General features: G+C 36.9%; 1 protein-coding gene across 1 annotated transcript; it reads left to right on the forward strand.

Annotated features, from left to right (window-relative positions):
- The first annotated feature begins 484 nt into the window (after window positions 1–484).
- LOC149159281 (uncharacterized) lies at window positions 485–34,277 on the forward strand. The gene is made up of 5 exons (XM_089436437.1): window positions 485–952; window positions 3,249–3,428; window positions 19,211–19,337; window positions 19,429–19,542; window positions 33,993–34,277. Exons 1-5 carry the CDS (start codon window positions 647–649, stop codon window positions 34,106–34,108), a joined length of 843 nt encoding a protein of 280 aa, XP_089292563.1. The 5' UTR covers window positions 485–646; the 3' UTR covers window positions 34,109–34,277.
- The last annotated feature ends 37,812 nt before the right edge of the window (window positions 34,278–72,089 follow it).

A 72,089-nucleotide genomic window follows, 5' to 3' on the forward strand; every position in this document is an offset into this window, starting at 1 on the left:
AACTTACTAGTTTCCACTATAACCCAAGAGTATACCCTACAACTTGCAAGCCAGATATATCAATAACTTGTGACTTAGCAAGGGCCAAGGCACACCAAAGTGGATATCTATACCAAGGACATCTACCTTTCCATAGCCTTATCACAATAAACCTAACATATCATTTGTAAAAATTAAACTCAAATAGAGAAAAAAACAAATGGTCCACTCAACTATCCAAATTATCAACTAAAGTTTATAAAAATATTTTAAATAATAAATATAAAAAAATCACAAAATACCCTTTAAATTTCATTTCATTTAACATGTTAGAGGTAAGTATCTTGCTTTCTCACCTTGCATGACAGAAGCAACCCCTATCCATAAAGATAAGGGACAAGAATTTGTGCCTTCCTTGTTCAATTACGTTATTCTTTTGCCTGTACGAAATGGTCCCATGGAAGGCTCTCGTTAATCACATAAACACATCCAGAGCACAAAATCCTCTTTAATTCATTCATATATATTTACACACACGCAGTCTCATACTCTCATTTTTAAATGCATCCAAAGCAAAGATCGAGAACAAACACCTCGTCATTGTTTTTTTCCTACTAATTCTGCGATCCATTCTCCGTTGATTCTGGTTTTTCAGCACCCACACGAAATGGTGACCATAGAGCCCGCCATCGAGCCCGCCAGCGAAGATGTCGCAGATCAGAGAATCCCCAAGAAACGGAGCGCCTACGGAGAAAATTCACAGGGTTTAAACAATTCAGAAGCCCTGCAATCTAATGGGGTGCCGAGAGAGCTCAAGAAAGGTGCAGAAGCGGAGGGTCATTTGGATGCGGACAGGGAGGCCGAAGGGTGGGAGACTGCCAGCGAAGGTGGAAATGAAGACGAAGCCCCCTCGGTCTCTGCACATATCGAAGATAGCTATGAGGACGCCATGACAGACGAAGAACAGAAACAGGTATTGCCGTAGAATCATCATTAGGGCGTTGAGACCTCTTATTTCTATTTTGCAGTCTTATTTTTATCTTCTCTTTATCATTCTCCCATGGGATTCAAAATTTTGAACTTTCAAGCTTTAAATTCCGTTGCTCGATTATTGGTGATCTCTGCTGTTAGATTTCTCAATTCCATAATATGTGTATCTGTCGCGAGTAGTGCCTCGTTGTTTTTGACTGTAAACTTATTGCTTTATAGAAACCGGTTCTGCAAATATAGTTCTATGGCCTTGAAGGGGACTGATTTCGTTGTCTTCGATTGGTACCATACAGAGATGGACCCAGAAAGGAATACACTTAGGTTAAGGGTTCAAGGGACTAAATGTAGTCAACGTCTGTCTAGATATGCCTTCAAAGACTAGTTTGAACAGATCGCTTATTCAGTTGTGAGAGTAGAAACCATGATGATCAAAAATTTGTAAGTGGCTGGTGGTGGACCTCCCAAGTCACTGCAAGAACGTGTGCGCCTAATAAACACAGTTATGTTTGAGTCCAACTCAAAACAAAATTAAAATCAATTGAATCAGGTTACAACTTTGGCTAAATATTGGCAATTTTTCAAGAGTAGTTGTACCGGCCAATAAAGTTGGAATAGTACAGAGAAGATGAGCGTGCCCTGCTGCACAAGGATGCACATCACAGATCAAGAACTGGGGAAAATTTCACTTCCTCCTCGAGATGGCTTTGTTGGACCATTTTGCTGGGTGGGAAGGTGATTTTTGGAGACTGCCCTCGATCACCTGGACCACTTAGGATTTACTTGCAAATGGATAACTTGTGGCGATCGAAATTTGTAGATATCCCAAGACAGTGAGAACATGGGTGCCTAATAAGCATGCAGTTATGCTTGAGCCCTGAACTTTGCCAGCTCAAATTTTTAAAAATAATATTATAGACGGCAACACCCATTTTCCTCTTTTGCTATGCTATGAACAAGAAAGCGCCGAACATGAATAAATCTTGTAGGGTTGAGGCTTCTGTGATCCATAACAAGTTTAAGTTGAGAAAGGAGGCTTGATGGAACATAATACGTAGGTTACCACAATAGAAACTATTTTGTTGGGTCTGTGAATGTACCACTGCAACGGTGATACAAATAGTGTTTACCACTATTCCTACTTAGTAATTTAAACTGAATTAGCACTTACAGAAAATGAAAAAGGGTGGTATGTAATGATAGTTGATAATCTTGACAATATTTTGTTTTAAAATCAATGAACTAAACCATTTATGATTTACCTTCTGTGAGATATGCCACAAAACCTTGCAGCCTGACAAGAGGTTTGCTACAGATGTTTCCAAAAACTTTTACCATGGAGTCAAATTGTGAGCTAATAATCCTGAAAATATCTTGAGAAAATGATTGATTCAAATATTCTTTATGTTTAGCGCAGTTAAAACTTTTAAGTACAGCCTATAAACACAATAGGATGCAGCTTATCATTTCTCATTACATCCCTTCCAGCGTGGGAATGGAATTTCAAGTTTCCAGGAAATAATCTAGAAGAGTATGCTACATCGGAGTTAGACAAGTGCTGGTTGTTCTTTTTTCTTGTATTGGACTTCTATTTGCATGCAAACAAGTGAAAATGGAATCTAAGCCTTACCAGAAGAACTGTTGCAAATTGACCCACTTCTTAATGCCACTAATTTCGAAAGCTATGTTATAAATATTTTTGGATTTGAAATGTTCACTGCACTGTTCGTAGAGATGATGAATATGGGTAAAAACATATGGGGCTGTCCTTAGCCATCTGCAACAGATTAACATTCCCCCGTCATATCATAAAAATTTCCTGTATCAATTAAGAATTTGATGGGTTTATCGTTCTCTGATTGGTAGTTTCTTTAACAATGATTTGATTTTAACTATGTTGCATCCTCGTGGCACAATTATGAAATTGCACATTATAGTATATTTTCTCATGGTAAGCTACTGGCAAGACTGATAAGTTGATAACATATGTTTTCAACAGGTGAAACTGTATTAAATAAAATTTGTACAATGGTAACACCAAGTTTTTCTAATAGAAACTCAACATACTTGACATGTTTTGTTGTATGTCATTTTCTATACTTGTAAACAAATTTAACTGTCTTATGATTTAGTACATGTTTCACATAGATTGATTGGTAGTTTATGCAATTTTTAGCTTGAAACTTGAGGCATGAAGTTCAAATTTTATTGCATGGATGCTTGTAAGATATTGGGTGTTGAAATCTGTTACTGATTGTAGAGTTGGCTGTATTCTGAAACAGAGGTCCTTAGCTCAAGCCAATGAGGCAAAGGCTGAAGGAAATAGATCATTTGCAGCTGGAGAATATGAAGCAGCTTTGGCACACTATGCAAGTGCACTGGAAATTGCCCCAGAGGATCCCATGTCCAACGAAGTCCGTTCAATGTGTTTTGCCAATCGTGCTGTTTGCTGCTACAAACTGGTATGTTGTGTTGATAGCATGTCTTGTTATCTTTCTCGTTTCAGAACAGCTATTTATTTTCATACCAAAGAAACAGATAGAGCATCATTATTTGAGACCTCATTCAGTACCACAGAGATATTTGCTAGTGCAACCAGTGAATATACAAATACGTTTAAGCATATTCATCTAAATAAGACATGGATCTCACCCTTCTATACGTTTATCTGTGTATTCAGATGCATTTGTATTTAATGATGCAATTTGATGTGATAATATCTTGTTGAATTTGGTGGTGCGCCATAAGTTCCAAGCCTAGGTAGAACTTGTAATTTGTTGTTATGTTGGTACCATGTTGGGGGGTTTTGATGGGAGAGAAATTTTATTTTTGCATGGTAAAACACTTTAATGGAGTGCACCCCTCTTGGCACACATGTTGAGGTGGATCACATTATTTTATTATTATTTGCTCAAGTCTAGGGGCTATTCCCTTAGTCTTGGAGTTTGTTTGGCTGCATGTGGATTTATGTCAGTTTATTCTATTTTTCGAGGATCATACATGGAAATTTGTGGTAGGATAATTGGTCAACCTTGTTTGAATGCCTTCTTCTTGTTCACATGTGTGAGTAGGTTGGCATGCTTCCCTAGGGTGCACTCATGTGGAGTTGGTTGATCATTCAATATTTTATTGTTGTTGACTCCTTTGCACATTCCATAGTCTTAGCAATCCTACTTAGGGATACCCCCCTTGTTGGAGAAGGGCCAATCTAAACAGAGAGGACAAGCTACTGTAGTGACAGTGGGTAACCTTCCTGAGTTACACAAAGCTGACACCTCAGTGCTTTGGACTTTACACTTTTGTGGGTGCTAGGTTGTGAAGGGGCTGAAACAGTCAACATTAAAGATTACAAACCTTCATCATTTATCTACCCAACTGTTCAAGACTAACAGGGAAACAGCCCTAGAATCTGAAGTATTTTTCTCATAAATGCTTAACACAGTTATAACTCAGTAGCTGATAATAGAGAGCCCTCTTGAATTCCTGTTCAGTCAAGTCATCTTCTGTTCTTAGTATAAAAAATGAACTTAAATTACTGACTAAAAATTTGCATATGACTCAGATCAATTTTTCTTCTAAATCTTATACACTTAATGGCATCCTCAACGGACTTGAGACTGCATCAGAGGAATTTTTCAGAATGCAAAACCTCTCCTCCAGTGAGTTCAGTGGTTCATTATGTGGATTTTGCAACTGAAGGAACTGAAACAGAGACGAAAAATTAGAACACTATCTGAATTTTGAAGCTTGTGGGGGTTTAGTTACAAGTAGTTCTTGCACAAATTGTTTTGGAGTAGTTAACAGCCACAGGCACTTACAGATCTATAAAATCAACCCAGAAGTTGCACAATCCAAGGATAGTAAATGGAAAATGGCAACTTAGAAGTTTGAAGTAAATTGATTTGGTTACAGAACCTTTACCTCTCTTCAGAATTTATTGCTTCAAATCTCCAAAGCAGCAGGCATTTGTAGGTCAAGTGTGCTAATGTTTTTATGAAAATCCAAATTTTGGAATGAATTGTAAGGTGAATTTCAGCTCATTCAGATTTGGATTTGATCAACAATATGGCGAGTGAATCAAATATGGGCTGGGATGAAAACCTGGTTGAATTGAACTCCTAGCCAAATTTCCATACAGAGAGGTCTGATTCGGTTGAATTCTGATTCCGTGGTTTTGATTCTCCTCATTAATGTTGTTCTCTAGATCTGTTTCAAGTGTTTGTTGAAAAGAGGATGAAACATTCTACACAACAGATGTAAATTTGCAAGCTGTCACCATTTGTTGAGGAAGAACTATGAAACTGAAAACAAGGACTTCACAGGTCCTAGACAATAGTTTTTGAGGTATAAGACCTCATTCAAGGCATTTGGCATTGTTAAGATTTGTATTTGCAAGGTTTCCATAAAGCTTCTGTAATTACGCTTATGGAATATAATTAGAGATATAAGACGCGTTGTGGATCTCTGTTGCCTTTTTATTCATTTTTTTTTTGCGTTATCATGCCTTCCAAGAAGACATTAGGGCAAGAGACTCAGTCTCTTATAAAGCAAGTCACTAATTTAGCCAACAATGTTGAGCTCTTAAGAGATAGTAAAAGTATTTCCATCCATTCGGGGTTTTCAAAGATGCCAAACTATTGATCTATAACAGATTAAATCCAAAGTATATCACTACATGGACTCAGGCTACACAAGTGTTATGACATACTTTTTACCCAGTAATGTACAGGCGTGCTTTTAGCATCAGATGACTTGGATTACATCAGGGAGTTTGAATATCAATGCAGAATACATCCAATATTTTAATTGGCTTTACACTAGGTCACCTGGTTCGAATTTGAGTTCGAGTTCGGCAACCTTGAAGTTCGACAAAAATTCGAGAGCGAAAATATCTGGAAGCATAATTTCATCACTTAAATATAAAACCACACGGATCACATAAAATTTCTGGTTCAGGTCACTCAAATCACTCAAATCACTCTTGGCAAATCACTGTTTCATAGGTGAGCTGTGCATGGGCTATTTACATATGATTATTACGAATTTATACATGGTTGTGGCACTGTAACTTGTAAATTCAACCCCCTTTCTTCAGATCCACTGTGAATCTGAGAAATACTGTCATTGGATGTCATTCATAGTTCACAGTGCATTCAAATTACTGCAACACATTATACAGATCCTCAGAAAATTGGCCCATACTCTAAAATGCCATTAAAAGAAAGGGTTCAGATGGACTATGAATTATGCAATTGAAATAAAATTTACAACATTGGAATCATTTATGCAAAGTGCAAAATGCAAATATCCAAAGGAAACAATCCATGGCTGTCTGATAAAACCACGGGAAACTTAAAAGAACCACACACCTTTGTCAAATTCGATGCCACAGCTGAATTTCATCACGCACCGACTCCAAATTCGCCAAGAAGCGAAATTTGATTTTGAGTTTGGTGAATTTGTTTTGAATTAATTCGGCTCCTTCAAATTTGGCAAATTTTGAATTTTTGGCTTGAAAATCAGCAAATGCGGTGAAACAAACTTCAAATACAATTGAATGTAAAACATGAAGCAACACTCATGAGTCATCCTCAAATTTCTTAGGCAAACCATAACGGTGTGATCCTTTTTGTTGGCCAAATGAACATCCTGCCACTTCCATCATCACAGTCTCAAACATTAGGATTGACATTTACACTCAAGAAACAAGTTTGTTTTACGTTTGTTCTTGCAGTGCCATATTTACATCAGCAGTTTGAGATAGAAATAGGTTCATCCCACTATGATTTAGGACCTGTCCTCAAGCAGAATGGTCATCCCATTGCATATCATTCAAATACCTTTTGCCAGAGCCAACCAGATGTATGCTCTTGTCCAAACAATCAAGTTCTGGCACAACTATGTTTTCAGAAATTAAATAATTTTACACTGATAATTTTCCATAGCAGTTTCTGTAGTCAGAGAATGAGTTTAGGTACGACATTTCAATTAAGCATTTTATTTGCAGCAATTCCACATAGTCACCAAAGATGATAAAAATTCTAACAAAGTTGCAGATTGTTTGAGTTGTTCTCCTATTACTCTTTCTGACATTGGTTTCCATGATTTGGCAAACCACTATTCCGACAGTGGTTTCTATGATTCAGTAAACCACTGCTTTGTATCCATATTTTGGTAAAGTCTACAACGCACTTCAGCATCCTTCATCTTCTAATTCAGGGCTATATTAGGACTTTCATTTGTAAGATTGCTTATTGTACAATTCAGTTTTGTGTACTCTCTGATTATGTCTGGTGACATTGTCAAGACCAGCCCAACTCTTCTCTAATCATGTAGGGTGACATTTTGGTCTCCACATCAGCATTGTCTCAGATCAAGACTTACGATAGTCAAATCAAGCTAGTTAATCATGCCTTTATTCGATTCCTTCAGGATCATGATCTTCATTCAATCTGTCCTTTCCTTAAAGAGGGATTTGTGTCCAAGTGACAGAACATGTGTACAATAGGGTTTTGCATTTTTCCACCTCCACCCCCTCTGAAGTTTCTCTTTGTTGATTTTTTTGGGTAGTTGTCGGAGGTATTCCCCAGCTACACAAGTTAAAAGAAAGAAAAAATGAATTTTAAATTAGAAGAAATAAAATTAAATTTAATTTGCAAAGAGACGTGCCTCTTGGACACCCTAATATCACTATAAAAATACACTTGAACTTCTCATTTACTCACTCACTCATCACTCACATATCTCTCTCTCTCTCTCGCATGTGGGAAGCTATTTGAGGAAGAGGCCGAAGTTTCTAGGGAGTTGAATTTATGAGATAGTCAATGTTTGACCAGTTGAATTTTCTGTGTGTAATCGCTTAATGATTTCCTGGGGTGTGTTAAAGTAATATCATAAACTTTGGTGGAGAAATTTGTGCTTATATAATCAACATGGTATCAAAACTTTGGTGGAGAAAGGCCTCAATGGAGTGTTAAATTTTTTGGGGTTACAATCTTTATGTACAACACATTTACTTTTATTCCTAGCTATATTTATGCAAAGAATTGCATAAATTATGGTGGGCAGTGATCTTTGGTAAATATGTTTAATTACTGAAATATAAAGAATGTACTGCATATTTACTTTTTACTTCTACTTAAATTTATGCAAGAATCACATAAATTATGGAGGAACAATTTAACAAAGTCAAACACTATGGGTGGATTATAGCCTAATTCCAATGTAGGAAAATACAAATTTAAATAGGAGAGATTTAACCTCATAGCACCAATGAGTAAATAGTTGGAGAATGTGTGGGGTGAATATCGAGCTATATTTACTCGCTAAGTCACAGGACATGTCCTTCAAGATCCCATGTCCCATATTTTATGTGTCGGACACGAAAACGGCCCTAAAACGTGTTGAACAAATATCAAGAACAAAAATAGTAGCAACAGAGGACACATAAATTAGGCTCTCAGCCAGGGATCTTCCTTGATCAAGACAACTTCCAAGGTCAACAAAGTCAAAACAAAATATCTTGCTTGCCCAACTACTTGATACTACAATTTGTCCTACTACAACTCGGACCTGCGATTTCGACATACTTGGGAGTTGCAGAAACCCTAATCCTTCACACATGTGAGAGAGATAGAGCCCAAAAACAAGATTTTCATCTTTACTTTCTTCTTCTAGACCTTTGCTATCTTCTTCTTCTTTTGCTTCCCAACTATAGATCTCACTTCCTTTCTGAGATCGAACTTGTGAGTGAGTGGATACCAAATGAGGTCAAACTAATCCTTTGTATAGCCTTTCCAAGGGGACGAATTCCCTTCTTTAGGTCGACTTGAAGCTGCCAGGGCCGACTTGTACTTTTGGAGTTTGCAGGACTTTTTAGACTCAAAAAATAATTCTTTTTCCAAATACATTTTGCTTAGGAGGGTCTTATAAACATGATGTTGACTCCTTTGACTCATGACAATAATTTATATGAACTAACAAACCCTAGAAGCATGAAGAACATGCTTTTACCTAGAAGACCATCAATAAGAAGCATGAAATCCATGCTTTAATAATAATAACATTTTCTTTTCTTCTTTTGTTTGTTACATAGGATACATATTGAAATGAGTACAACAATTATGAAAATTGAAACTAGTTACATTTTCAACATGGAAGAGCTTATAATTCAGAGGGAGAAAACAATCAAGTAGAGTGGAAGGATGCAACCTATTAGAGATCCAAAGGGTCTCTCATGATGATGAGGAGCAGGAGGATCCCAAGGATGTGGGTTCAGGTCCTTCTATACCTGTGGAACATCCTTTAGATCATCAAGGGACCATTGAGCCATTGGACTCATTTAGGGTCGTTGTTCCATAATCCAAGAAGAGGCCGACATGGCTTCGAAGTACATTGCAGGATGCAGAGGGGCATGCAGATCCTTGTGGCACCTTCAAGGAAAGAAAATGTGCTAAGAAGTTGTTAATTTTAGATAACAATGGTATGTTCTATGTTGAGCACAATTTACTTCAATGTTACTTTAGCAGCGCAATAACAATTTCCAATTATATCCAATAGCAATCACATTAACCATTAATCACATTGACAGTAAATGTAGATAGAACATAAAATACATGTAGAAGACAAGCCAAGACAAGAGGACACTAGATTTGGCGGATGCCAGGGAAAAACCCCAATGTGGGGAAAGCCCTTTGATCAAATCTTCTTATTATTATTCAATAGTTCAACAGAGAGAGAGTACAAAATTTAAATAGACTAGCCCAATACAAAGTCAAATCAGCCATGTCAAATTTTGTAGTCAATTGTATTCAAATTTCAGCCCTAACCAGAATGTCAACGCTGGTCAAAATAACAGTCAAATACCTCCTTTGAAGCTTGATTAAAGGCAGTCAAACTTGCCCTCTAGCAATGGTCAAAGTCAACCTAGAACAATCCCAAAGACTCTGGTCAATCTTGGTGAACCAACGGTCAACCCTATGGTCAACGTAGGTTAAACAACTCCAAAATTCTTGATTTTTGTGCTAGTCAATGTGCCCTGAAGAAAGTGAAATTCTGCCCTCAAAACCATAGTGAAATTTAGTCAAAGCAACCTTGATCAATGCTGGTTCTGAAGTCTGAAATTTCGGTCTGTAATTTTTTGCTTAGAAAATCATCCTCCTTGCCACACGTGAGAGAGAGAGAAACTGCCCCAAGTTGTACGAACCAATCTGATGAAGAGAGAGAAGAATGTGTGAGTGAATGATGTCCAAATGAGGTGTGAGGTCTCTTCTATTTATACACTTCGTTGTGGGTGAAGAGACACATCCATTGGGCTTCTTGAGCCTACATTAAGCTAAGGTCGGAATGAGATGATCTTTGTATCAATCTTGGACCTCTCGAAAAGAGGAATCCAATGGAATCATCATCTCCATCAAATTAGCTATCCCAAGTTGGAATTTGGCCCTAGTTGCCAATTTTAACAGAAGTACTCAGGACATGCAACATTGATGAGTCACATCATTGAGCCATTCAACTATAAGAAGGCAACATGCCAACAAGTTTGGAAGGATGCCATGATGGAGGAATATCAGTCCATCATGAAGAATGATGTGTGGGAAATTGTGTCGAGACCTGAGGGGAAGTTAGTGGTGACTTCCAAGTGGATCTACAAGATCAAGCATGCAGTAGATGGTAGCATAGATAAGTACAAAGCGAGATTCATGGCAAGAGGGTTCTCCCAAAAAGAGGGAGAGGACTATGAAGAGACATTTGCTCTAGTCGCCAGATACACTTCTATTAGAACTATTATTTCTATTGCTTCTATTATGGGTTGGAAATTGCATCAGATGGATGTGAAAACCGCTTTCCTCAATGGAGTGATTGAGGAAGAAGTGTACATAGAGCAACCTCAGGGATTTGAGGTACATGAGAAGGAGTCTCATGTTTGCAGACTGAAGAAGGCCTTGTATGGACTTAGGCAGGCACCTTGGTCTTAGTATACTCTGATTAGTGGATGCTTGATGAGTCTTGGTTTTACCAAGAGTGATGCTAATCCTAATATTTACTACAAGGTTGTTAAAGGTAAGACCGTGATCTTGTTGATGTCTTGTTTTTGACATGAGCAGAAAATCTCTTGATCAGTGTAAGAGGGAGTTGATCAGTGTAAGAGGGAGTTGATCTTTGAGTTGGTTTGATGCATTACTTCTTGGGATTAGTGTGAAATTTTCAAATCTATTCAACAATGGGAAATTATTTTTCTAATTGAATATAATTATGTATAATTTATTTGCTATTACAACAAAGAATGAATAAAGTCACTATTGCAATTTTCACCAAAAATAAAATGCACTGTGGAAGTAAATCTGGAACTGAGAAAATAGAGGACACACAATAAAACAACGTTGAAAATATCAGTGAGGGCCTTGAAACATCTTATGAGCAATATCGATGAAAATATTGGCAAACATAAAAAGTCATTTTTTTTTTTCTTCAGATTTTTGAACATATAAAGAAATAATGATTTTTAGTTGATATTTTCAAAATATGGTGATTTTTAGCTAATATTTTTAAAATATCGCGATATTTAGCCGAGATTTTCAAAATATTGTGATATTTTCAAATTTGAAAATATCGCGATATTTACTTGCCGAAATATCGTTTGCCTGAAAATATTGCGATATTTGCGATATTTCATGAAATATCGTTGATATTATCAACACTGCAATAAAATGGCACCATTATTTTTGGACAATTGTCCTTGGGAAAACCCAATGTGGGAAAACCAATGCAACAGATGAGGATTTATTTTATTATGCAACAACAAAATTTTGAATACAATATCTGGATGCCTAAACTAGCAATCCTTCAGCGAAATAATCTGACCAAAATATTTTGGAGAAAATTTCTCCCTTTTGCAAATTATCTCGGCCTCCCTTTGGCCTGCTTGAACCCACTGAGAAACTCGGCCTCCAGGAATTCACACTGCCTGGCATGGGAAAATCATACGGCATGCTAGTTGGCTCCAAATGAGTCATCCTGCCTCCTTGTGTCTTTGGTGTGTCAATCTCCAACCCCATCGACCCGCTCTTATAATCTCTTGTTGGTGAACCAACAACCATGAATAGATCTCCATCAACAACTAAGATCATCTCAAACTCAATCCGAGTGAGTTTCTAGAGCATTCTCACATTTCCTTAATTAATTACTATTAATTAATCAGTTTTCCTAAGTTAGACTTTGGGAAAATTTAAATGATGGTTAATTAATTTAATTAACGCGTTTCACAAGCTTATCTCGTGAAACATTTCCTGGGTTTTGAAGATCTCGTGTTCTTAGCCTCTTTGACCAAAGTCGAGACTAGAACCCCTGTCTGATGCTACGAAGACTAACACTCCCTCTTAGTGAGGAAGGTGTTCCCACTGTCTTTCTCTCGTAACATCTTCCCTCACATTGTTGATCTCTGACAACTGTGACAACTTGTAATTGCCCACCAAGCCACTGTGCATACTCTGATTCATCTGCTAACCCTGTAGCTGAATCATACTGCATTTGCGTTTGTTGCTGACATTGCACTGTGCCACCTTGCACTGCTCCCAACTCTTCTTTGCGCTGCAACTGATCTCATGTTGCTGTTGCTGCTGCAACTACTTCAATAGAGAACCAACCTCTGAGTAGCTATCTGCGCCTTGACTGGTTCTGTGCCCCTCAAATATCCGACTGCAACTAGTTCTGCAACTGTCCCACAAGATTTGACTACGCCATGTTGAACATTGATCCAGTTGCTATTGAAATGTTGTGGGCCCCTATAGCTAAGGTAATGATCTGAGAGGAAACATGTATATGATGTTGTCCTCCATGTATCCTGCCGAAGTCTCTGCAACTCTAGGCTAGATCTCAAGATCTCCCCACCTCTCTCCGGGAGTTATAACTACATACAAAGTGAATTCGTCCTCCAACCTGTTGGACAAATTATCTATGTTACCAGGATTCGGATACGGATCTGGATCTGCTAGTTTTTTTAAAATCCAAGATCTGGATACGGATACGCCACGTACACACAAAAAAATAATTATTTTTAAAATTTGAAAAAATACTTTAGAGCTAAAAAATCAAATACTCCATGAAACCATCAAATCCTTTTAGAAAACTGAATGATAAATATGAAGATTGAAACACTGAAATGATGCATCCTCCCTCATACAAAGTAACAAAAAGGATCATAATATCATAAATGATAATAGTAAATACATTTACATATCCTCAAATGGATCTATATCTTCTGCATATTGCAACTCTACATCATGAAATTGAATAGATGATGGGGGCCCTGGAATGTAGGAAGTTGCATTAGTAGGCCGGACTGGTGGTGGAACAATATCCTCAAGTAGGTTGAGGTGAGTCATGGCATTCAGTGTCAGGCTCGAGTCAGAGATCTCAGGCTCCATATCCCACATCCTGCTCGGACCTTTTTTATACTCTGGTTCAACATGTGATAGAAGAGATTTTGGGTCTGTTTTGATGATTTACCCCTTCACTCTGCTCATGTTGTGATGGTTCCATAATGATAATGGTCTATAGACTATAGGTTACCTAACTGCATATAAAATTCAAATTATAATATATTAATATATTATCAATATAGTACATTTGTAATATACAATTAAAAAGTAAAATAGATAATGATAAAAATAAAAAAATGAAATACATTAAAATTTAACAAATAATTTTGAAATTTTCTAACAACTTCATAATAAAATAAATATAAATCTAAATACACAATTAAAATACATCATAATAAAACATTAAAATCTGAATAGTTGAATATTAAAATTTAAACACTACCAATTTAAATAAAAAAAATGGCATTGATATTTATAATAACGATTATATAATATAATTTTATTTGTAATAATAATTATTAAATTATATAAATAATAATATATAATATATACGCTCAGATTTGAGATTTCCATACGATATCGGATATAGGCTTATAGCGTATATATAAATATTAAATATTAAATAGGCTAATAGCATATATAAATTAGGGATAGCGTATATAATATTTGTTCATAACAAATCGTTAGGGATAACATATGTAATGTTTTGTATATAATATAGTGTATGCAATGTTTTGTTCATAATAATTATATATAGCGTATATAATATATATAACCATTTATCCATAATATTTATTATCTATTGACACAAATATGAAATATCTTAATTTTTTCTATTTGGCCCACTGCCAAATGGAATAGGAACAAGAATAGTCGAAGCATTGTTTGTCGTCGAGTTGGTGGTGCCGAATGGTTGAAGCCGTGGCTGTCTACGTTGCTGTTTGCGTCGCTATCTACCCTGCGGCTGGATGGGGTCATAGTGTATATAATCCCTGCGGCTGGATGGGGTCATGGTGTATATAATCCCTGCAACTCGATTCAAAGAACAATGCAATATAAAAAGTTAAAAACATTTGATTGTTTAACTTTTGCGGTTGCTCTGTTTGAGACACACTGTTTGCCAACAACTAAGAGGGCCTACTTTACACTGTTTAACCTAAAAGTTAAAACCGCAACCACAAACCTAAAGTGTGTTAACTTTTTTTGTTTCATTTTGGCAGTTCAGACATACAGTCTCGAGATCCGTTTCGGGACAAGATATTCGTTTCCGTAAAATGAAGAACCGCCACAGTGTTGTATTTCACACGTTTCCAGGTTTATTCGTATCTGGATCCGGATTAGATCCGTGGTCCATGGATCTTGGCCCTCTGCCCCCTGGATCTGGTAACATAGCAAATTATCGATCTCTGCCGAAGTTGCTGCCTGCTCCTGCTTCTCCTTAGTCCTTCTTCTTCTTGGGACATTGGGTACTGTAGTGACCAAACTCACCACACTTGAAGCACCTGATCTTCGACAAATCCTTCTTCTTTTCTTCACCCTTTAAGCCTTGTCCCTGATTGGGACCTTTCTTTGCCTTCCCCTTAGATGTAAGGGCTACATTTTCCTCATCCTTCACACTCTTCAGTCCTTTGCTACTGCTACTGCTGATGGTACTCTCGACAAGAGAAAGCCTCATCTCTTCCTGAGTGAAATCGCTCCATAACCGATCCAAACCAAGTAGATTATCTTGTCCCTTGATACCTTGGACGAAAGTTGCCCACTCCTTGGTGGAACCATTGAGAGTTGTCCGCACTAGCTCACTCTCATAAGGTGTCTCTCCACTTGCTACAAGCTCATCTCGGACATTCTTTATTTTAGTGAGATAAGGAATGACTCCTTCACTCTTATGCATCGTGGTGGTCTTCAATTTCTCTTTTAAGAACATCTTCTGGTTCTTGGAAGAATTCTGCAAAAGCGTAGCGACTACATTCCACATTTCTATGCCAGTTTTCTTGCTAGCTAGATGTGAGACTATATGATCTCGAACTCCATCTAGGATCATCCTCTTCGCCTTTGCCATCTCCTTATTGTAGTTCTCTAGTTGCTGCGGTTTTGTAGTTATGGCTATAACTATTTTTGCATACGTCTTTACCATGCTCATGTAGCAGGAAAGTCATTTTGGCTATCCAGATACAATAGTTAGAGGATCCATCTAGCCTATCCTGATCTCAAAGTCCTGCTGAGGTCATTTCTGCAAAACTCAAATGTGGGAAAATAAATAGGAATCTCCTCCTTTTTTCTGCTTGGCTGCCTGCTTTGCTACTCGCACTCCCTCCTAGAATGCGTAGATTTGCCTTGTTGTTGTCTTCTGCTACTGGAAATTATGGTTTTCTCCAAAAAATTGTATCCGGAAACCCTCAGGAAAATTTTGAAAATTCCTTTCTCTGTGTGTTTTTTTTTCTCTTCTGCCCAATGCTGATATGCTACTGCACAACTTGCTGCAAACCAATTGCGCCCAAATATGCTCACCGAAACTCTCTATTTGTCAGATCCATTGCCTGTTGGAACTGCTACTGGTAAAATCAAAATTTTCCACTTGCCTGGATCTGGAAATCGAATTTCCTACCCAACAATTTGAATTGCGTGGCTGGCCTGCGCAGATCCTGAAATTTTCAACTCTATTGCAACAATTGGAAATTATTCTTCTAACTGAATATAATTATGTGCAGTTTATTTGCTATTACGACAAACAACAAATAAAATCACTACTGCAATTTTCACCAAAAATAAAATGCACTATGGAAGTAAATCTAGAACCGAGAAAACAGAGTGCACACAATAAAATGACACTGTTATTTTTTGGACAATTGTCCCCGAAAAAACCCAATGTGGGAAAACTGGTGCAACGGATGAGGTTTTATTTTATTATGCAACAACAAAATTCAGAGTACAATATTTGGATGCCCAAACTAGCAATCCTCTAGAAAAATAAATAGACTAAAATATTTTGGAGAAAGTTTCTCTCTTTTGCAAATTATCTCGGTCTCCCTCTTACTTGCTTGAACCCCACTAAGAAACGACCTCCATGAATTCACACTGCTTGGCATGGGAAAATCGTACAGTCTGCTAGTTGGATCCAAATGAGTTGTCTTGCCTCTTTCTGCCACTCGAAGAAATTCGCTTGGCCTTTTGAAGCTCGATTTGACCTCCGACAACTCTGCTAACCCTCTTCCAGCAATTAGCACTGCGTTTTTGGGTGCTCGCACTAACTATTCTGCCTCCTTGCTCTGTTGCTGGGAATCTTTGTTGCTGCTCCCTCTCTCACCTTTGCATTCCTTCTAGCTTGAACTCTTCTTTCATACTCTGCGTCTGCAACTGGATAGCTCAATCTATTAGGGAACTCGCTTACCCTGTGTCTATCTCCAACCCCATCGACCTGCTCTTATAATCTCTCATTGGTGAACCAATGCCATCTAATAGTAAGTAAATTGATGAAATTAGAAGGTTTGTGACTCTTCGAGAGCACTTCAATGTGGAGCAAAATGTGTACTCAAATTCAAGGTTTAATGTTTAAATAAAAGATGGCTATTTGGCTACCGGCTTCCTGGATTGAAGAGAGGGATGAAAAAGATGCAAATAAAGATACAAACTGAAGAAATTGGAATATTACATAAATCCCCACTTTCCACAGTGCTTCATTTTGCATTGTCCAAACTAGTTTTGCTACTTATGAGCTCGTCAATCTACTCTTGGAAAAACAATGAGAGCTTGCAAAATGAAGAACTATGGAAAGTGGGGATTTATGTAATATTCCAGTTTCTTCAGTTTGTATCTTCTATTTGCATCTTTTTCATCCCTCTCTTCAATCTACTCTTGGAATAAAATGAGAGCTTGGCTAGTTGACTGAGGAGCTCATCAGTAGCAAAACCAATTTAGTGACACTTCTATATTACTAGATGTCGAAAAGACAATTACATGATGGTAAATGACCGTTCTTTTACTACATTTGGTTATTTTGGGATATACAATTCTTGAAAAAGATTCTAAAGTTGTCAATAGGAAAAGAATAAGTGTACAGATTAGGTGGTCTATAGGATTTAGAAATGTAGTAGGTATGGTTCATCAAGTAAATTCATGAGTGATATCTAATCCAAACTATAAGCATCCAATGAAAACTATAGAAAAATGTGATACTAGTGAAATGGTATAATATCTAGTCAATCCTCATTAATTATGATTAAATCCTTAATAATATGGACCTATCCAGTCATATAAATGTGCATCATAAATTCATCAACACCAAAAATCCATGAACATCACATAAATACACATGTACACAATCATATGGGGTGGAGGGCTATAACCTTCAAAGCTTTTATTATTCAAATTCAATTATACAATGTACATTCTTTACACTACATCACATGGGAGGAGGCTTGATTCACTCCCTTACCCGTCCTCTCAAAAAGCAATACAAGAACCAACCTCCAATACAAGTTTGGATCTCCCTCGGGTGGTACTCACCTGACCCGTTTATTTGTCGGGGGGCAAACTCTACTCACGGCCCTGCAACTTGGACTTGCACCTTTGGACTTGTTCTCTCGAACTTGCACGTTCAATTTGTACCTACGGACCTTCTTCACTAGTTCATCCTCAAACTCGTCACAACAATGGAGCTCCCCTCGTCCAACCTTACTCTATGCAAGTAGGGAGGACTCACTCTCCATGCGACCTTGGTTGAGCGTATTCCATAGCCTACGTGTCGATTCTTCTCTTTGCTTTCTTGCTTTGTTCGGTTGTGTTGTGTTCCGTTCAATTATGTCTCTCCCTCACCCAACTCTCTATTATACATACTTCTTGAAGTATGAGGGTTGTTGAAGGGTTGCGACTCCTTAGCTCCTTGGGTTGACCGATGGGTCATCAGGACTCCACCAACATACATACGCGTGTAGTCGCACTCGGTTAAATGCACTGGTCATGCCTCAACTTGGTTGACATGTCTCGATGGTGATACTTTGGTTAAATGCATGGTTGTGCTGTCCCATTGTGTTGCTTCCTGCGGTGTGGGTACGTCTCTTGGGCGTGCTCGCCTCTCAACTCCACTCACCTTAGTCCATTGTGGGGCATGGTCGACTCATCGACAATTGAACATATCATGTCGTTGCTCGACTCCTTCTTGGCACTCAGTTCACAAGATGGGCAAGTTGCCTTGTCTTTGGGTGGAAACCCCAAAACATCACAAAATGTCACATTTCTTGCGATGCGTGGTCCACTGCACTCTCCATCTTGATATTGCTCGAGGCACGCGTGGGTGCTCTTCCTTGAGGGTTTGACAAGTATCCTTGCATGCTCCAACAAGTGTTGCACCACGAAAAAAGTTGTATCTCCTAGCAAAGATCACCACAATGACAATCCAACGACAAAATAGAAGCCCCACCTAGGTTTGAACCTAGGGCACACAATGACAGGACTAAAACTTGATTAATACCTCATCAAACCCTAGAAAAAGGCTTGATCACTAAAATCCATTTTCGTGACTGAAGCCCCATATGTAACAACTGATATAATGTCTCAAATATTTGAAATGTTGCTGAGATGTTTCAACTGTGTTTCGTGTAAGCATCCATTTCAGAAACATGGGAATATATTTCCAGCCCTTGGGGGTAGCATTTCCAGCACATAATAAAATTGGTTAACTATTGTGTAGGACCCTGATTACCTCACTCACTAGGTTTATTACATTGAAGTTCTCATCTTTTTTATGATATGTCCAGTAAATATGATTGCTAGGTGTTCTTTATTACTAATATGTTTAACTTGTTTTTCTTTTCCAGTTTTATGAGCACATTGACAATTTGACATTGAATTTTGTTTTTTATATGCAGAGAAATTATGATGAAACAGTGAAGGAGAGTACAAAAGCACTTGAGCTAAATCCAGCATATTTAAAGGCATTAGTTAAAAGGGCAGAGGCCCGTGAAAGACTTGAACAGTTTGAGGAAGCTATTGCAGGTACTATGCCATTTCTGGTAGCAATAATAGATGAAAAAATTTGAATGTTTATGATTGAGAGATGACTGGTATTATATGTTTGTCATTTCAGATATGAATAAGGTACTCGAGTTGGAACCTTCTAATGAGCAAGCAAGGAGGACTATCATTCGGTTAGAGCCATTGGCTGCGGAGAAACGTGCGAAGCTTCAAGCGGAGATGATGGGTAATGCTTTGGTTGTATAAAATTTGGTTTTGTATGGTTTATTTGTAGTGATGGAATCCTGGACTGATATTGTGTCTGAGCTTGCCTGTTTTGTGGATGCTATATTTCAAGAACTACGCAACCATCTTCTGCTGCTTTTTCTGTCTACATGAATACTAATACAACTCACGTAAACCTAAGTTAAGAATACGTAAGGGAATGGGACCGAAGTGAGTTCTACAAACAGGCAAAGCAAGTATTATGGTAAGATACTGTGGAAGAAATTGTAAAGAGATAAGGGGGTTTCTGTTGGAGAAATTATTTCTTTTCAAAATTCATATGACAAGTGTTTTCTGAAAATTCATAGATTTGAAGTCTGGAAGTTTGAATAGAAAAAACTCATTTCTCAAGAAGCTCATAATGTGGTTTATGCAAGTCATTTGGGTCATAAGAAGAAAACTGATATATACATGGGGGCCAAATGGATATGACAAGTCTTTAGAAAACTCAGATGTGATATGTTAGCGAAATGACACGCACGTTTTTCACAAGCAAAAATTAATGCGGCAGCCAACATGTTGGAATGACCTCAAGACCTATTGCATGAAGCTCAAGCCTCAAAGCAGTCAATGACTTGCACTGGGTCATCATGCTACAGACACAAACACACACACACACACATATATATGCAAAAAACCCATGAGACATAGACATCTCAGATTACCATTCATCAATTAGATTTAGAAGTATTCATGTAATGTTAAATTATGGTATGTTCTATGCTGAGTAGTTTACTTATTTTTCTTCTTATTAGCCCAGATTAGCGATCACATATACATTAAGTAAAGTGCAGATAGAACATTAAATGATCAACAAAAAACAAGCCAAGACAAGAGACACAAGAGGTGGTGGCTAGCTAGGGACAAACCCCAATGCGGGGAAACCCTTTTCATCAAATCTTCTTTTATCTTCAATAGTCCAGCAGAGAGAAATTGTACAAAATCTGAATTCTATAATTTTATATCAGCAGCAGCAAACCCTAGATCAGCAAAGTCAAACTTGGTCAAACTAGCTGAAATTGACCTCTGAAATACTTGGTCAATTTCCGGTCAACTTGTCCTCAAACAGCCCTTGAACAGCCCCAAAAGTTCAGTCAATTTGCAGATTTCTGAAGTCAACTTGCAGCCCTAAACTAGGGCAGTCACACCGGTCAAACCAGAGGGTTTATGTTGGAGAAATTATTTCTTTTCAAAATTCATATGACAAGTGTTTTCTGAAAATTCATAGATTTGAAGTCTGGAAGTTTGAATAGAAAAAACTCATTTCTCAAGAAGCTCATAATGTGGTTTATGCAAGTCATTTGGGTCAAAAGAAGAAAATTGATATATACATGGGGGCCAAATGGATATGACAAGTCTTTAGAAAACTCAGATGTGATATGTTAGCGAAATGACACACACGTTTTTCACAAGCAAAAATTAATGCGGCAGCCAACATGTTGGAACGACCTCAAGACCTATTGCATGAAGCTCAAGCCTCAAAGCACTCAATGACTTGCACTGGGTCATCATGCTACATACACAAACACACACACACACACATATATATGCAAAAAACCCATGAGACATAGACATCTCAGATTACCATTCATCAATTAGATTTAGAAGTATTCATGTAATGTTAAATTATGGTATGTTCTATGTTGAGTAGTTTGCTTATTTTTCTTCTTATTAGCCCAGATTAGCAATCACATATACATTAAGTAAAGTGCAGATAGAACATTAAATGATCAACAAAAAACAAGCCAAGACAAGAGACACAAGAGGTGGTGGCTAGCTAGGGACAAACCCCAATGCGGGGAAACCCTTTGATCAAATCTTCTTTTATCTTCAATAGTCCAGCAGAGAGAAATTGTACAAAATCTGAATCCTATAATTTTATATCAGCAGCAGCAAACCCTAGATCAGCAAAGTCAAACTTGGTCAAACTAGCTGAAATTGACCTCTGAAATACTTGGTCAATTTTCGGTCAACTTGTCCTCGAACAGCCTAAAGACACAGCCCTTGAACAGCCCCAAAAGTTCAGTCAATTTGCAGATTTCTGAAGTCAACTTGCAGCCCTAATCTAGGGCAGTCACACCGGTCAAACTAGAGGTCAGATCACCTCGATTTTTGTGCCAAAAATTGCGGCCTGCCTAGGAGAGGAAACAAGACCCAATCTGCACTCTTGGAAAGTCAACGCTGGTCAAAGAGATGATGCTAGCGTCCTTCTTTCTGCGTTTTCCTTGCCCTAGGATGTCTTCCTTTCAGCGACACGTGTGAGAGAGAGAGAGATTCTTTTTATGCGTAGGAGAGAGAGAGAAGATGAGTGAATTGAATTGTCCAAATGAGGAGAATGCTTCTTGTATTTATATGCAAACGTTGAGGTTGAATAGACATGACTGTTGGGCTTCTGACCCTACATAAGTTTGCTGGTCGACCTTGACAATTTATCCATAATCAAAATAAATTCATCTCCATAAATACTTATCGGAATTGGATGATCTTTAGATCAATCCTACACCTCTCGATGAGAGGAATCTAGGATAAATATCAGAAGCTATAAATAAGGTGATCCACATGGAGTTTGGCCCTAGTTGCCAATTTTAACATGTAATTTATAACAATTGAAATTGGCAAGCTGGTCGCTATGAGGGTTGGTTGATTAACAGATTGGCACACAAAGGGGACCAAAATTTATGGGTTTTTCTAACTGTTTCGAGTTGACTTGGTTATCAAAGTTTAGTCAACCATGTTTTAAGGGGATTGGTTAGGCACCCAAGTATGGACATGTTAGTTCATTTGTTGACTGTTTTAATGAAAGGTGCGATGTCATGCAATATTGGAAATAATTGCTGGTCCGTGTAACACTTCATAAATGCAGTATGCTGTTTTGTAGCGTTGAAACTGCCATCATATTAATACTGATATGCAAGCTGCTCTATCGCATATGCAAGTCTCTGGGTTTTAATGCAATGAAGCTGAGGAGTTTGGCACAAAAGCTGAGAAAGAAGACAATAAAACACAGTTAGTTTACTTCGTCACTAGGTTGTGCCATTAATGCTATCATAGACAAGCATTTGATGCAGTAAAATGCCAAAGATCAGTGTTTTTTTGACCAGAAGTAAGCCTACATTCTTTTCAGAAAAATATAATGAGACAGCCATGTGATATAAAATATTCAAATTAACATTCATCACTTTAGGTCCAGGGTTTTGCTTTGAAGCTTTATTTCCAAGTTTTGAGGCTCAAGTATTGGGTCAGGTAGGGTTTCTGACTTTGCTTTTCTGGCAGCCAAAATGTTTCAGAAAATCAGGACACATTTTAGGAGCCATGGCGATTTGACTAGGGGTGAATTGCTCAGGGAAACTGTAGGATTGGACAGATCTTATACTGAGAAGCCATGAAGGACTTTGGCTGGGTCATGCTAATTTGACCAAGAAGCCATTTGACCATGAAGGACTTTGGGAGATTGATGTAATTCACCCAAGAAGCCATGAAGGACTTTGGCTAGGCCATGCTGATCAAGGGTGAATGGTCCAAGGGTAGATCCTCTCATGAGAAGCCATGAAGTACTTTGCCTAGGTCATGTTAATTTGACCAGAGGAGATTGATACATTTACTTGAGGAGCCATGTTGATTTGGCCAGGGGTAAATGGCCCAGGATACTCACATTGCCTACTCTAGGATGGAGTGATCTATACACGTACATGCGAGGAGTCACACTACTTGCTCTAGGATGGAGTGATCGATAAACGTGCACATGGAAAGACACTACCTCAACATAACAACCTGATGAACTTTTCTTGTGGAGGAAAAATTTCAGCTAAGGAGAAATTTGTTGCAGCTAAGGAGAATACCTCTTTCGCTAAGAGGGAGTGTTGATTATTTGTGTAGCATCGAGAGGTATTCCCAAGTTGGCCTAGAAGAATTATGAAGACTTAAAGTAAAAATTTGATTTTTGAAAGTCAAGTGGGCCTAGAAAAGTCAAGTCAGCCCAGGAGGGTGAAGGGACGTGTCCCTTGGGTTATTTTACCCCATTTGACTAGTATATATAGATGATGTGACATTTCATTTTCTCCACCAACGAAGAGCAAATCTGAGCATAAAGAAGTCTGTTTTGGAGATCATCTTTCTATCTTCTCATCTCTCTCTTGGCCATGCATGTGAAGGAGTCTTTGACCAAGTTCTTGGATTAAGTTGACCAGCATTCTTAGACAATCACACGTGTGAACAGAAGGATGAATTTGACCGCAGCGGTTGACCACGTTTGACTGTTTGAACAAGCTGATTTGATTGTAGTTTTACTGAAATCCATACATTAGTTGACTGTAGGGTTGACTGCAGTCCATAGGGTTAGATTTTGACTAGGTTTGATCGGTATTTTGATTTGGATATTGACACAAGTTTCTGGAGAAATTGAATTTGTAAACCTTGCTGTTGAAAAATAATTTCTCCTAAAGAAAAGTTGGTGGGTTTTAACTTTTCTCCCAAGGTTGGATTTCCCAGGGTAAAAATATCGTCTCTATTGTGCATGGCTGTCTTTCTATGATCATTACTATTTCCACTGCAGTTACTGTTGATGTTTTCTGAAGTGTAATTGCTCAACGATATCAGTGACATAAGAATATTGTGTGAAAATGATTAGGAAGTAATTCTCTGGGAGAAAACTGTATCTAATGTATTGACACTTGATAGATCTCGACTCTCTTATTTCTGCTGTTGTTTTGTTAGCTGACCATAATAATAAAACCAAATCCAAGGTAACTTTCTGCTATAAAAATTCAGCAAGCCAAGGTTGATTTGTGGCATGCATAGCAATTCTCATTAACTTACATTCTTATGAGCTTTCCCTTTCTGATTTATACCACATGACATTTTTTTCCGAAGGTGTTCGCGTACGGATAGGATTGCTAAAGGTGCCAGTGTTAAGTATTATTATGAAAGTGAGGTCATGTTAATCTAGTAAAAAATGGATTTTATGGAAGCAAGGTTAACACACCATTAACATCAATAAGAAGGATAGATCCACAATTCACTCTGTCCAAGTTACACATACTTCACTACAAGGCATAACATGCTACAAGGATTTCCTACTACAAAAATTAAAGCCTCGCATAAAAATGATATCATATCTCCGATACTCCATCGTTCTCCAAGCATATGATGTACAAATGAACTCCAAGGGGAGAGTTACTCAATCCCCAAAGTCTCGACAACCATTACAATGGAGAGAAAGCTCCTCTTTATAAAGGGAGTTATCTTTCATATAATAAAAAATCATTTTTTGCTAACTCGCTCCATGAGGAGTCAAATAAATAATATACTAATGGAGTTATTAGATTTCTCCCCAATCCATGGTTGACCATGTCACAGTATGTTGATACAAGCCCCCAAGGACTTGCCCTTATTAAAAATAGGAAACATATTACATCAAATGTCTCTAGGAAAGGTCATATAACTAAAAATAGGCACGATAATTAGGTCAACATGCAAAAGGTCCACAAAGAATTTTACCTCCAAGATGGATGCATGCAAAATATAATCAAATAATCTTCAACCTTGGAGGATGTGTTGAAGGGTCTACTTATAAGCGCTGACAAAGTGTGCTCTTCAAGGTGCATGAGAGATATAACAATAAAATAGTTCCACCTAGGAGAATGCTCCATAGCAAGAGGCCCACAAGATACATTTCTCTAATCCACATGTGAGTCTCAAGGCAACCAACTCCATGGATAAATGTGCAAGATGACAAGTAGGTGGAGTGCTCCACAAGAAAGGAAGTGGCCAAACACCAAAATAGTTAGTGGGCCTTCTCCAACAAGACAAATCCACGATGATGAAGTGAGTTAGGGTTTTGACCATGGCAAAACTTCATGAAATAATAAAATATATACCTCCATAAATAGAAAAAATTGTTTCCACAAGTGCACCCTCCATGTATATGCTCAAATATAGTTAAAAGACCAAGTAAATGCGTGCAATATGCTATGTGTGGCTTTCTATGCCACACACCCCCTTTAATAAAATTCTCCATAACCACCTCAATAAAATAATATATGTTGCATGTCAAAGAGGTGAGGGCTTTCTCTAATGAAGGTCAAAAGATGAGAAGTGTAGCTGAATATCCATGCAATAATGATGAGACAACACTCAGGAGAGATGTGCCCTAGAAAACTGTGCCATGTAACTACCTTAACCACCCAACAAATAATATAGTATCTCCATGTGGAATGTGCACTAGAAAGAAGTGCCAGGTTGGTTAGAACTCATTAATGCCCATTTCAAAATCTTATTGTTTCCAATACCTTCAATTGATTTCCACAAACCCTATGCACAAGAGAGGCTACCATGTGTTGTTTCCAATACCATCAATTGATTTCCCCAAACCTTGTGCATAAGAGGGAGTGTGCCCTAGGAGAATTTGCCAACTTCCAACAATAAAATAATTGTGAATGCCTTCGAAACCAAGAGAGGAATTTCATAATAAAAACCGCAAATAACCTCCAAATAACACTTGCAATTGTGAACAACTACCAACTGAAGTAAGGTGCACAAGCCATTAACCTCCATGGTAATAAAATGGATTAATCTAACCATTAAATGGTTAAATCAACACATTGTTTTAAAAAATGGTCGATCTGACTTTGACTCGGCCGAGCCAGATCGAGCCAATGCCTAGCCGGGTTAGCTCGATGGCTGAAACGGAACGACTAACCAGGTTGTTATCGAGCTAGCCAAGCCAGTCATCGACTCGGCCGGCTCCATAACAACTCAGTCGGCTCGGTAACAACCCGGTCGACTTGGCTATTTAAAAAAGATCCTGAAGCACATTTGTCAAAAGTTGTTCCGCCTCCTACATATCAATGGTTGGATAGTTGTTTATTGCATATTTATAGCCCTAAAGTAATCTATCACTGTGAGAAAGTTTTGAAAATTACAAGGCCGAAGTATGGTTATCCTAGTGGCATAAATTAGAAAACTGAAACAATGCATTGAGCCATACAATGTTTTTAAAAAGGCAAACATTATGGCAATGGACTAATAGATACATATTTACCTATGATTGTTGTGGAGCTTGACCATAATTAAATCAAGGGTTTTGAGACTTCATTAGGGGCAAATTTCTTGAAATCATCTCCAACAGTCTAGGACGAGGCATGATACACGCTGTCTTGTAGCAAAGGCACAAATTTGAAGACATCTGTTGATTAGTTCATTGGCTTATCATTTGGGAAGCTATGATTGGTTGTAGAGAATTGGTATTATTGTTGTTGTAGTCTAGTGATTGTCCTTGTTTTGAGGTAGAAAAGAATCTTGGCATTGGTGGCTAAGTATGAACTTTGTATTGAACAATGCACTGGGTGCCATTTTGATATAATGGATATATTCATGAGCCTACTTTGATTATATGTTGTCTTCTCTCTATATTCTAAAGCTTTGTGTTTGGAAACATGAATGAAAATCTTTAAAAATTTGTTTTTTATATAAAAAAATATTTGATGTATTTTTTACAACGACAGAGTCATTGAAATCAAACCGGTCGAGTCGATACCGAGCCGGAGTCGGAGTCAACCCTCGGCCGTTTCCGAACCGGAGTCAGAGTTTTAAAACATTGAATCAACCTCAAATGTCTGCCAAAGGTTAATGCTTAAATAAAATCACTGTCCAACTTCCCAATAGTCACAAATTGATTAAATCAACATGAACATTTATGCCAATGACAGGGTTGTGTAGAAAATCCATGAAATTTTGATCTACTAATATGAACAATTTGAAAACAAGTTTCCTTTCATATAGACAAAATTTCTCTACCAAATTTGTAGCGGAATAGGAACATAATTAAATCACAGTCACACAATTTAACAACACAATTTTTTTAGGGAACCCAACTGGGAAAACCCTCTGCTTGCTCAAGAATTTTATTGAAGAAATTTGAGCAATAGATCTTTTACAAATACAACTTGTTTAAATAGAGAATACAATTTGATTCCCTCTGCTTATACCAAGTTGAAACTATCTGCAAGATCCCTGATTTGCTTGCCTTCTTCAATACTCACACAAGCTCCTCTTGTACATCCTTTCTCTCACAAGCTTCACACATAAACCTATGCAACCTTCTTAGAAATTTGTGAGCTCTATTGTCTTGTCTCACCAACTCGTGCTCACAAGACTTTGATCAAATTGTGCCTTTGTTCCTCCTTATAAGCACTTCGATTAGGCTATTACTTGCAAGTTCTATTCGAGGAAAGTTGAACTGTTGATTGACTAATTAACAAAAGCTCATTGGTTGTGTTAGACTCAACTCTCTTTTGATCTCCCTTATACAGATCCTCTGCCTACTTGGTTCAAACCTATATTAGAAGTCTCTGACTGATTTGCCTTGTGCTATGCTCCTCATCATCCTGTTGGTCAGACCAACTGCCAACTACCTTAGATTGAAACTGAGATACTGGTCGAGGCTCCATTTTGAGAGCTCCATCTTGCTCTCGCTCAACTACCACTTCTCTACTCTGAGCACCCCCTACCTTGCTGCTCAAGGCTGCACCTGTCTCTACCTGCAACTTGTAGAGATTCTTCACCCTCACACCTATCTTCTTCTTACATCTAGAAGTTGAGTGTTGGAGATACGTCTTACCTCTGTTGAAGATGATATTGTATTTCTTGTCTTCAAGGGTAGCTATCGAAACAAGATTTTGCCTCAATCCTAGAACATAGAGAACATCTCTAAGATGAAGAGGATTACCTGACTCCCTCTGAAAGCTAACAACCAACTCCTCTAGCCGCATACATGCAATCATGTCCTTCTCCTTCAGGTGGCTGAAGCTCTTCTTGTTCTTGGTCTTGTGGAAGGATGCTCCTGAATCAATATACCATATATTGCTATCTGTTGAGTGTGCTATGCAAGCAATCAATGACAAATCTTTCTTGAACTAGGCAGAAAAAGCATCTACCTCTACTGATGCAACAACATGATTTTTACTGGACTCCTTCTGATTAGGACACTTACTAGCATAGTGGCCAAACTCATGCAATGGAAGCACTTGATCTTACTTAGATCCTTCTTCTTGCCCTTCTGACTGGACTCGGCCTCTCCTTGGCCCATCTTGCCCTTGGCCTTGCCTGCCAGGGTAAGGATCTCCTTGGCCACTGTCATAACTAATCTTCCTTCTATGGTTCCTCTTTGGATCTCTTCCTGTATGCAGTAAGTTCAAAACCTTTCCCAATTTGGAAAGTTCTTTCATCCACTAACAACATCCTGGAACCCTTTCCAAGACTTGTGAAGTCCAAGCAAGGCAAAACTCACAAGGTCATGATCAAACACAATCACGCCCACACCACCCAGTTCATCTCGTACCTGAGTGAACCTTGACAAATATGTGACGATGGGCTCATTTGGATACTCCTCAACTTCTCCTTAAGAGCAAGCTTCTTGGTATCACTAGTACCTTGATATAGCTTTAGGATGGTATTATACATCTCAAAGGTTGTGTTCTTCTTATGGATATGAGGCACTATATGATCTCTGACCCCTTCTAGAATAATCCTCCTTGCCTTGATACCATTCGTATTATGTTGGGCCAATTGCTGAGGATCTCGGGGTGGTGCTATAGCCTGCTTCACAAATTACCCACCCATTATCCTCCAAAATTATCATAATCCTTCCTTTCCATGGAACAAAGTTTGATGCTCCCTCTAAACAGTGATCTACTCTCAATCCTTGGAATGCCATCTTGTCTACTTAGAGAGCTCACAAACTCCTACCCACTAACAGTTTTGTAGTCCTTCACAAGACACTGTACTTAGGGCCTCTAATTCTGTTTCTCTTACCAGATTTGAAGTCCTTCACAAATATGGACTTAGGGATTCTTTTGACACCTACTAGCAACCCTCCTTAATGCGCTTAAGATGCCAAATAATCGCTGTCCAACATGGTCCATCACCCTGCAAATTTCATCAACTTAGAATGGCATACATACCTCTTGAAGGCTCCACCTTCCAGATGTCTGAAACCCTCGGTCTATGCATTAATCTTTTGGGATCTCGACCCTAGTTAGGGTTGCCTGTAGTAGTTGCTACAACCCACCTACTTGGCCTTCAAATCTTTTCCAGAAATGGGTTGTTCCTCCTCCTAGCCAACTATTCTATCTTTTGCATAGTACTTCAAGAGACTTGGCCTCTCTTGATGACACAAAGATGTCTTGCTATAGCATGTACACAAAGAGTTATACCCAAACGCCATGCACAAAACTGCCCTTAAATGCTGCCTGCAATCTACCCTTAACTCGACCCTGTCCAAACTTCAAAAAAGACCCTACTTTGCTCCTTCGCTACACCTGAACTAGCTCCTTAAGTGTTGCATCTATTGCAGATCATATTCCAACTCACTATGACGAGTTTGCTCTTGATTGTGCTATCTTTATTTTGATCCATGGTTTGATGCCATGTAGAAAATCCATGAAATTTAGATTTGCTGATATGAACAATCTGGAAACAAGTTTCTTTTCATATAGACACAAAATTTCTCTACCAAATTTGCAGTGGAATAGGAACAAAAATAAATCATAGTCACACAATTCAACAACACAAATTTTCTGGGGAACCCAACTGGGAAAACCCTTTGCTTGCTTGAGAATTTTATTGAAGAAATTTGAGAAACAGATCTCATACAAATACAAATTTCAATGGAGAATGCAATTTGATTCCCTTTGCTTGTACCAAGCTGAAACTATTTGCAAGACCCCTAATCTGCTTGCCTTCTTCAATACTAGCACAAGCTCCTCTTGTACGTCCTTTCTCTCACAGACTCCACACATAAACCTGTGCAACCTTCTCACAAACCCGTGAACTCTATTGTCTTGTCTCACCAACTCGTGCTCACAAGACAATGATCAAATTGTGACTTTGTTCCTCCTTATAAGCATCTATTAGGCTATTACTGGCAAGTTTTATTTGAGGAAATTCGAACTGTTGATTGACTAGTTAACAAAAGCTCATTGGTTGTGTTAACTCCTCCTTCCTATAATTTAGGATCTTGACTCAATCAACTTGTTTTCTACCCAAAATAATTTGCACTAGAAGACAATAAACTCGGCCTTCCACTAATTAACACTAGTCAACTGCTTCATGCACTCCTAACTTTTAGGAATTCACCCTAAATTTTAGGAACTCATCATGCTTTTTAGGAATTTGTTCCTAACTCACAAGAACTCGTGCATGCTCAAGGAGAAACTTGTTGAGGCTCCTTGAATTAAGCCACAAATCTAGGAACCCTTTCTCGCTATTATTTTCAATACGATGCACTCCAAGTGTTTGTGCCATTGAAATAAGTTGTTTATTTAAGAAGTAGTCTCACCATGATAACAAGATAATGATAAAATAGAAGCTCCACACAGGGTTGAACTAGAGGCCACCACCATCCCAATAGTCACAAATTGATTAAATTGACATGGACATGTATCCCAATGATGGGGGGTACACTCTAACAAGTGTTGTACCATGGAAATAAATTGTATACCCTTGCAATATTCTCAACCATGATAACAACACAATGATAAAATAGAAGCTCCACCTAGGTCTGAACCTACAACCCACCACCAAAGGACTATATTCAAATAAATACCTCGGTAAACGTTAAAAAGGCTTGATCATCCAAGATCCACCTCCCCCCACTGAACTCTAATTTAAACTTAGGAAGGGTACATCAAAGAGGCTACTGAAATCATCAAAGACATTTGACCAAGGTGATGTCTATCAAATATTATAATGTCTAGTCAAACTAGGGAAATTCCAACAAGGAAGTGTTGCATTTTGTGGGAATTAGACTCAGTGCACATAGACACTAGATCTAGTAATAGCTTCCTATTAGCCTTACACAGCTAATGAATTGAAACACATTGATGTGTCTAACCAGAAACAAATTTAGCACAACGAAATTTATAAAACCAATAATTAGATCATGCATAGTAACAAAAAAGTTCAACCCCAAAACACAATTCTTATTTGTCCCTCAACAAGAATCTAGGGTTCTCGTACAAGGGAAAATGGCCCTCGAGGAAATTACATATACAAAAATTACCCTAGATTTGATCCAACAGATCATGCCCTAGATCCATCTTGATTTAGGTGATCTGGATCTTGTTTGCTACTTTGTGCTCTTTCATCAGACCCAACAAATTTGAGTATTTCTCACAACAATCTTGTAATATTATTCATGTGGATCTTTGCATACTTGAGAGGATTTCTCTCTTAATGTCTCGTGCTCCCACATGCCTTTGTGCCCTACTCGACTCTCCGCGGGCCCTCTTGCCAAGCTACAAGAACGCATCCCTCACCCTTATACTTTTCCAAAGGGTGCAATACCATGTGTCTACCATGGTTCTATGGGTGCAAAGCCCCATCGCTTAACCCACTTTTCCCGCACGTGAGAATACTCCCGATGCTACTAAAAAAAGCAACACTTCCTCTTAGCAAGGGATGTATTCTCACAAAACCTCCTTGAAGTGGATTTGCCTTTGAACCTGGAACACATTTCCACCCTTGATCTGCTACCGCAACTACTCCATATGACAGAAACAATTTCCATTGTATGACAGGGACCCTTCTTCAAAGATACACTGCTCATAGAAGCCTCCCGCTCTCAAGCATCTTGCATGACCTTCTTGTACCATGACATAATCTTGGAAGATTGCCCTCTCCCATCTACATGGCCATCTCATACCATGACTTTTCGAAGACTACTCTCTCCAAACAACATGACCATCTCGTACCATAACTTCTTGAACCTAAAGATTGTCTTCCTTTGAGCCATTGACTCCCCCTGAGCTTGTTGACTTCCTCTTGACACTGTTGATCACGGCCTTCACTTCCCATATAAGTAGTCTATGATACTTAGCCAACTCTCTCGGCATGGTTCTTCAAAACACTGTTACTACTTGTGACAATTCCTACAACTCCATCTTAGAGTTGTCACTTGTGCAAATCTCAGATCCAACTTCCCTTCTTAGACACCAAACTTTGATACCATGTTAGATTTTATGGCCACTAGACTCAATGCACACACACACACAATAGTTATGTTAACAACTTCCTATTAGTTTTACACAACTAATGAACTTAAACACATTGATGTGTGTAACAAGAACAAATTTAGCACAATGAAATTTTTAAAAGCAACAATTAGACCATGCACAATAACATAAAAGTTCAACCCCAAAACACAATTCTTATTAGTGCTTCAACAAGAATCTTGGGCTCCCGTACAAGGGAAAATGACCCTAGAGGAAATTACATATACAACAATTACTTGGGTTTGATCCAGTGGATCAAGGCCTAGATCTGTTCTTGATCTAGCTGATTTCGATCTCCTTTGCTACTTTGTGCTCTTTCCTTAGACGCGGCACAACTAAGTATCTATCTCATATCCCTCTCACCAAGCCACAAGAATGAATCACTCACTCTTGTACTTATACTTATCCAAAGGGTGAAATACCATGGGTCATCACAATACAATGGGTCCATCGGTGCAAAGCCCCATCACTTAACCCACTTGTTCCACATGTGAGAATACTCCCGATGCTACTCCAAACATCAACAGGCAGTGTGCACTATCATGATTCACAACACATATCATCCAACCACGTTAACATCATTAGAGAAGGGGACAATAGAATATGTTAACCCATCCACTCGTAATGTATGTCTATTCCCCACCACACATCCAACATAAGAGGACCATGTAGCACATCCTTCCTAGTAACATACCAACACCCCATAACATCAACATACCTAGTCACTAGATAACTTCAACTACATCATGAAATATCTACACCCTTTTACCATCCTCTAACCCCTTGGGCTAAAACCATCATCCAACAAAGGAGAAGTGGGACTCCCCCAACGAAAGACCTCTATCAAATAATCTGATGGGACCCCCCCAACCAAACGCATCTATCAAATAGTCTGATGCCAAGAGGAGAAAGGGATTCATGAAGATGTTTGCCCCTAATTCAGTCCAATTCTCGTAAGGTACTAACTGCAAATCTCCATCAATGTGATGAAAATCACAATGTGGAACCTCATACAATATGAAGTAGAACAGGCCTGAAATACAGTGACATTCCAAGATATATCCCTGGTCAAGAAGTACTTTTGCATTTCCTGAGAGAAGTATGAAAGTATAATTGCACAACAATATGAAAGAAATGGGAAAAGAGAGGGAAGCGGACTGAATTATATCATTAGAGCTTCAGGAATCTCTAAACAGGCAGTAGCAGCTGCCCTGATATCATGATTGTCAGTGATTAATTTTATTTGAACTTGTCCTTTTGCCATTTTTGTGGTCAATAGTGTGAAATGATTTAAGGACTAAAACAAATGTTTTAATGCTGTATTTGTACACTCTCATGATTGTCCTTTTGATATGTTTTGCAGGGAAGCTAAAAGATCTTGGAAACTCAGTCTTAGGACGCTTTGGCATGAGTGTTGATAACTTCAAGGCTGTCAAAGACCCCAATTCTGGATCCTATTCAATCTCATTTCAACGCTGATCTAATATTTTGCAAAGCTTGTTTATTTTTGCCATAGTTTTTGGGACAGCTATGTAGATTCTAGATATGTAAATGTTTTAGATCCTTAGGAAGATGTTATCATGGAAATAGCTTGAGTTTAATATCCATTCAATATTTCAGAGTGGTCCAAGTAGCTTTCTGCTATGGATGATAGCTTTACGTAAGTATCACGTAAAAAATTAAAAATACGGTAATGGTGTGCACTCAAGGATATTTGCTTTCTGATAATGAAGAAATAAATATTTATTTGTCCTGGTAGTAATATTATTGAGATTTATGAGGTAGAATACATTTGTCATCGATAGTTTGCGCAATGCAAATATATTTCTTTTGATATACTACTTTGGATATGATTTTAGATTGATATAGTTATATTTACATTACTGCATGATTTTGTTTACAAAACAGATATATTCATTCTGGTCGTAACTACATCAGAAAGAATGGTTGGCAGATTATGTTATTGATGCCTTGGATGAATGCAGCTCAAGTGGTTCTTACGCAATGAGCTCCAATTTAGAGCATTACTCAACCCTGAAAGCCAGATATGAAAAATTAATTATTAAGGATCTGCGCAGAATACGCTTTGTATAAAATAGAGGAATTAACAACATTTTTTTTATCCATACAAATGTTTCTTTTTTGGTAATTTAGCGACTCATCTATTCATATTCGCAGAAAAAAAACACACTGACCGAGTGTTGGGTTGCCTAGAGGAGACCCTGTCACCTGATATTATAAAAGAATGTTGTGTTCTGTGAGCAGACTTGCTGCATCATCTAAGAGTCTAAGGTCTTGCATTAATCGAAGTCTAAACCTTAACACAAACAACACAAGGAAAAGATAAGAAGTGCACCAAAGCAGAGTATGTCTGAGGATCAGTTCATGGGTTCTGTATTTATATCAATAGGGATCATTGGCACGCTGTCACCCTTCTGGCTTGGGCATCTTCTAATATTTCTGCCGCTTGAACATCCTCTGCTTTTACTGTTGTAGCTTCCCCCTTTTCTCATCACTAGTAGCTTCAAAACTTCAGATGGTTGTAATAAAAGCATCAGACATACTGTTCAGGTGGTCCAGCCTCTCTGGAACAACTTCATCCTGAGTTTCACTGCTCTCTATTCTGCGTGCAAAAGTTCCTTGACATCCCAGTAAAAATCCACTGTTTTTGGTGTATTTGGATTTCCTGCTTTTGGATAAGTTTTCCAATCTCCTCATGCACCAGAACGTTTGCAGTGCTAAATCTCTTCAGCGTTGGCATTTCTCCATAGCATCGATTTCTCTTTTCATAGCCTCCGAGTATTGGGTCTGGTAGGAGGCAGTGCTGGCTGTTTCCGCAGTGACCACCTTCCTTCAATTTGAAGGCCTTCTCCCTTTCCTTGTCCTTCCCTCACCCTCTGGAGGTCTGCCTCTGCATTTGGCATCGACCTCTTTATGCTTCTCCATATCTGGGGCTTTGTATACTAGCTAATGTTTGCTGTATTCTAGGGTTTTAACCAGAGTACTTGCCACTATAATTGCATACCAGTGGCGCGGCCAATGTTCTAGTTGAATGCAGAGCACCAATGCTTCCAATCTCATGTTCATTCTCGAGAAAGCCTGAACTGCTTCTTCTAATCTCTCTGACAGATCACCAATGCATGTAATGTCCTTCTGGGAGACCACAAGGTATCATCCAATTGAACACCCTGCAGAGGATGGACATGACCATGAATGCTGAAGGACTCCAAACTTTCCAATCTCCCGTTATAAAGCCTCCCTAAAGATCATTCAGGAACCTGCCGTATAACTTACTTTAAGTAAGGTGCACGGTGGAACCTGCCTTACAACTTGCTTTAAGTAAGGTGCAAGGTTCTAAAGGTTGTGACCATGTCACTATTGAGGCCTATCTCTTGGACCATGGACTATTAACCTGAAAGAGAAAAGATGCCTGTCCCATCAATATGTACTCTTGCAAGGTGGGAGCCCTACAAATGTGTCATGAAATGAATGAAAGTCTAATTGCACAATTTTTTTGAACAGAGGATGTAATTAGTAACAAGTGTAAAGGTTCATAATTCTTGAATAAAGTGTAAGAGGTCCATTGTAGATAAAAGTTGTGGCTAGTCTCCCTGTCTATTTAATTTTTGCTTTCTCTCTGTTTATTTAGTTAATGCTTTCTCATAATGGATCGGTTGGTTCATGACAAGTTTTTTTTTATCGTCTTAAAGATGTTAGTAGGACAAACTTTATTAATGGTCTTGAAATTGCCAATTACGATATCGTCATTTGTCATGACAAGTTTTTTTTATCGTCTTAAAGATGTTAGTAGAACAAACTTTATTAATGGTCTTGAAATTGCCAATTACGATATCGTCATTTGTCATTTCTTCCGTGATTCAATGAATTAATGAAATTGAGCTTTGTTGACATATGAAACAACAATTGGGGTTTGTTGACATATGAAGTAATAATTGGGGCAATGTTCAAATTGACCAAATTGAAATTTATGACCAGAGGAATCTATGAATGGTGACATTATAGTCACTTATTGTCTCTCTTGATCACTTGAATGTTGGAAATACCGAGGGGGTGAATTAGTATTTTTTTTACAATTGTTACTTGACCCTTTTTAGATCACTTATAAACGGAACACAAAATGAACAATAACAAGATAGATAATTTTATTAATCAGAAATAATGAGGACTCCAATCCTCTTTTTTACAATAAATCAAGTATAATAAGGATTAGTGCTCCAACCCTAGATGAAGACACCTATCTTCAATCAACAAGGCTCTGACCTGTATGGTCGCAAGCTCCAACTTGGTCTTTATGAGGCTCCAACCTCAAAAAGGCTCCGACCCTATCTTTCACAAGGCCCCATCCTCTAGGGCTCCAACCCTCTCCACTAGCACATGTTCCAATCTGATCTTGAGGACTCCTATCCTCTAGGGCACCAACCCTATCATTCTGCTTCAACTCTTCAAGACAAGTACAATGGTTCTTCAAGGCTTCCTCAATATATTCTGCAACAAGCCTTGATAATCTTCAATATCACTCTCAATCAATCTTCAAGAATCCTTCTTTCATCAATGACAACTTTAGTGACCATAAAAGGTGTCACCAATACTCTTCATGTTAGCCAAATTTTTTTCTTCAAGGTTACTCCATGAGGGCTTCAGTCATCCATCAAGGTTTCCAAGGATGCTTCAACAAAACTTCTTCACAAAGTATTTGCTTTAATATACTTCAATTGTGTCCTCAACAAGATGCCTACACCAGATCTTCAAGATGCATCAACCACACTTTTGCTTCCTCAATGCCACATGATCAAAGGCACTTCAAGGTTTCCTGCTTCAAATGATGACTATTGGAATCTTCAAGGATCTTGCTTCAACAAGTCTGCACAAGAGTTAATTAACTTCTCCAAAGTATGCTTCAAAGTCTGGTTCTAGTCTTCACAAAGTCTACCCAAGGCTGCTTTAGCTGTACTTTACCAAGTCTTCAATGTCTCTTCAATAGGTCAACTAACAAGATCCTTCAACATGCTGCCAATAAGACTTCAATGGGTCTTCAATAGTTCCTCTATGTGTTGCTACAAAACTGCTCAAGGAGGTCTTCAATAAAACTGATTCAACAAGAATATGCTTAAAAAATGATTGCCCTTAACCAATTCAGATATGCTACAAGTGACCTACAGTTGTTGGCTACATGAAGGGACACGCCTATTTAAGGGGCACGTCTGCTCATGTGAGCCTCTTACGTCGGCTAGCAATCTTTTATGTTTGGTCTTCAAAAATTATTTTTCCTCCAATGACAAGGAATTAGGTGTATGAGCACTCATTTGCAAGATCATAAAGTCTTCTATAAGCTGGTGTAAATATTGTTTCAAGATGTCACCTCTTATGACTAGAATAATAATTTTCTATTATTTTCTTTAAAGGAAATTCTTTTATGACAACCTTTTGAGAGTTTTATGGCATGGTCTTTTGAATTAGAGCTCCTTGTGATTAGGGCATTAGAATTAGGTTTAGGGCTTCATTCATGTATACATAGCTTAGGTCAATATATGCATCTTTTAGGGTTTCATCATGCTAGGGCATAGACCTAGGTTTCTTTATTTAGAGCTAAGAGATCTTTAATACATTAGGTCTTGCTTCAACAATGCTATATTGACATCAATGACAACTTTGACCAACAATCTCCCCCTTTATCTTCCCCTTTTACATCAATGGCAAATGGGATATTTTTTTTCAATGTCTTCCTAGCAAGTGTTCCTCCTATCATGCTTCTTCTTGTCATGTTTCTCCCCCTATCATGCTTGCCATCTTTTGACAATGTGGCACAAGAGAGATGCCCATAGTTTGCATCAAACAACTTCCCTTGTGTGCAAAAAACTCCTCTTGCTCTCCTTTTTGGTTATGGAACCCAATAATGATTACTACTTTGTGATCAAGTAGAAGGCAATGTTGCATTAATCGTTATCGGGATAATATTGGCGCGAGGAAAAAATTGTAATTATCAGGAAATAATAAAAAATAATCGGGAAAAAATCGTCTGGTACAAAAATATTCGTTTTTTTTGTTCAATTTTTTTAATATTTAAACCATCTACGACATAAAATAAATACATTGACACATAAATATGATAAAAGAACTAATATATAAGATGTTTAATATCATTTCTAGTGCTAAAATCACACATAACATTGAATCATGTCCTGAATAGTAAGTCCTGACACCTGAGTCCCAACTCAGCCGTCAAATATCAACAAACAATATAATAATGTATCTCATCATGTCATAATGTCATATACAATAAAATGAAGAAAATAACTAGAGTCTAATCTTATTGATTTCCTTTGCCCCTCTTGCGAGAAAATGCCACAACTTTCCCTTTCCCTCTAGATGTAGATGCTGGTGCTGGTGGAGTTGGCAGTGGAGTTTGCTGTGCTCTAGAAGCTGAAGAATTAGAAGTAGGAGCTATAGGAGGTAGACCACGTCCTCTACTAGTGGCAGGGGTAGCCCGGGCAGGTGGTGTCACCTCCTCCTCCTGTTCCTCCTTCTCCTCCTCTTCCTACTCCTCCTCTTCCTCCTCTTCCTCCCCCTCCACTACATCCTGCACTAACCAATCATCAGCAGACTCCATGAGAGGCCTCTCGGCCTCAACCTTCCATGCAGCAGTGGTGTCAATTCCATCCAATGAGATGGCCTCCACATTAGGTGGCCTCGCAAGTTGCCTCACCCATAATCGAAGATTGTAGTAGACGTAGACCATGTCATTAAGTCGCTGGGACTCCAACCTATACAAAGATCATGAAATAATAATTAATAATTATAAAAAAAATATTGTTTAATGAATTCAAAAATTTATTTGGAAATTTGCAATATTTTAAATGTTCAAGTGTTAACCTGTTGCACTTGTTGTGTATTTTTTCAAATACACTTTAGTTGCGCTCACATCCTGAGGAGTTACATGTTTGGCTGAGGATGCAAATGGAAAGCTTTTGCAGAAGGGGTACCCTGACACCATACATTCTCCACCATGCATCTACAACAAAATTACAAATAAAATTTTAAATAAACATAAGAAAAAGATGGAATTTGAAGAGACAATGAAATTTGAAACAAAGTTACAAACTAAAAAATACCTAGCATTTTAATCGTCCTATCAATGACAGCCATGTGAAAGCCAAATGTGCCACCTGCCATCTTATATGTCTCAATTTCTTTAAAGATCTCTATACGTTTTGCTGGAGATCGCACCATCTTCTGGACAGAGGATAAGAATCCATCCGTGATCTCATCATCAAATACAAATCCACATGCGTAAGAAAATGCGGGTTCAGGAAAAGCCTAGCAACATGAATGGGACGATGGAGTGTGTTGTTCTATCACTCATCAATCACTCCCCATAGGAGGAGTTGTCTCTGAAACCCATCATCTCCCTTATCATCATAGTAGGCCCGAATGGCTTCTTTGGCCTTGTCCATGGCCTCATACAAATAGCCCATTGCGGGCTTCTCACCATCAACCAACCGAAGAACCTTTACCAGGTTCAGTAATGGCGCACACCTCCTGCACTCCCACCCAGAAGTCTTCCTGGTATGAAGCTAGTCTGCATATGACCTCTCCCTCTGGTTTGCGGCTCATTGGCAAAGCACGCCACTCCTCTGAAACAAACATTCTCTTCACATCCCACATCGAATTCAAGAGGGATTGAAGAGATATGAAATTGGTGGCAAACCGTGTAATGGCGGGACGCACCAACTCTTTGTTTTTGGTGAATCCTCTCATCAAGCTAAGCACAGATGTATGGTTATATATAAATTTTGTAATGCTTTTGAATGAATCAACAATATCTTTGACAAAGGGAATTTTCCCTATGTCCTCCAACATCAAATCAATACAGTGTGCAGCACAAGGTGTCCAAAATAAATTAGGATGCCTGTCCATAAGCATCCTGCCAACAACAACATAATTTGCAGCATTGTCCGTTATGACTTGGAAAACATTTTCTGCACCCACCTCCAAAATAAACACATCTAGCAAATTACATAATGTTCTTGCATCTTTGATTTGTGCACATGCATCAACAAATTTGATAAACATAGTCCCCTTGGGACAACTAACCAAGAAGTTTATAAGGGTTCTCCCCTTTTGGTCAGTGCAACCATTTGACATAACAGTGCATCCTGTTTGTGCCCATGATGCCCTAAAATCCTCCAATATTTGGGTGTAGTCAAGTTTTTCATTTTGAAGAATCCGACCTCTGAAATCATGATAAGAAGGGATTTTGTACCCTGGTCAACACTTGCAATAGCATCAATAACAAGTAGGAAAAATGGATTATTCCTTACAATGCTGAAAGGAATATCACTCAAGAGGAGAAATTTTGCCAGCAACTTGTCAGCTTGTTCTTTCTCAGTTCTTTTCAGCGTTGAACTGATAGATGGCTATGAACCAGGTGTGGATCGAGGAACAAGAAATGATGTGGCAGCTACCGGATTGGTTGATCCTGCAGTAGAACCAGTGCTACTTGCTTCAGTTGACTTTTTTAGTTGCCTCTTCATTTCTTCTTTAGCCCCTCTATTTTGGTCTAAAGTTTCCAATGCTTTCATGGCTCTTTGGATGAGTTCATGATTTGTATTTGTGCAAGGCCCCACATCAAATCTAGGGATTTGTACAAGGTGATATTTCAATTTGTACCCCCTGGACATAGGGTGGCTACACAACTTGCAAGTCAAGTTTATTCTATCATTCAGAGCTTTAGGTTGACCAAATTCCTAGAAAGGGTCCAATTTCCTTGGCATGTTTGTTCTTGAACTTTGAATTTGAAGTTGAAAACTTGAATGGTGTTTCGGAGAAGTTGTGAACCTATGGGAAAATAAGGATTACAATTTTGTATTTACAAGTTACAAACTTACAATTTAGTATTTTAATTAATAATTTTTACATTGTACAAAAACTAAAAAAAATTACATACATTTTAACTTTTAAGAAACCCCATTTCAAACCCAACCAAAAAAACTAAAAAAACAATACATCAAAAACCCCATTTCAAACCGAACCAAAAAAACTAATTTTTTTTTTACATTGGGCAAATTTCATAAACCCCATTCCAAACCCAAGTTACCCAACCAAAAACAATGAAAAAAAACATAAACAAAGTTTCAAAACAATGAAAACAAAAAAATTTGGTGCCCATACCATTTCTATGGAGATAATCAGTCTCCTCTTGATTTTCTCCTCCACGCACTTCAAATAGCTCCAATCCTCTCCAAGCAAAATCTCCAAGCCCTCTCCAACACTCCATTGCCCTTTGCGCGCCTAACTGTGCAAATGAAATTAAAAAAAATCGACTTTTTCCTTATAAAATTGTGCTGCCCCAACCCTCTGCGATAAATTGGCAAAAAATCACGATTTTTTTTTCTAAAAAATCGCAAATCGCAAATATATATATATATTATTTTTTTTTGCGAAAAAATCACGTATTAAAAAAATCCGCGATTATTACTTGCGATAATATCGGCTTCGGGAAAAAAATCGCGATAAAACGATAATATCGCGATTTTCACAACACTGGTAGAAGGCATCTTCAACAGTGGTCCATCAGATGTGTAGTGGGGACAAAGGATCATGTTCTTCAATGGAGTTGGTCCCCTTAACGGTATGCATGGTCTCCTTTTTTGGCAAAATCTCATTATTAAAACTTGGAATATCATATTTGCCAAAAGATGTACTTATCAAATCAACAACTTGAATTGATGCCTTGAGTATTCAAGGCACATTCCACGCGATCTCCTTGTGATTCAACTTGCTTCCTTATCCAGACTTGTTTAAACTTCTTTTCTTGCTTGGTAGTCACAATTTTAGCTTGTTTAGGGGCCCAATTCAAGTTACAATCACGAGCCATATGAGCAATATTATGACATTTGTAGCATTCAATTTTGTACATAAATGAGAAGGCACAATTTCTTCCTGCAAGGTTGCCTCTGGGAGATTGACGGGGACCATTATATTTGTCCTTGTTGTATGCCCAACAATCCTTTGCCATATGCCCAAAATTTGTACGAGAATAACAATAACCAAAAAATATACTTTGATACATAGAGAATGGAGCTTGTCTTGATGTACTTCTGAAGTATTTTTGCCTTGTGATCCTTTGATGATATTCATTGCCTCTTGCATCCTTGACACCTTTTACATACCTTCTTGGAGTAGGGTTTCCTTTAAGGTTATCTTGATTAATATTCTTGTTTTTGCTGGAACTGGGGGCATCAACATCTCTTTCAAGCTTCTCCACATTCTTGTTGCTTGATGCATTAGAGTTTGCATCATTTTTCTTGAGGGTTCACCTGCATAACCAAGCCCTGATTTATCAAGGGGGGATCTTTGATGACTTAGGATGTCATCTAGGGTTTGAGAGCTCTTTAGACTCTTGTCTAGTTGGTCAATTTCTTTCCTTAGGAGATCAACTTCTTCTTTCATCAACTTTCATTCTTCATCCTGCTTTGCTAGATGGTTCTCCATTTCTTCCTTCATCTTTGTTGGTTCACATGTTTGGGCCTTGAGAGAGGAGACATTTGATTTCAATCTTAAGTTTTTTCCATATTTTTCTTCTAGTTGGCATGCCATGGCATTTCCATCCTTTTTTGCTTCACTTACTTGTCCTTACAAGAGGGCCAAAACTTCCATCACCTTTTCAACGCCTTGTACTTGTTTCTTTGTTTTTTCCAATTGAGAATTAAGGGAGGATACATCTTCCCTGTATTGACCAGTTTTTTCTTCAATTTTGTTCAAGTCCTCATGTCTTTGTTCAAGGTGGTTTGACAAAATGTCTTCCCTTTTATTTGCTTTATCTAACTGATTTGTCATGGATAGGACTTCTTTATGATGCCTTTTCTTGTTTTGATACAATTCCTCCTTAAGCTTGGTGAACTCCTTATCTCTTTCCCAAAGCTGGAAAAATAATCCTTTAGAGTGAAGATCTTGAAGCTTTTCCCAAAGCTCTTTTGCTGATGAACACTTTTCCATTCTGTCCTTTAAAGGATTTGGTAGCCCACTCAAAATTGCCTTCATTGCTATTGCATTATGCACTTTGGATTCTTCTTCTTCTATTGTGCTTCTAGAAATCACTGAATCCCAGACTTCAAAACCTTGAGTCATAAAAAAGAATTTCATTCTACCCTTCCATACTTCAAAATTTGTTCCATTCAACATGGGGGCTTTGACTACCTGATTTTCATTTGAATTTTTGATCGAGGAAGAGACATCTTCAGAAGTTTTGGAGCCTTTCTTCCTTGACCTTTCCATTTTTGTTTTAAGGATCTACCTTCCAGCTGTTAGGCTATGAGTGAAGGTACTGGCTCTGATTCCAATTGTTGGAAATACTGAGGGGGGGGGGGGGTGAATTAATATTTCTTTTACAATTTTACTTTACTAGTTTTAGATCACTTATAAACCGAGCACACAATGAACAATAACAAGATAAATAATTTTATTAATTAGAAGGACTCATGTGAGCCTACTTATGTCGGCTAGAAATCTTTTCTATTGTCTTCAAAAGTTATTTTTCTTCAATGACAAGGAATTAGGAGGTGTATGAGCACTCATTTGAAAGATCGTAGAGTCTTCTATAAGTTGGTGTAAATACTTTTTCAAGATGTCACCTCTTATGCCTAGAATAATAATTTTCTTTTAAGGAAATTCTTTTATGACAACCTTTTTAGAGTTTTATGGCATGGTCTTTTGAATTAGAGCTCCTTAGGATTAGGGCATTAGAATTAGGTTTAGGGCTTCATTCATGTATACATATCTTAGGTCAATATAGACATCTTTTAGGGTTTCATCATGCTAGGGCATAGACCTAGGTTTCTTTATTTATCCATCAATGCATATTAGAGCTAGGGCATCTTTAATACATTAAGTCTTGCTTCAACAATGCCATATTGACATCAATGACAACTTTAACCAACAATGAACCCACACTGACTTACTAATATGAAAATAAGTTTTCTTGGCATATTTATATTCACTTGCTATGGGGTTGCATAGATTAAAAAGTTTAAGTTTATTTATAGTATGATGGTTTTTATGTCAACTTATCTTTTTTCCAAATCGTTCCTCTCTTAGGTTAGTTTGTTCAAGGGAAACATTCATAACAAAAACACCGAAAATTTAAGTTGGAGACCTTATATGAGTAAAATCCCAAAATTGGCATTTTGTTAGATGGTGAAATTCCCAACAACTAAAGATTTTGGTCATAAATCTAAAACTAATCCACTACAAATCAAAGAATAATTATGCTAAGAGGCACATTCTATAATGTAGTATGGATGAATGTCATCTTTGTTTGTAACAATGATGTGGTGTATGTTGGCTGAAAATATTATAAAAAAATAAAAAACAATAATAAATACAAGACCGTCCTCTTACCATTAATAAAACATTAGCTTAATTGCATCCTAACAAAATTCATAACCTCTACACTTACTACTATGCTAAGACAATTGTTACAAGGTACCTTTTTTAAAGTGAAAACCCTGAAAGAAAAAGTTGCATATTGAGGTATTTGATTTCCTCTATGTTTGATAGATATGAGGTTCACATGGATCTAGGTAGGTATTATCTATAAAGAATTTAGTAAAACAAAGTATATATACAAAACTATATTGCCTCGACTCTTTGTGCCCATCTAGAGACAACTATTACAAGCCTAGTAAAGGTGAGCAATCAAAATATAGTGAAGTGAGGTATGCATCATGTGTTGGGCACATAGCGATGTTTTTTCTCTAGATCTCCCCATACAAATGCAAATGCATATGCTTAATAAAGAGTAAAATGCTTGAGTAAGGAATTAAACAATTGAATGCAATCCCCTTGCATTGATTAGACATTAGCTAGGAAATTCTTATAAATTCCAATTGAACGAGTACAGGTACATTAAATGCTTATTGCAAAATAAATTGCTTTAAAAAGATAGACCATTCATCCACATTATATTCATAAAAAATAAGAAAATATATAGTTCTTTTTGAGCATTCACATAGATCATAGCTAGAGTAGTGTGACTTATCATCCCTACAACTTTCATTAATATACTTCGCTCCAGAGAGAGAATATGAAACTAGCACAAGATAAAATATGTAACAAAGATGAAAATGACTCAAGAAAGTCTACTAGAGAAGATATGGATAGCTTGAGGGCAATGGTAGGACCAAAAATCAAAATTAAAATTAAGACATTGAAATACAAGAACTAGAACCCCTTGTTTATTTTGTTCAAAATATTTTCATGGCGTGCCACTGAGCCCCTAACTGTGATAATTGTCCAGGACAAATTTTGTCCTTGGAATCACATATAATATTTGACCCATCATGCAAACATATTTAACCTGATAAGCTTGGCTAACTATGATTACTCCATATTAAATCAATAATTACTACCTCTAAGATAATCCCATTTAAAGAGTTCTAATCATACATTAGTTATGCAAGATAATCAATCAACATGCCATAATTGTGTCACTAGAGAGAAAATATGAAACTAGCACAAGATAAAGTATGTAACAAAGGTGAGAATGACTCAAGAAAGTCTACTAGAGAAGATATGGATAACTTGAAGGCAGTTGTAGGACAAAAAATTAAAATTGAAATCAAGACATTGAAATATAAGAACTAGAGCCCCTTGTTTATTTTGTTCAAAATATTTTCATGGACTTTGTCATTGAGCCCCTAACTGCAATAATTGTCCAAGGCAAAAGTTGTCCTTGGAATCTAGGAAATTAACTAAATGCTAAATACATCACATATAGTATTTGACCCATCATGCAAACATAGTTAACTTTATATGCTTGGCTAACTACTTGATTAATCCATATTAAACCACTAATTACTACCTTTAAGAAAACCCCATTTAAAGTCTTCTAATCATATGTTATTTATATGCCAGATAATCAATCAACATGCCATAATTTGGTGTCAAAGTGAATATTTTACCCTATTTATTTGTGAACTAAATAAAATACAACTTAAAGTAACGAACATAATAGTAGATAATATTCTAGCCTTACTACCTTGTAAATTTCCTAGCAAACTTATTATCTTTTAGCAAAGTCTACAAATTTGACTCAATGGGTCAATTTATGTGAGTCAAATCATAAATTAAATAGAGAATTTGAAGATACCTTTAATTCGAGTCCAATCTTCGCAAAACACACTTTTTATTATTTACCTTCCACCATATAACCACATTAGCTTACTAGCCTCTCTGACTATTATTGAATCCAATACAAGTCTAAAAATGATAAGGCCATTTAAGAAACATTTGTACAAAGAATATATCTCTATTATTGCTTTCCTAACCTTGGGTAATTAAATCAAGACACAAAATTTAAAATAAACATGTTAAATAATTTCAACGTTCATTTATTTATCTAAACTACACAATTTAAGATAGTAGTTGCTTAAGTTTAACGAGTCCATGTAGAGGGGGTAAATTCATTGCACAAAGAGGCACTTTATACAACCCAAGTGGGTAGATGTGTCAGGTTTGTAACATTCATGTTTGCCAAAAAAAATCAAATGACAAAAAATAATAATACTTCATGGTTGGTCTAGTAATCAAATCAAAGAAAAATAAATTATATTATATTAGATGTCAATAATAAAAATCTACATAAATAATAATTGTGATTGGAATAAATGGGGTATGCCTCCAATATTAATTTCCCTTATTTTCCCTTTGTTAGTGTTTGTAGCTCAGACATGTATTTCCATGAAGGTGTTTATTTATGAAAATCATCATTAAAAGTATCTTATGTTTTTTTAGAAGTTCGTTTAATTAATTAATTAATAAAGTGAACATTTTTTTATTAAAATGATTTTTAATTAATAATGTGATTAAATTTGGTTATTTAATAATTTAATTAAAAGAGAACCATTGATCTCATGGTTAGATCTCAATCGTTGAAGATTAGATTTTTGGATCATGTCAAAGTTATAAAAGAAAGAGAGGGAAAATGACCAAGACACACTAAATATTTATTTCACAAGTCATTTTAATGAAGGAGAAAATTAGAGATATGATTTTCAGTGATTGACGATAATTTCAGTAGTATTTCAACAAGTAGAAGGAAACCAACCTTTAACAGGAAATGTGGCCAGTTAGTAGCAAGGACAGGAGCAACCAGAAAACTCAGTAGAGCAATTTGTACCACACTCTGTATGGATTCCATACCATCATATGAATTAGAGGGTAGGCTACCTCAATTTTTGTGCAAATTGTAATTTTCAGGTTTGTTGTTCATTTGATTAATTCTCAGAGCCATTTTTCCCTATGAGGGAGCTCTTGTAAGTTCTGAAGATAATTTTGAATGATGAACTAATCTAGAAGGGCATAAATATTTGTGTACTGTGTGTAATTTATTTTCTTGTTTTCCGTTGCATGCAAAAGTTAATATTACTAGCAAAGTAACTAGATCTGATTTCTTTGCTTAGATCGTTAGTTTTAGGATATTTTAGCATGGTACCAAAGCTCCAACTCTAAGAGAAAAGCGGATCATTTTTAGGTTACTTCAATGATAAAGCTCAGGACAACCCTGTCAATAACTAGTGTGAATGTTGAAGATTAACTTGATGGGGTTTCAAATTTCTTTCCATGGAAGGAAAAAATCTCAGTGACCTTGAAGGAGCAAGACTTGTGGTAAGTTGTGTCCAACACTCCCCCAGTTGCAACATAGGCCTCATGGAGCACACAGACACCAGAAATAGTAGACCCCGTTGTCCAGGTAATGTGGGATAAGGACATAAAGGCATAAAGGGTGATCCTTGAAACTATTAAGGATCATTCGACTCTGCATGTTGCAGAATATACCAGATGTAAGGAGATGTTTTTTGCCTTAGTATTGTTTTTTCGGAGTGATAACATGAGTTGGAAAATGATTCTCAAAACCAACCTCAGGGAGTGCATAATGGACCCTCCAAAAATGTAATCATTGACCTTATGAGGATCACATAGATCCGTGACCGACTTGCAACTATTGTAGGTTGTATTGGATGCAGAGATAATGAATGTTGCTTTGAATGGGTTCACCAAGGCTTGGGAACTATTCATCATGGGCATTTGTGCTCGAGAAGATCTCCTGAATTGGGAGAAACTTTGGAATGGCTTCATCCAAGAGGAGACTCATAAAGAGTCTAGGATTAGCAAGCAGGGGGGAGGTGCAATAGATGAAAACTTTTCCTTGGCCAACAAAACGAAGAAGACCAAAGGGAAAGTTTCCATCAAGAAGGGTGATAGTCAAAGAGAGGGACAATTGCCTGGGAAGAAGAGAGATATGAAAAAATATCAAATGCTATATCTTCCATAAAAATGGCCACTTTGCTTCTCAGTTTCCATAGAGGAAGAACGAAAAGGGGAAGTCGCAAAAAGTTGCAACAATAGCAGAGACATGATTTAGTGAGATTGCTTCCAAGTTTGACAGTGATTTTTCACTTATTTCTTTCCTTTCTACCAACACCATTGCTAGAAATTCCTGGTACTTGGATAGTGGCACCTCTCACCACATGAGAAAGGCTAGATAACTATTCAGTAGTTTTGTAGAGGATGACTCGAGGATCCATATTGAGCTTGGTGATGATGCCAAGTATGCAATGAAGGGATAAGGGAAAATTCAATTCCAACTTGAGTTAGGAGGGTCCTTTGATATGTAGAGAGTACTCTATGTAATTGGACTAAAGAAGAACCTTTTTTCCATCTCAATCATGGAGGACAAATGTTATGAGGTTAACTTCCAGAGGGGGAAAGTGTTCATCTTCTTAGAGGGAGCCAGTCCAGAGATTGCAGTGAGGATTGGAGTCTGGGAGGGGAACTTGTATAGAATTCAGGGTCATCCTTCTTAGGCACTAGTGCACACCAGTGAGAGAATGTGCGAGATTTGACCCAAGAGGATGTGACATCTTCATCACAGAGCTATACCATTACTAAGACAAATGGTCACTAGGATTATAGACTTTAGTCTGGACCAACAAGAGGTGTGCAAATGGTGTGCACTTAGTAAGAATGTAAAGGCATATTTCCCTAGCAGTGAGACTTAAGCCAAAGGAATTTTGGATCTGATCCATTCTCATTTAGTGATTCCAGCCTAAGCTGCATATACCCCAATGATGCAGCTTAAGCCGCATATACCCACAGTATGCAAATACAATTGCATGTCACACTATGTGTGTCCCAGGAATTCTGAAAATTCCATACTTAGAGAAACCTTCCTTAACCCAAGGTTTAACTCTCTTTAATCAAATTCTTAAGTCTTTTAAATAAACTCTATGCGGAAACGTTTCATTTGACTTAACTATCCAAAGTCTAAACTTTTGATAAGCCTTTAAGCGGAACCTTACACAACCCCCTCCATAATCTTTGGTTAATTCTTAACTTAACCTGAAATACATTAATCCCGCTTATTTCTATTATAACTATTGTATAATAGAAATATTCATAACCCACGTTTAAACCTTACCTTTCCGCCATTCTTCAAACCTTTGCACATATATCGATGCTCTCCTTAGCGCATTCAATCTCCGCCGTCGATCTTGTTCCTCGATCCGACGGTTATCGCGTCACCCAATCATCAACTAACTCAGACGATCTCTACTGTTGATCTGCTCCGCCCAATCCAACGACTGTTGCGTCACCCGATCACCAACTAGCTTGGCTGATCTCCATCGTTGATCAATCCCGCTTGATCCAACGACTATCACGCAATCTCGCATGGAATTGTGCACAACCAATATCCGGTCGAGAGCACGCGCTAAAAGTGGTTTTCTCTCTCCATCATTTTCTATGTGTCAGCCACTAAAGGTAATCACGTGAAATTTTGAAAGACCGCTTACCACCTTTAGGGTGCGCGAGAAACTGCTTACCCTTTCCGAATACCACTCTGTCCTTCTTCAAGCACGTGGGTTTAATCTTTGCCGTTCATCTTCTTAACTTTATTTTGCGTGACTTAATCTTATTCGCCTATCACACACAACCTCGTCTGTTGATCTGATGGATCTAACGGATCCTGAACGCCGCTATGTTCTTTTGTCTCTTACTGTGTAATAGCCCATTCGGCTTTCTGTGCGTGTATTTGTTTTCGCCTTCGATCTTCACTTGTTCTAATCTCGATCTCCGCTCGCGCCTTTATAATTATTTCAATAATCCTTAGTTTTTTTTTTGAACCTTACAGTTATACCTTCGTTGTGAAGTTTCTCTCCAACACTGTCTGTGCGCAACCACGTAACACACTTCTCTGTTACTCCTTCTCTGATTCTGCACACCTGCAACCTGAGTTACACAGAATTAATATAGTCACACACACAATCTATAATTAAATTACACATTACACATCATACAAACTCGGAATCGAGTACTCTGTATTAAAAAACAAACATGTACACAAGAATTTCTTCCTCGACCTGATCTTCTATATCAGTGGCCTTTCCTTCCCTTGCCCATAGGCTTAACTGACTGACCGACTCTCTCTACCTTAACTACTATGCCTTTTAGGCTTACATTTATACAAAATGTTCTGTTTAACCAATTCTGGTTCAGATCCTTAATCTGCTGAACTAAATCCTGAATATCCTCTAAGTCCACTTTTAACTCCAGTAATCCCTAAGAATCCTCTCTAGTTCCACGAATCATGACACCACTTCCTAGTATAAGACTTACAATTTATTTCCAACTCTCTCGTCATCACTCATCATCACTCATCATCATTCATGTTCTCCTACATTCGAGAGCATTTACAAATATCCTCACAATATCTAATTAATTCTTATTATAATCACTCAAAACATTAATAATTTACATACATAGGAATCCAACTTCCTTGAAAACACAAGACTCCCTAAGTTAACTAGAACATAATGAAATTGCTGAGCTGTATGCTCCTGCATCAGACTCCCAAGGTTAAAATAATCATGATCCCCTGATCATGAGCTTCCGACCTTTGTCTTCCTGGATACCATACTTTGTTCTGTAATTTGTCTTTGGTCGCTGCTGTTGTTTGTTGTTGTTCTCCAGGTTTCCACACTTTATGTTGCTTTGCTCCACTAGATATGCTTTCACACTCTGTTGCTCTCTTTTTCTTGCTACTGCTTTGATTTCTTGCTATTGTCTTCTCCCTTTGAGACACTTTTCTCATCAATTCAATTTCTATGTCCAACTCATTTCTTTGCTAGACTTTTTCCTCTTCCTCTCTTACATATCCTTTGCAATCTTCATCAGGTTCTTTCTTCCCTACTGGTGCTTTCAGCCATTTCTCTAATAGCTCCAATTCTTTATCCCATTCACTGATCCTTTGATGAGAGTTTAGTCCTTCTTCTTTATTGACTGCCTCAACAACTTCCATGGTTATCTCCACTGTGCCTATCATCATGATGGAATGATGATCCTTTACTATGTTTTCAGCTAACATAGTCTCTTCTTCAAGTCCGCCTTTAATCTTTTGTTAGTTACCTTCACTTTGTAGTTGCTGGATCCTTACTACCACCCTTACATCCTTACCCTCTTGTTGCTTTCCAAACAACCTCTGTTCAATATCTGTAAATTTACTTTCAAAAAGTAAATTGTCCTTCAATTTCCTTTGTACTTGATTCCCCTCAAGTACATCACTATGTTGTTCATCAGTTCCAACATATTCTCTTTCCTCTTCCTTGAAAACCCTTAGTAATTGTCCTTCACTTCCTTCACTGATTCTAACAATCAGTTTAAATTCTTCAAGCATGGTATCTTCATGCTTTTCTTTTTCCTCATTAGCATGTCTGACTTGGAAACTTCCAGTCTTCTTTAGTTCTAAAACCTACTCTTCAATTTGAAACATGTCTGTCTCATCTTCATCAAATCCTGTAATCATAAAAAAATTATCAGAATTAAAAATATAAGGCCTCATTACCTTTTCCTTCTCTGGCAACATCTCAGTATGCTGCTTTGAGTTTTTATTCAATTCCTTTATCAATACATCAGTATATTGATTTAAACTCTCCTCCATATAATCTGTTTCAATGATATCTCTCTACTCTGGTTCACAATAATGAACTCCTCCTTCTATAATGTCAATTTGCTAAAATTTCATTACCATTACCATTCCCTTTTCCTTATGATTGTCATTCATGAAAATTTCTTTGTCTTCCTTTTTCAACAATTTATCTTGAGTATACATCCTCTGTTTTTCCAACTTTATTCTTTGAAAGTCCAATTTTCCATATAAATCAATAATTTCAATTGGAGTAGAATTTGGAAACTTTACACAATTTTCCATACCTTCACTTGTTATTGACCAATCATCAAATTTCCTTTCTCCCTTTGCTAGATATTTTTCATAGGCTTATTCTTTCTTAACATCTTTCAGTAGATGTCCTTCTTCCTTCAATTATGTGATTGGCTTTTCTTTTTCTTGAGACAAATCTACCTCCCCTTCTTTTTCAATACAATTTGCCTTGCTGTCTCTATGTAAGCCTTCTTCAAGAGCTATCCTTGCCCCATCATCTGCATTAGTATTTTACTACATTTGTTCTTCATCAATAACATTAATCAAATTCATTAGATTACCTCTCTGAGACGATACTCCTTCATTCTTCATCAAAATAAGATCCTGATCTTGCATCTCTATGACAACTTTAAATGGCTGTCTTCTCTCATTGAGTAACTCATCCATAGACTCTTCCTGCTGTGACCAGTCAAATTCTTCCTCTTCTGAGAAATTTTCTTTGTCACCTTTTACTTCTAGATCTTCATCCATCCTGAAGACATCTTCAAAAGGTTGCTTTTCTCTTGCAATACTTGCAATCATACACAAACTATCAATTTTCAAAACATAAGACCTTGTGGTCTCACTTGATGCTTCAGTCATCATATCTCCTTGCTGTCTTGAATTCTCATAATAATTCATAAGATGTTCCACAGATCTCCAGTCTTCATCTTTACCCAGAACTTCACCCTGTTCTGCTTCACAAATGGAAACTTCCATTTCCAACTCAGCTTCTCTAAGTTTTTCCACCAGCCACTTCACTTGCCTCTGCTGTAGCCTTTTCTGTAACTTGAATCACTTCACTGCCTTTTTCCTCAAGACCCAAACTTGTCTTTAATTTTCCTCTAGTATCATCCTTAGTACATTGAGTTGTTCTTTTAGCTTTGCAATCTCTTTGTCACACTGCTCTTGACTCATTCTCTTTCCATTTGCCTTGGCATCCTCCTTCTTCACTTTTCCTCTACTGTGGTCTTCCTCAGAACCTCTATTATCTCTGTTGTGACTATCAATAGTCATCTTCTTCTCTATCTTCACTAGTTCCTCACTCACTTACTATGAGCTGTACTAAAGCCTTTGTAGCAGCAAGTCCTCCCTGCTACCACTTACCTCACCAAGTTTTCCTCTATACTTGGTATTTTGGAAAGCACTTGGTTCTTTATTCTCTAGAACCTCTCTGAGAACTTCTCTCTACTCCTTCTAGGCTTCAACTCATCTGCACCTTTTAAGAACACAACTGTCCTCTTGTATTTCAATCACAATGAAATACTAGGTTCTCACCACCTCTTTTTTCACTCAAAAAATCTTACTAGCTTCTTCATCCCTTAGCAATTCTACCCACATCCTCTGTGGAATTTCTTTTATGATATTCCCGTGAGCTGCAAAAATACCTTTGTATTAACAAGTCTCCTTCTTTCTACACATGCCTTACTAAGCTTCTCTCCTCTGAGCTCAGTCTTTTGGCATCTCTCTGGTTCTCTCCTCTGGAACCAATTGAGCACTCCTTACTCTAGGTTGCTGCAATCATCTCACCTGCTATCTTCAAGACCTCTGCATGATCTTGTTCTACCATTCACCTGCACTTTGAATGGATTTTTCTCTGTTTCCTTTGCATTTGCAATTCTGCTACACTTTATCTCTGTGTGCCTATTGTTTGTCAGATTAAAATCTGATCTCCTCTTGCCTGCATACACACCTTCAAAACATAACTATGTTCTAAGTTTTCTCAAATAATTCTTACACACAAAATTCCCTTGTTTTGCTTTGATACCAAATGACGCCATCCTAAGCTGCATATACCCCAATGATGCATCCTAAGCCGCATATACCCACAATATGAAAATACAATTTCATGTCACACTATGCGTGTCCCAGGAATTCTGAAAATTCCGTACTTAGATAAACCTTCCTTAACCCAAGTTTTAACTCTCTGCAATCAAATGCTTAAGTCTTTTAAATAAACTCTATTCGGAAATGTTTCATTTGACTTAACTATCCAAAGTCTTAACTGTTGATAAGCCTTTAAGCGGAACCTTACCCAACCCCCTCCATAATCATTGGTTAATTCTTAGCTTAACCCGAAATACATTAATCCCCCTTATTTCTATTGTAACTATTGTATAATAGAAATATTCATAACCCACGTTTAAACCTTACCTTTCCGCCATTCTTCAAACCTTTTCACATATATCGATGCTCTCCTTAGTGCATTCAATCTCCTCCATCTATATCATTCCTTGATCCAACAGTTATCGCGTCACCTAATCAACAACTAACTCGAACAATCTCTACCATTGATTTGCTCCGCCCAATCCAACGGCTGTCGCGTCACCCGATCGCCAACTAGCTTGGCTGATATCCACCGTTGATCAATCTTTCTTGATCCAACGACTATTGTGCAATCTTGCGTGGAATTGTGCACGACTGATATCCAGTCGAGAGCACGCGAGAAAAGTGGTTTTCTCTCTCCATCATTTTCTACGTGTCAGCCGCTAAAGGTAATCACGTGAGAAAGACCACTTACCACCTTTAGGGTGCGTGAGAAATTGCTTACCCTTTCCGAATACCACTTCGTCCTTCTTCAAGCACATGGGTTTAATCTTCGCTGTTCATCTTCTTAACTTTATTTTGCGCGACTTAATCTTATCCGTCTATCGCAAGCAAACTCGTCCATTGATCTGATGGATCTAACGGTTCCTGAATGCTGCTATGTTCTTTTGTCTCTTACTGTGTAATAGCCCATTCGACTTTCTGCTTGTGTATTTCTTTTCCCCTTCGATCTTCACTTGTTTTGATCTCGATGTTCGCTCGTGCATTTATACTTCTTTCAATAATCCTTAGGTTTTTTTTGAACCTTACAGTTGTACCTTCGCTGTGAAGGTTCTCTCCAACACTGTCTGTGCGCAACCACGCAACACACTTCTCTGTTATTCCTTCTCTGATTCTGCACACCTGCAATCTGAGTTACGAAAAATTACTCTAGTCACACACACAATCTATAATTCAATTACATAGTACACATCATACAAACTCAGAATTGAGTAATCTGTATTAACAAACAAAAATTTACACAGGAATTTCTTCCTTGGCCTGATCTTCTATATCAATGGCCTTTCCTTCCCTTGCCCGTAGGCTTAACTGATTGATCGACTATGACTGATTCTCTCTACCTTAACTACTATGCCTTTTAGGCTTACATTTATACAAAAGGTTCTGTTTAACCAATTCTGGTTCAGATCCTTAATCTGCTGAACTAAATCCTGAATATCCTCTAAGTCCACTTTTAACTCCAGTAATCCCTAAGAATCCTCTCTAGTTCCACGAATCATGACACCACTTCCTAGTCTAAGACTTACAATTGATTTCCAACTCTCTTGTCATCACTCATCATCATTCATGTTCTCCTACATTCGAGAGCATTTACAAATATCCTCACAATATCTAATTAATTCCTATTCTAGTCACTCAAAACATTAATAATTACATACATAGGAATCCAACTTCCTTGAAAACACAAGACCCCCTAAGTTAACTAGAACATAATGAAATTGCTGAGCTGTATGCTCTTGCATCATTTAGTAGGGCCTATGTTAGTATATTTAGTAAACAACACATCTTACTATGTGACCTTGATTGATGACTTCCCCAGGAAGGCCTAGATCTACTTCATGAAGACCAAGGGTGAGGTCTTCGATCATTTTAGAGTTTTCAAAGCTCATGTGGAGAACATGACAAGAAGAAATATCAAGGTGCTAAGGACAAACAACGAGGGTGAATAAAACTCTAATGAGTTCACATATTTTTGCAAGGAGGAAGGGATCAAGAGGGAGAAGACAATGGCCTACAATCTACAACAGAATGGGGTTGCAGAGAGGAATAGCTAGTCCATAATCAATGCAGTGAAGGGCATGATCCATGATCAAGGTTTTCCAATGTTTATGTGGGTTGAGGCATGCAACACAACTATGTATTTCCAGAAGAGGAGCCCACACTAGATTCCAGAGGATAAGACACTAGAGGAAGCATTCAAAGGTAAGAAGCCTGAGATAAGACATCTCAGGGTATTTAATTGTGCATTCTATATCCACATACCTGTGGAAAATAGGACAAAGTTGTAACCCTCATGTCATAGGGGAATTTTGGTGGGATACAACGAGGATTCAAAGGTTATAAATTCTTCTCAACAGATCAACGGAAGACAGTGTTGAGCCGATATGTCAAGTATGAGGGGAACTTAGCATATAGTAAATCTTAGGATGTACCAACAGTTATATAGGGGCATCAGGAGGAGGAACCAAAGGAGGAGCCAGTAGTAGATAATTCTTGTAGCAGAGGTAACCAACCTTTAGTGTAGGAGGAGCAATTAGCTCCTTCAACATCAGTTAGGAGGCATAGGTGGGAAAAACAAACCTTGTGGGATGCTCAAGAGAATGTTGAGCCTCCCAGGACCACTTTTAGGGAGAGAAGACCTCCATGGAAGTTTTTGACGTACATGAATTTGATGACCAACATCATAGACTCAAAGCCTTCCAGCTTTGAGGAAGAAACCAACTAGCAGGTGTGGAGAGATTCCATGGTGGAGGAGCACAAATCCATCATGAAGAATGATGTCTAGGAGATTGTGTTGAGACCAAAGGGGAAGTCAGTTGTGACTTCGAAGTGGATTTACAAGGAAAAAAATGCAACAAATGGCAGTGTAACGAAATACAAGGCCATATTTGTGGCTCACGGGTTCTCTTAGAAAGAGGGAGTAGACTACAAAGAGAATTTTGTTCTTGTAGCCAGATACTCCTCTATTTGAGCAGTTCTTTCGCTAGAGTTTGAGATGGGATGGGGCATCCATCAGATGGATGTGAAGATTGCCTTCCTCATCAACATCATTGAGGAAGAAGTATACATCGAGAAATCACATGGGTTTGAGTTCCATGACATAGAGACACATATATGCAAGCTTAAGAAAATCTTGTATGGACTCAAACATGCACCCATGGCCTAGTATGCCCAGAATTAGTAACTATCTCCCAGGCATAGGCTTCACCAAGAGTGAGGCAGATCCCAACCTATACTTCTTGTTGGTTGGATTTGAGCCCCTCATTTTGGTTTTGTATATGGATGATCTCATCCTGACAGGTGCAGAGACATTGATCGCAGGTTGTAAATCAAATCTAGCGTCATAATTTGAGATATATTGGGCTGATGGAATACTTTCTGGGACTTGAGGTATGGCAATGAATGAGTGAGATCTTCCTAGAACAAGGGAAGTACACACTAGATATATTAAAGAGATTCAGGATGGAGGATAACGGACTGATGGCCACTCCAATGGTGACTAACTTGAAAAATATTGATTTTTCATTTTCTAAGTTGGCAAACTCCAGAAAAATATAGGCATTTGACTGGCTCACTGATGTATACGGTCAACACTTGACCAAACATCATCTTTGTGGTTAATACCCTAAGCCAGTTCATAAGGGAACCAAGGGAGGTTCACTGGGTTGCAATAAAGCACTTGCTCAGATATTTGCTGGCCACAATAGGATATGGATTGCAATACCTTGGTGATGGTGTGAGGTTGCAGGGGTACTTAGATTTAGGCTAGGCAAGTAGTGATACAGATCGATAAAGCACATCTAAATACTGCTTCAGTTTGGGGTCAAAAATCATTTCTTGGTTCAGTGGGAAGCATATCTCAATAGTAGTGAGTTCAACTGAGGTAAAGTACATGGTGGCCATTTTAGCTAGTTGTGAAGCCATTTGGCTTCGCAAGCTACTCATAAGATTATCTAATCAAAATATTGATCCGGCAGTGATCTACTACGATAATGAGGGTTGCATCAATTCTCTGAGAATCTAGTGTTTCACGGTAGGTCAAAGAACATTGAGATCAAATACCACTTCATCAGGGACATGGTGCTGAGGGGAGAAGTAAAACTCCAATATATTTATATAGAGGAGAAGTTCAAAGAGATTTTCACCAAGCCCTTGGTGAAGGGCATGTTCTTCTGGTTTCGAGACAAGCTTGGAGTGGTAGAGAATACCTTCCTTGCCAACATGGAATGTAATAGTGCTTGTAACTCAAACAAGTATTTCCATGAAGGTGTCTACTTATGGAAATCGTCATTAAAAGTATCCTATGCTTTCTAAGAAGTCCACTTTATTAATTAATTAATAAAGTGAACATTATTTTATTAAAATTAATTTTAATTAATCAAGTGACTAAACTGGGTCACTTAATAATTTAATTAAAACAGATCCATTGAACTTGTTGTCATTCAAATTGTACACCAGAATGCGACAATTCTCTGGGAAGGGGCTGTCACTTTGATCTTGACCCTCTCCATTTAAGTTGTCTGACTAAAGCAGGACAATGAGGGTAGTCCCTATAGATGAGATGATGAGTTCATGAGACACAATTGAATAGCCTAACAACTTGGTTAAGTATAATTGGAAAGTTTAATTATTTAGCACAACTTGATTAGATTTTAGGATTTTTAAGTGTGAGACTAGTGCCTTTAAAATTATTTACTTGCATAATCTAGATTAAATTCCAAGTTATCAGATGAACAATTGTTGTTCGGATCAAAAACACTATCCTATATGAGATGCAACACCTAAAACTAAGTGAGATGCAGGCTCATGGTTAATTTTAGTTAGAATGCCTATTCTAGGCGAGTCCTTACTCTCAACTGTTTTGAAATTAGTCTCAAATGTAGGTTGTAGAGAGAATCCCACAAGGATGCTATGGCCTCATTAATGATAACTCTCGTGAGGTTCTAACTACCCAAGTTCCTCCATTCCTACAAGGGATTGTCCGCAAGAGAATTGCAAGGTCACCTGTGTTAACCACAAATGAGGGTCTAAACTTCACAAGTTGAGTGAGAAATGTGGTCCTATCTTCTTACAACCAAGCTTATGCTTGGAGGTATATTTCAAGATGCACCACTATTCCTAGAATGAAATGCAAGATGATTAGATTAATCCTTTAGATCACTAATTGCAAGAATTACAGGATTGCCAACAAGAAGTGCTTAAGATGCTTTAAGAAGAGTGTGAGACAATTAGATTTAGAATTACAAGCCCACTTGCAATACCACAATGTTAGCACACTTTAAACACAAGTATTACAAGAAATAGTCTCACAATTAGTATAACCAATGCTTCTTCAAATAAAAATAGTATTCCACAATTAGCAAATTTAGAACAAACTTATTTTAATAACAATGTGTGTATTCAAGATATATTAGAAGCTTGTTATGTCAACAATACACAAGTTATCACAATGATATCCAAATAACAAGATTTCCAATGTTTAGCCAATTAATGTAAATTAGCTTCACCCTTAGAATATTATCAATATTGCCATGAGAGTTAATTTTAGAGAACAACTCACTTGTTACTTAGTTATTATCCAACAATGATCTTTATGATTAGAGAACATTAACCATCAATGACATGCAAGAAACTTAAATGAAACTATGAGAACAAGGATGCGACCAATTGATGAAGTTATGCAAATGATGCAATATGAAATATGAGAATGAGACGAAATTAGATATCTTTTCACCACTTATATTTGTTGGGTGTGTGTTATATTCTTTCCACGTGTTATGGGGGCATACCTACCCATGGTTTTGCGCATGGATTTTGGGCACGGTGGTTTTAGCCCAGTCAATGGAACTATGGTTATGTTCTAATCCAGGGTTAGTGGATTGGGGTTTATGAATGATTCAACATGTATATATATGTATTGTAACTTTGAAAGGAATATAATGAAAATTGAATATGGTATTCCTATTTTTAGGATCCAGGGGAAAATATATGTGTATATTTGTTTCATGTTCTCGCCACTGTGTATCTTTTCTGTTTTAAGAATTTGTTTATAGGTAATTTATGTACAGGGTTAAAACCTTCAAGATCAACACAACATAAGATGAAAATGATCCAAGGAAAGGGAGATAAAGCCCTCTAAGGCTAGATAGGAGTTATTATAATTTTAGAGCCTCTTTAGGTGTTCTTTTACCACTACTGCAAATTATATCAGACCTACAAAATCACTTAGAAGAGGCACAAGAGACAAGCACATGAGATGATTAGACTTATTAGGTTAATGTGTAGTGATTATCCGTAAGTGAAAAATGTTTTTAGGCTTTTTTAATGTGATTAGATTAGATTTATGCCACTGTTATAGAAATTATTCAGATTCGAACATAAAAACAATGAGGAGAATAAAGGGGTGAGAGAGAAAACCCTTGGCCTAGAGGCCTTGCTTGATAGAGAGATGGGCTTCTTGTATGCACTATAATTCCATCAAACACTTGCAACACAAGTATTAGCTTGACAAGGATAGATCAACCCACTTATGGCAGTGATTAGGGATTTTAGGGCTAGTTGATAGACTAGTGAAACTTCAAACCCTTTCAAATCCCATAATCCTGCAAACACAAAGTGTTAGTGCCAAATCAAGTGCAAACACCACATAATGCCTAATAGGCCTGCTACTAGGGTTAAAGGGAAAAATAGGCCTGCGGCCAAGGGTTTCAATCCATCCAAGGGCTGCAGCTGCCAAGGAAGAGGCCTCTAAGGCCTGTGACAAGGAGGGAGGGCCCTTCGTAGGGATGCAACTAGCAAAGAAAGCCGTCACAAGGGTTGTCGCTAAGGTAAAAGGCCCAAAAAGGGTTGCAACTTATGGAATTAGGCCCTAATAGGACTATGGTCACCTAGAAAATACCTCAAAAGGCCCGCGACTAGCCAAAATAGGCCACGACACCCCTGCGACAAACCCAAAAAATGATGAAAACCTCCACCGAGGGCTGCGACCTCCTTCTTTAGGCTAGATGACCTCTCCAAAGTGGATTTATGCTTTAATCCCTTGATCCAACACCTCCAAAATTAGAAATAGAGAGCCAAGAACCCAATATATACAAAAAAGTACCCAAAAAACCCCAATAGTTATACAAAAATAAAAGGTTAATATTTAAAAAAGAGAAGGGTTAGTGGAAAAATAATTTACAAATATTTACAAAATAAAATTTTCTCTCATTAGTGTATTAATCTTTGCAACACAAATAAATAAATTTGAGAAAATATTTTGTTAGATTTTTGCAAAGCCCACATGCATAAATTTTTTGTTAAACCAAGACTTGGAGCCAAACAAGGTTGTGATCCCCTCACAACCTGTGAACTTGGAGGCTAGGGGCTAGAGAAACCTATAAATCAATATACTTCAAATGATAAATTATTAAACAAAAGGGGTTCGATTCACACAAAGGGTTTATGAACTTGAAGATACCTGCCGGATCCCCTAAACCCATAGTGCTTACTCTATCCCAACACCTAAGGCAAGATACCCGTGCCAATAGATGTTCCTACTACTATTAATTGAAATAATAATAAACATTATAATAGCTTAAAGCATATCAATAAAACATCCAACACATACCACATATCAGCGAGTGAGAGACAACTTGAATTGAACCCCAAAGACTTTTTATTAAGTGCAAAGAAATTCCAACAGAGCCTTGTTCAATATGTCAGATAATCGTTACCTCATCAAAATATTAAATGAGGAGCTTGATAGCTTCCTTATATAGAAAATGAGAGAAGAAAACCCCTCTAAGTGGAAAATAACGGCTAGTTGGCTTGATCCTTGTCAAAATAATCTCATCCATCGATCTTCATTTGAAATAACTTGATCTTCTCTGTTGATTGAATTTTATTTTTTTATTTTGAGGAAAAGTTCAAATTTCTCTTAAAATCCCTTTTTTCCTAGCCCAAAAAATAGTTTTTTGAACTTTTATCCTCCAAAAATCCAATTTGACTTGACCAATAAGGTCCAAGGGGTCATTTTCTCTTAAAAAATCATTTTTTCCCTTGGTGGAGGACCTCCAAAATTTAATTCTTGTTTGACCCACGATTTTTTTATGATTTTCCACTCTGAGAGAATTTATTATCTCCCAAATTATTTTTTGACTCAATATAATTAATTTTCTGGCTAATTATTTCTTTTTATTTTTGTTGAAAAATTAATTAAAAGACTCAAGTGGGGTATACATATTTTTACACCCTCTAAGTGTATCTATAATAAAATAATTTATCCATGGTGTCTAAATATGAGTAACCATGCACTAAATTATTCTTTGACACACTTTTACATCAAATAATTACAATATCAACCCTTAGAAGTAGAAATACACATTTGACATAAAACCTCAATATTTTATCCAATTTTGCAACAAGACACATGATTTAGTATGAGAAATACATAGACTCGATAAACACTAGGACTCACCTAAGACCTCGTAAATGAGTTGCACCCTAGCTTTGGGGTATGTCTGGGAGAAAGAAATTGTTGATTATTCATGTTTCCAAACACACATAATTCGAGGAGGTTAAAAAACTCCCTATGATGAAACCCTTTGAGAGGAATTGTAGGCTTACTAGTCATACTAGAATAATTTACAACATAAAAGTAGAAATTGTGTTTACAATGATAAAAATGATGTTGAATGCTGATAATGGCCTTTGATTTTTTTTTTTTCCACTGCTTTGTACTCCACTTCTCGGACTGTTAACATGTACATTGTCAACATCTAACTCTACTTGGGGACACATTGCTTCGTTGAAGGAATGTGAGAATCCGTAATCCTATATCCAAGAAAACAAAGTAACATCAGGTAGATATCAGCTCTAAATCAAAATCATCACACACACTCACACACACACATATATAGAATCATCTACTGGAATAGAAATCCTATTCTAACAATGAAACTTAAAACATAAAACATAAATGTTGAAATAAATATTATCTATTGAAAGAAATAAAATTCTATCTAATGAAGGAAATAAAACCTATCTAAGGGAGTAGGGTTAGAGATACTATACAAAATATGTCCCGTGGCGTAAGATGTCATCCCTGTCACTCAATCCAGAGAAATTGTTTGCTGACAAGTGGATCCATTGGCTGCTTGTCTAATGTCCCTTACTAAATCCTGATTCTTTTGGGCTGATGAAGGTTCTCAATGTTGTACATCAAAGTCTAATCAAATATCTTCCTCTTTCCATTTTTGTTTGTGAGATGAGATGGAGTAGAATCTCAGATAGGATGAAAGAACTCTGTTACGACGACATTGTATTCTGTAGGATGTCCTTGTGCTTCAATTTCTTCATTGTCAGGTCTCCTCAGATTCTCAACACGATGCCTTCTTTCAACTTCCTTGTATAATCTGAGCATACCACCCTCAAATATAGGAATAATAGCATAGGATAGATCTAACTGGATGCATCCTACAAGATCAACTACAAACTTTCTTGACAAAAACATCACCCATACATCTGGTACATCAATAAAAATGATATCCATAGCGACAATCCTATATGGGAAGTTTGCTAAGAAGACCTGCAAGTCATTAATCACACCAAGAAATTCAATTTTCTTTGAATCCATGGAACAAATATTATGATCAGGCCTGGATATTCTCAAGTTCAACTAGTCCATAACCTTGTTAGTCATGACATTGGTTGAAGCTCCATAATCTAACATACAATTGTGCAATAGATGATCATTTACCATCAAAGTAAAAAATAAAGGTTGATGGTCTTCTTTCGTCATATAATATTTTAACTTTATTTACTCATCCTTATGATGGTATTCTATCTTATATTGTTGAGATATGCCTATTGCCTTCATGGATGCAGCTCTTCAAGAAGGAATCTTTAGAAGCTCCAAGACTGAGACATAAAATTTTGCGTTATTTATCCATGTGACCCAATCAATAATTAGTCTCGACTGAAAAGTTTTAGAGGCAACTTGTTGCTTGTTCTGGTTTTGATCCTTACTTTTCTTTTGATATGTGTACCCCTTACTTCAAGAAATCTCTAAGATATGTTCCCGAGAGGACTTCTCTCAAAACATTTGTGTGATTGGATCCTTCTCATCACTGAATTTTTTTGCAGTGAAGGATGAAGGGATTATTTCCATGCAATAATCCTCTCCTTTTGAAGATGAGTCAACTGGTCAACTAATTCTATTAATTTTCTCGCTCATTCCTTCATCCAGGATCCTTCTGGAAAAATCACAAGATATTTCTTTGTGAAGACTCTCATAGAGTCCGAAAAATGGCACCGATTGATCAAAAATGTTGGAAGATTCTAGAGCACAAGAGATTTATTCATGAAAACTCTCATAGAGTTCTCAGAATGGCACCGATTGATAAACAATGTTGTAAGATTCTAGAGGACTAGGGGGAATTTTCTCATTTGAAGGATTCTTCTTTGGCCATGCATTTTTATTACCTTTGTTATTATTATTTCTAGGTTGAATATTTTGAGCTTGAGATCTTTCCATTTGAATTAGCCTAGCTTGCATGGCACTCATTTCTCTAGCATCTTCAATTTTCATATCTTTAATCAACTGAGTTAATTCCTTGATAGGATCAGGTTCAAATTCCTTGAGAAGATTTTAAATCATTCAGTTTAGCATGCCTTAGCTCATAAGAAATGTCAAACATGAGTGCATCTAGATAATATTCTAGCAAAGACTTATCCGCTGGTTTATAATCTTGATGCATCTCTTTGACAATGGCATTACATTTCTTATTAAATTCGTCAACTGTCTCATTTTTTTCTTCTTATTGATATCATTGATAGATTTTGAGTAAATATATTCCCTCTCTCTTCTCCCCATATTTATCTTTGAAGGCAGTTAAGAAGGCTTGTAGAGAGTCAAAATAATTATTAGGCTTGTCTAAGAACCAGTCCAATGCATCATCTTCCAAGGAGATGACAAAGAGCTTCATCTTGATATCTTTGTGATTATAGGTTGCTCTATTGGCATGTTTCATCAAGAAGGTAGTAAAGGCTTTGATATGATCTTCAACACTGACTGCATTTCTCCATTGAAAAGAAGGAATTTTGTCCATACCATTCTTTGGAAGATCATGAGACTGATCCTACATATTAGCAAAATTACAAGGAGTGAAAAAATCCATGATGTCTTGCTTGAAGGGGTCAGGGAAAAGCATATGGATATCATGGAGGGCTTCCTGTTTGAGAAGAAATCAATGCTTACTAGAATTTAATTTTTTTAACTGAGCTCTAAGAGCCTTTTTAGGATGAGGAGCGGGGTTAACAAAGCTACCAAGATTTCTTCTAGTATAATCTCTTTTGAATGGATGAATAAGTGGAGTCACCACCCAAACATGAAACTAACCCAAAATTCCAAGTGCTAAAGAATGTACATATATGATGAGTGAGGCTGAGGAGGAAATGATTACAACCCATTTCCAGAAAATGTTGTGACGATGTCAGGTTTAAAAAAGGGTGTTGATCAAATGCTAAAAAATGTCGATTGATGGGTCAAAGGAGATGATGATGAAAAGAGAAAATGTTGAAGCATCGAGAACAAGAAACTTATCCCCAACAATGGCACCATAAAATGTTGTCGCTCAAATTGTACACTAGAATGCGATAATGCTTAGGGAATAGGTTGTAACTGTGATCCTGACCCTCTCCATTTAAGCTATTTCCCTAAAGCAGGCTAAGGGGGTAGTCCATATGGGTGAGATGATGAGTTTGAGAGACACAAATGAATGACCTAGAAACTTGGTTAAGGATAACTGGCAAGTTTAATTATTTAGCACAACTTGATTAGATTTTAGGATTTTTAAGTGTGAGACCAATGCCTTTACAAATTATTTACTTGCACAATCTAGATCAAATTCCAAGTTACCAGATGAACAGTTGCTTCCAGGATGAAAAAAACTATCCTATATGAAATGAAACACCTACAATTAAGTGAGATGTAGGGTATTGGTTAATTTTAGTTAGGATGCCTATTCTAGGTGAGTACTTTGTTTTGAAATTAGTCTCAAATGTAGGTTGTAGAGAGAATCCTGCAAGAAGGAGGATATGGTCTCATTAATGATATGTCCCATGAGGTTCTAACCGCCCAAGTGCCTTCGTTCCACAAATTGAGGGTCACCTGTGCTAACCACAAATGAGGGTCTAAACTTCACAAGTTGGGTGAGAAAGGTGGTCCTATCTTCTTACGACCAAGCTTATGCTTGAAGGTAGATTTTAAGATGCACCACTATTCCTAGAATGAAATTCAAGATGATTAGATTAATCCTTTAGATCACTAATTGTGAGAATTACAAGTTGCCAACAAAAAGTGCTTAACATGGATTAAGAAGAGTGTGAGACAATTAGATTTAGATTTACAAGTCCACTTGCAATACCACAACATTAGCACACTTTAAACACAAGTATTACAAGAAATAGTCTCACAATTATTATAACCAATGCTTCTTCAATTAACAATAGTATTCCACAATTAGCAACTTTAGAACAAACTTATTTTAATAACAATGTGTGTATGCAAGATATATCAAAGCTTTTTATGTCAACAATACACAAGTTATCACAATGATATCCAAATAACAAGATTTCTAATGTTTAGCCAATTAACGCTAATTAAATTCACCTTTAGAAGATTATCAATCTTGTTATGAGAGTTAATTTGAGAGCACAACTCACTTGTTACTTAAGTTATTAGCCAACAATGATCTTTATGATTAGAGAACATTAACCATCAATGACATGCAAGAAACTTAAATGCAACTATGAGATCAAGGATGCAACCAATCAATGATGTTATGCAAATGATGCAATATGCAATATGAGAATGAGATGTAATCAGAGATATTTTCACCACTTAGACCAACACAACATAAGATGCAAATAATACAAGGAAAGGGAGATAAAGCTCTCTAAGGCTAGAGATGCATTATTATAAGTTTAGAGCCTCTTTAGGTGTTCTTTTACCACTACTGCAAATTATACCATACCTTAAAATGCTTATAGGAGACCTCCAAAATCACTTAGAAGAGGCATAAGAGACACACACATGAGATGATTAGCCTTATTAGGTTAGTGTCCAGTAATTATATCTTTAGTGAAAATGTTTTTAGTCTTATTTAGTTTGATTAGATCATATTCATGCCATTGTTATCGAAATGCTTCAAATTTGAACATAAAAGCAATGAGGGGAATAAATGGATGATAGAGCAAAACCTTGGCCTAGAGGCATTGCTTGATGGAGAGATGAGCTTCTTGTATGCATTAGAATTCCTTCAAACACTTTCAACACAAGTATTAGCTTGACAATGATAGATTAGCCCATTTATGATAGTGATTAGGGCTTCCGGGGATAGTTGATGGACTAGTGAAACTTCAAAACCTTTCAAATCCCATAATCCTACAAACACAAAGTATTAGTACCAAATCAAGTGCAAAAGCCACAAATAAGGCCTAATAGGCCTATGAATAGGGTTAAAGGGCCAAATAGGCCTGCAACAAGGGGTTTCAAGCCCTCCAAGGGCTGCTACTGCCAAGGAAGAGGCATCTAAGGCTTGGGGCAAGGAGGGAAGGCCCTTCTTAGGGCTGAAACTAGCAAAGAAAGCCCTCACAAGGGCTACCACATGGGTAAAAGGCAAAAAAGGGTTGCAAATTAGGGAATTAGACCCTAATAGGGCTACAGTCACCCAGAAAAGACCTCAAAAGGCCTGAGGCTAACCAAAATAGGCCATCACACCCCTACAACAAACCTAAAAAATGATGAAAACCTCCACCAAGGGCTACAACCTCCTTGTTTATGCTATACAACCTCTCCAAAATGGATTTATGCTTCAATCCCTTGAGCCAACCCCAACAAAAATGAGAAATAGAGAGCCAAGGGCCCAATATATAAAAAAAATACCCCCAAAACCCCAAAACCCTAATAGCTATACAAAAATAAAAGGTTAATATTTAAATAACACAAGGGTTAGTGGAAAAATAATTTTACAAATATTTATAGATATTTACAAAACATAATTTTCTCTCATTAACATATTAATGTTTGCAACACAAATAAATAAATTTGAGAAAACGAGAAAATAAAATTTTAATTTTTTTTCAAAGCCCTCCTACATAAAAATTTCATTAAATCAAGGCTTGGAGCCAAACAAGGGTGTGATCCCATAACAATTTGTGAACTTGGAGGCCAAGGGCTGGAGTAACCCGTAACTCAATGCACTTCAAGTGATAAATTATTAAACGAAATGGGTTCGATTTAGACAAAGGGTTTATAAACTTGGAGATACATGCCAGATCCCCTAAACCCAAAGTGCTTACTCTAGCCCAACACCGAAGGAAAGATACCTATGCCAATAGATGTTCCTACTAATGAAAATTAAAATAATAATCTATGTTATAATAGATCAAAGCATATCAATAAAACATCCACCACATACCACAAATCAACAGGTGAGAGACAACTTAAATTGTACCCTAAATATTTTTTATTAAGTGCAAAGAAATTCCATTAGAGCCTTGTTCAATACATCAAATAATTGTCACCTCATCCAAATATGAAATGAGGAGCTTGATAGTTTCCTTATATAGAAAATGAGGGAAGAAAACCCCTCCAAGTGGAAAATAACGACTAGTTGACTTGATCCTCATCAAAATAATCTCATCCATCGATCTTCATTTGAAATAACATGATCTCCTTCGTTGATTGAATCTTATTATTTTTTTTTTCCTTTTTTTTTTGGAGGAAAAAATCGAATTTCTCTTAAAATCTTTTTCTCCTAGTCCATTTTTTTTTTGGACTTTTATCCTTAAAAAATTCAATTTGAATTCACCACCAAGGTCCAAGGGGTCAATTTCTTTAAAAAAATCCATTTTTCCTTTGGTGGAGGACTTCCAAAATTTAATTATTTTTTGACCCACAAATTTTTGATGATTTTCCACTGAGAGAGAATTTAATTTCTCTCAAATTATTTTTGACTCAAATACAATTAATTTTTTTGGCTAATTTTATATATATATATATAAATAATTTTTAATTAATTAATTAATTAATTAATATTAATATTATTTATTTATTTAATTCAATTTAATTTAATTTTTGATTTGATTTGATTTGATTTTGATTTGTTTTATTTTATTATTTTATTTTTATTTTTTTAAATTTTTATTTTTTTAAATTTTATTTGATTTTGTTTTATTTTATTTTATTTATTTATTAATTTATTAATTTTTTAATTTTTAATTTTTGTTTTTGTTTTCATTATTATTATTATTTTTTAATTTATTTATTTTAATTAATTAATTAATTAATTTTATTATATATATATATATATATATATATATATATATATATATATATATATATATATATATTAATATATTATTATTTTTAATTTTTATTTATTTATTATTTATTATTATTATTATTATTTTAATTTTAATTTTAATTTATATTTAATTTTTATTTTTTTAATCTATTTAATTTTATTTATTTATTTATTCTTATTTTTATTTTTATTTTTATTTTTTATTTTTTTATTTTTTATTTTTATTTATTTATTTTATTTTTATTATTTTTATTATTATTATTATTTTTCTTCAGGAAAATTAAATAAAATACTCCAGAGGCGAATAAATATTTTTCCACCCTCTAAGTGTATTTATAATAAAATATTTTAGCCATAGTGTCTAAATATGAGTAACCATGCACTAAATTATTCCTAGTCACACTTTTACATCGAATAATTACAATATCAACCCTTAAAAGGGGAAATACACATTTGATATAGACCCTCAATATTTTACCCAATTTTGCGACAAGACACATGATCTAGTATGAGAAATACATATACTTGTTAAACACTAGGAATCACCTAAGATTTCGTCAATGAGTTGCACCCTAGCTTTTGCGTAAATCTGGGAGAAAAACTTTGCGAGTATCCACGTTTACAAACACACATAATTCAGGGAGGTTAAAAAAATCCCTAGGATGAAACCCTTTGATAAGAATCCCATGCTTACCTAGGTGTTCTTGCACAGCTTAATAGTCATACTAGAATCATTTACAACATAAAAGCATAAATTGAGTTTATAATGATAAAAATGATGTTGAATGATGACAATGATCTTTGAAAACATTTTGTCCATTGCTTTGTACTTTGCTTCTCGGATTGTTGACATGTACATGGTCAACAGATCTCATAGTTAGATCTCAACCATTGAAGATTTTTTTTTTGGTTCATGTCAAAGTTATAAAAGAAAAATAGGGAAAAGGACAAAGATACATTGAACATTAATTTCACAAGTCATGTGAGTGAAGGAGAAAATCAAAGATTTGATTTTCAACCATTAGCGAGAATTTCAGTAATATTTCAGCAAGGAGTAGGAAACCAATCTTTAGTAGGATAGGGAGCCAGTTAGCAGTGTCCAAAATCCCAGTAGAGCAGTCTGTATTCTAGTCAGTACGAATTTTGTACAACTATATGGATTTGAGGGTAGGTTGCCTCAATTTCCGTGCAAGCTGTAATTTTCAAGTTTGTTGTTCGCTTGATTAAATTCTCAAAGCCAATTTTATTTATGAGGGAGCTCTTGTAAGTTTGAAAGATAATTTTGAATGATGAAATGATTTAGAGGGCATAACTATTTGTGTACTGTGTGATAGCTTTTCTCATTTTTCACTAGAAAAAGTTAATATTACCAACAAAGTAACTATATATGATCTGTTTTCTTATATTGTTGGTTTTAGAATATTTTAACAATATTCACACATGGAGATATAGAGATATACATGATGGTTATGGTCTAGAAGTATCACATTGGAGCTTAATGATAAAGCTTAGATGATAGGCTCCACCATTAAATCTTATGTGACATTTGTTTCTATTTCTTTAGATTGACTATGTTTTACTATTGATTTGGTGTCTGTGTAAATGAATAAACAACTATGGAATTTTTATGCCTAATTTCCACATGTTATTAGTGTTAATTTCTTTAAACCCAATTACAAATTTATTGTCTCAACAAATAATCACAGATCTAAAATAAACAATGCTTTCTAATATGATTTGTAACAATAAATATTTTGGGTTTGTAACCAAATAAATAGTAGAAGGAAAAAGAATTGAAATCAATCACATGAAATAGAGAATACCACAGATATACCTTGGAAAACCTAGTGTGGGGAAAACCAACAAATGTTGGGATTTTTATTCAACTTCAAGAGAACTATTTTCTTATAATAGTTACACGAGTTTGCTTCATCAAATACCCAACAAAAAATATCAACCCTTTATCTCTCACTCGGCTCTTATACGACCCATACGTTTGGACCAACATTAA

Source organism: Pinus tabuliformis, chromosome 5_2 (assembly GCF_031772625.1).
Source record: "Pinus tabuliformis cultivar Carrire ecotype Pingquan chromosome 5_2, CPIR1, whole genome shotgun sequence".
NCBI lineage: Eukaryota > Viridiplantae > Streptophyta > Pinopsida > Pinales > Pinaceae > Pinus > Pinus tabuliformis.

Bases quoted from the DNA above. Each gene is read 5' to 3' on its own strand.
- LOC149159281 (XM_089436437.1), top strand. From the start codon at position 647: ATGGTGACCATAGAGCCCGCCATCGAGCCCGCCAGCGAAGATGTCGCA. The intron at 3,429-19,210 runs GTATGTTGTGTT...TTTTATATGCAG, and splicing joins CTGTTTGCTGCTACAAACTG to AGAAATTATGATGAAACAGT. The intron at 19,543-33,992 runs GTAATGCTTTGG...TATGTTTTGCAG, and splicing joins GCTTCAAGCGGAGATGATGG to GGAAGCTAAAAGATCTTGGA.